General features: G+C 35.7%; 1 protein-coding gene across 1 annotated transcript; it reads left to right on the top strand.

Annotated features, from left to right (window-relative positions):
* The first annotated feature begins 13,684 nt into the window (after nt 1-13,684).
* On the top strand, nt 13,685-68,970 carry RFX6 (regulatory factor X6). The gene is made up of 19 exons (XM_061207457.1): nt 13,685-13,907; nt 14,176-14,332; nt 17,189-17,312; nt 19,013-19,074; nt 31,062-31,139; nt 32,241-32,268; nt 48,633-48,740; nt 52,255-52,332; nt 52,455-52,568; nt 54,710-54,759; nt 57,154-57,313; nt 58,253-58,397; nt 59,720-59,829; nt 60,787-60,904; nt 62,398-62,520; nt 63,183-63,389; nt 64,501-65,013; nt 65,875-66,087; nt 68,795-68,970. The coding sequence occupies exons 1-19, from the start codon at nt 13,685-13,687 to the stop codon at nt 68,968-68,970; spliced, it is 2,787 nt and encodes a 928-aa protein (XP_061063440.1).
* The last annotated feature ends 3,119 nt before the right edge of the window (nt 68,971-72,089 follow it).

Genomic DNA, 72,089 nt, shown 5'->3' with positions numbered 1-72,089 from the left:
CATCTTTGATTTCTTTCATCATTGTTTTATAGTTTTCTGAATACAAGTCTTTTGCCTCCTTAGGCAGGTTTATTCCTAGGTATTTTATTCTTTTTGTTGCGGTATTGTTTCTGAGATTGTTTCTTTAATTTCTCTTTCTGATTTTTCGTTGTTGGTGTATAGGAATGCCAGAAATTTCTGTGCATTAACTTGGTATCCTGCAACCTTACCAAATTCATTGATTAGTTCTAATAGTTTTCTGGTGGCATATTTAAGATTTTCTATGTATAGTATCATGTCATCCACAGTGACAGTTTTACTTCTTCTTCTCCAATTTGTATTCCTTTATTTCTTTTTCTTCTCTGATTTCTGTGACTAGGACTTCCAAAACTATGTTGAATAAGAGTGGTGAGAGTGGACATCCTTGTCTTGTTCCTGATCTTAGTGGAAATGCTTTCAGTTTTTCACCATCGAGTATGATGCTTGCTGTGGGTTTGTCATATATGGCCTTTATTATGTTGAGGTAGCTTCCCTCTATCCCCATTTTCTGGAGAGTTTTTATCATAAATTGGTGTTGAATTTTGTTAAAAGCTTTTTCTGCATCTATTGAGAAGATCATATGGTTTTTATTCCTTAATTTGTTAATGTGGTGTATCACATTGATTTGCGTATATTGAAGAATCCTTGCATACCTGGGATAAATTCCACTTGATCATGGTGTAGGATCCTCTTAATGTGTTGCTGGTTTCTGTTTGCTGGTATTTTGTTCAGGATTTTTGCATCTATGTTCATCAGTGATATTGGTTTATAATTTTCTTTTTTCGTGATATCTTTTTCTGGTTTTGGTATCAGGGTGATGGTGGCTTCGTAGAATGAATTTGGGAGTGTTTCTCCCTCTGCAGTTTTTTGGAAAAGTTTGAGAAGGATGGGTGTTAGCTCTTCTCTAAATGTTTGATAGAATTCACCTGTGAAGTCATCTCGTCCTGGACTTTTGTTTGTTGGAAGATTTTTAATTACAGTCTCAATTTCATTACTTGTGATAGGTCTGTTTATATTTTCTAATTCTTCCTGGTTCAGTTTTGGAAAATCATACCTTTCCAAGAATTCGTCCATTTCTTCGTGGTTGTCCATTTTATTGGCATACAATTGTTTTTAGTGGTCTCTTATAATCCTTTGCATTTCTGCAGTGTCAGTTGAGATTTCTCCTTTTTCATTTCTAATTTTATTGATTTGTGTCCTCTCCCTTTTTTTCTTGATGAGTCTGGCTAATGGTTTATCAATTTTGTTTATCTTCTCGAAGAACCAGCTTTTAGTTTTATTGATCTTTGCTATTGTTTTCTTCGTTTCTATTTCATTTATTTCTGCTCTAATTTTTATGATTTCTTTCCTTCTACTGACTTTGGGTTTTCTTTGTTCTTCTTTTCTAGTTGTTTTAAGTGTAGGGTTACATTGTTTATTTGAGATTTTTCTTGTTTCTTGAGATGAGATTGAATTACTATAAACTTCCCTCTTAGAACTGCTTTTGCTGCATCCCATAGGTTTTGGGTCATTGTGTTTTCATTGTCATTTGTTTCTATGTATGTTTTTATTTCTCCTTTGATTTTTTCAGTGATCTCTTGGTTTTTAGTAGTGCACTGTTTAGCCTCCATGTACTTGTCTTTTTTACAGTTTTTTTCCTGTAATTGATTTCCAATCTCATAGCATTACTGTCAGAAAAGATACTTGATATGATTTCAATTTTCTTAAATTTACCGAGGCTTGATTTGTGACCCAAGATGTGATCTATCCTGGAGCATGATCCGTGTGCACTTGAGAAGAAAGTGTATTCTGCCGCTTTTGGGTGGAATGTTCTATAAATATCTATTAAATCTATCTGGTCTGTTGTGTCATTTAAGGCTTGTGTTTCCTTATTTATTTTCTGTTTGGATGATCTGTCCATTGGTGTAAGTGGGGTGTTAAAGTCCCCTACTATTATTGTGTCACTGTCGATTTCTCCTTTCATGGTTGTTAGTGTTTGCCTTATGTATTGAGGTGCTCCTATGTTGGGTGCATAAACATTTATAATTGTTATATCTTCTTCTTGGATTGATCCTTTGATCATTATATAGTGTCCTTCTTTGTCTCTTGTAATAGTCTTTATTTTAAAGTCTATTTTATCTGATACCAGTATTGCTACTCCAGCTTTCTTTTGATTTCCATTTGCATGAAATATCTTTTTCCATCCCTCCACCTTCAGTCTGTATGTGTCCCTAGGTCTGAATTGGGTCTCTTGTAGACAGCATATATATGGGTCTTGTTTTTGTATCCATTCAGCCAGTCTGTGTCTTTTGGTTGGGGCATTTTATCCATTTACATTCAAGGTTATTATTGATATGTATGTTCCTATTACCATTTTATTAATTGTTTTGGGGTTTTATTTGTGGGTCTTTTTCTTCTCTTGTGTTTCCCACCTAGAGAAGTTTCTTTAGCATTTGTTGTAAAGCTGGTTTGGTGGTGCTGAATTCTCTTAGCTTTTGCTTGTCTGAAAAGCTTTTGATTTCTCCATCGAATCTGAATGAGATCCTTGCTGGGTAGAGTCATGTTGGTTGTAGGTTTTTCTCTTTCATCACTTTAAGTATATCCTGCCACTCCCTTCTGGCCTGCAGAGTTTCTGCTGAAAAATCAGCGATAACCTTATGGGGATTCCTTTATATGTTATTTTTTGGTTTTCCCTTGTTGCTTTTAATATTTTTTCTTTGAATTTAATTTTTGTTTGATTAATATGTGTCTTGGTGTGTTTTTCCTAGGATTTATCTTGTATGGGACTCTCTGTGCTTCCTGGACTTGGGTGACTATTTCCTTTCCCATGTTAGGGAAATTTTCGACTATAATCTCTTCAAATATTTTCTCAGACCCTTTCTTTTTCTCTTCTTCTTCTGGGACCCCTATAATTTGAATGTTAGTGTGTTTAGTGTTGTCCCAGAGGTCTCTGAGATTGTCTTCAATTCTTTTCATTCTTTTATCTTTATTCTGCTCCTCGGCAGTTATTTCCACCATTTTGTCTTCCAGCTCACTTATTTGTTCTTCTGCCTCAGTTATTCTATTATTGATTCCTTCTAGTGTATTTTTCATTTCAGTTATTGTGTAGTTCATCTCTGTTTGTTTGTTCGTTAGTTCTTCTAGATCTTTGTTAAACATTTCTTGTATTTTCTCAACCCATGCCTCCATTCTATTTCTGAGATTCTGGGTCATCTTTACTGTCATTACTCTGAATTCTTTTTCAGGTAGATTGCCTATTTCCTCTTCATTTATTTGGTCTTGTAGGTTTTTATATTGCTCCTTCATCTGTGACATATTTTTTTGCCATCTCATTTTTTTTTTTTTTTTTGGAGTGGGATTGTGTTCCTGTCTTACTGGTTGTTTGTCCTGAGGCTTCCAACGCTGGAGTTTGTAGACTGTTTGGTAGAGCTGGGTCTTGGTGCTGAGATGAGGACCTCCGTGAGACCTCACTCTGATGAATATTCCCTGGGGTCTGAGGTTCTCTGTGAGTCCAGTGGTTCCGACACGGAGCTCCCACCACAGGAGCTTTGGCCCAACCCCCAGCTCATGAACCAAGATCCTGCAAGCCATGTGTGGTGGCAAAAAAAAAAAAAGAGAGAGAGAACAATAACAAAGTAAAAAATAAAATTAGACTAGGAAACTAACAGATATGTTGAAAAGAATATAAAAATATAGATGAATCAACAACTGGAAGGTACAATAGTACCACAGCAGTAAAACAAAGGAGGAGGGAAAAGAGGAAAAAAAAGAAAAACAGGGAAAAATCCTTGGCTGTGGAGGGCAGGGCCTAAGCAAGGGAAAGATTTGGGTGGTGGGCGGGGCCAATGCTCAGGACCCACAGGACTGGAAAAGGCCTTGGGGGCTGTGGGGGGTGGTGCTTAGGCTCAAGGAACAGAAGTGGCCCAGACGTGCTCCCCACCCCAGGTCTCAGAGGGCAGGGGACCTCACCTGGGAGTCCAGCAGGCTTCCTGGGCTCAAGTGGTGAGGGCAAATGCCCTCCTCTCCTCTCCTGCTCCTCTTGCTTCTCCTGGCCCAGAGAGCCCCCTCCTACCTGCCTCTCCTGTTCTCCCCTTGTCCTTCTTCCTATGCCCCCAGGACCAATGCGCCCAGGGGGAGGAGGGGAACTTGGAGGGCAGGGGGCTGGCCTGAGAGCTCTGCAGGCTCCCCGGGCTGAGTGGGCCAGGCGATTTCCCTCTGCTCCTCTCCCACTCCTTCTGGAGGGCCCCTCCCACCTACCTCTCCTGATCTCCCTGGCCTCAGGGATGCTGATCCTGTCTGGCCTCCACTTCTCCTCCCCCCTCTGTCCCCGCACATCCTACTGGTTCACTTGGGGGTTCCTCCCATCTCCTTGGGTGTCAGGGTCCCCCACCAGCGGCCAGCAGGCGCCTCAGTTGCAGGGAGACGCTAACTCGATGTCTTCCCACACCGCCATCTTGACTCCACCCTCATTATTTGTAGACGTTTTGATAATGGCTATTCTGACTGGTGTGAGGTGATACCTCCTTGTAGTTTTGATTTGCATTTCTCCAATAATTAGCAATGTTGAGCATCTTTTCACGTGCCTGTTGGCCATCTGTGTATCTTCTTTGAAGAAATGTCTGTTTAGGTTTTCTGCCCATTTTTTTGATTGGGTTGTTTGTTTTTTGTTATTGAGCTGTATGAGATGTTGGTATATTTTGGAAATTAAGCCCTTGATGGTCACGTCATTTGTAAATATTTTCTCCCATTCTGTAGGTTGTCTTTTCATTTTGTTTATGGTTTCCTTGGCTGTGCAAAAGCTTTTAAGTTTGATTAGGTCACATTTGTTTATTTTTGCTTTTATTTCTTTTGCCTTGGGACACTATATTGTCTTCATCTTATACACTACACATTATGTTTTGAAATTAAATGTTGACAAAATAGCATATCTTTTTACATAAATTATTTATCTGAAATAATAGTTACTTCAGCACCAAGGCCACTATGTGGTAAATATAATACTGTAACTAAAAAGTTTGAAAATGAATAGAGTTTGCTTACCCCTCAAACATGCTTAATTTATTTAGAGGGTTTAGTGTTCACACTTGGAAGATCTTGTTCTGTTTATACCCACAGAGTGTGACTCTGTGTGGACTCTTTATTTTGAAGAAGCAAGTGCAGAATTTGCTGGGTTTGGGGATAGAAAAAGAGATGTGCCTACAGAAATTACATTCCACCTGTAGCCAGAAACTTTAGAGAGAGCTATTTTAGAGTGTACTGGGCACTCCATGTTGTTTCTCCCAAAAATGGGATGCAGATGTAGATCTGTGTGTGTGTGTATACCCACTAGTGTGAATTTCTTAAAAAGTCAAGTAAAAAATAAAGTACATATAATCTGCATATATACAGACGTATAAGGTAACAGTTATTTTTCATTTGGTGTTTTTGTGTATATTATTGCATTTGATCTTTATTTGCATTTGATCTTTATTTGAACCCTTTGAAGTAGGTTTTATTATTCAAAAATCTCCCTCACCTTTGAGTTCTATTCTTTCTCATCTAAAAAAAACAAACACAAACCAAAAACCCCATGAAAAACAAAAAATAAAAAATTGCTCTACACATACTTGCCAAATTGCTTTTCCCATGAGCTACTGCTACTTCAGTGTCTCAAAGTTCAACCAACTTTTTGTGATATGCAAGGCTATAACCAATCCATCACTCAACCAGTGAGTTTTTGATGTGTAACAAACCACCCCAAACTTTACTGGCTTAAAGCCACAATCATTTATTAGTGCATAATTTTATGGGTCAGCAATTTGGGTTGAGCTCAGCTGGACTGGGCTTCACTGAGACTCACTCACGAAGCTGCACTCACTGGCAAGTCAGCTGGAGGCTGGTTACTTTAGAATGGCTTCATTTAAATCACTCATGTGTCTGGCAGTTGGTTCTTGCTATTAATTAATTCTGGGTGTCAGCTGGAGTGATGGGTCTGACATGTCTCCAGCAAGCTAGCCTGGCCTTGGCCACATGGTGGTATCTCAGGGTTTCCAGCATCAGCAAGAGAAGTGGAGCCCAGTGCATAAGTCTTTTCAAGCCTCTGCTTGCATGTTTGCTAATAGAAAGTTCAGACTCAACATAGGAAGGAATTACCCAAAAGTATGAATGGAGAATGTGTGAATCATTAGGAGCCAATACTGTAAAAATCTATCACCATCACCATGTATGCATCCTCAATATGTTCTTGAATCACTCCTTTCTTTTCCATTTTCACTGCTGTTGCTCTAGTCTAAGCCTTTGTTTTATCACTTGGTCTTCCTAACCTTCCTCATCCACAATTCACTCATGCTTTATACTTTTCTCCCTAAAATCTCTCAACGTGACTTGTTGTTTTTAGTTATAATAAACTATACATTTCTTAGCTTGAACAAGACCCTTCAAGATCTGACCTCAATTCATGATCCTCCGTGTCCCATGATGCTCCTTATTCTCCAGCTACACCCAACTACTGACTCCACCAACTAGCCCTTTCTTGCCTTTGTGCCTCTGTACATTCTATTCTGTCTTCCACCTGTGAATGCATACCAATCCTTCAAAATTAGTTCAGATGTTCTCTGTGAAGCTTTCTGACTATCCTCCTTGGACTGAGGCTGCCCTTGCCTGAGATGGTCACTCTTGCCTTTGTGCTCTTAGAGCACTTTGTGCATGTAACCATTATAGTATTTATCTTGTTATATTCTAATTTGTCTTCCTCCTCCAATTCACTGAGAATATTGAAAGAGAGAAATCATGTCGTATTTATTTGTGAATGAAGAGAAGTTGGAGAACTGCTACCACTTTCCATTCATTGTTGTAATAAATATTTGTAGGTATCTACTATGTACCAGCTATGGTTTAACATATACATCTAGTATTTGATTTGCATGTTATATTTTTCCTTTTTACTATATGTATTTATTACAACACTATGTAAGAAGTAATTCTCAAATACACATAAAGTAGTACATAATTTACTATTATATATGGACTAATCTAATCTATTTTCTTCACTGTTGCAAACATACAATTGGTCTTATATTAAAAAAAGACTGTTAGACTATCTTGTATTTGAAATGGAGAGAGAAGTAAGTGGTTATTTACATGTGAAGGATAAAGGTTACCGGAGACACTGGATGTTAAGGTTGAACAAAGTAACTTTCAATAAGAGTAGAGTGATTTTATTTTAACTAAATAAGTGAATATTCAAATATTTGAAATATACTCTCTCTCCATTTTTAACAGTAACTTTGTAATAAATATATATGTATTTCTCAAGCTTTAATATATTTTACATGTATATATGCACCCCTAGAATTATATAAATATCTTTTATTTATAAACAACCAGAGGTCAAAATTTTACTAAAGATAAGATTTACCCTGCTTTTTAAATTTTGTTTTGAAACAGTTTTGATCTAGAGAAAAATAAAGTGAGTAACATAACACGCACATATGTACTCTGTATCCTGGCATTTTTACTTTTCTAAACAACATATCAAATAAGAAATAAACATGTTAGCATCAGTCACTCAGCAGGGTTTATAGTATGGAGAGTTACAAGGCAAGAAGAGTATCTTATCACAGCCCTTCGGAAAATCTGATGAAATGTCTAGACACCTGAATGGGGTTGAGCAGCCCTCTCTCAGTAGAGTCACTTCTGGCTCAGGACTGAGTTATTAGCTCTTGACTTCAGTTCAGGCTAAAGTCTCTGTCTGTCTTTGGAATGATGGTGGTAAAAGAGGTAACTGTTATTCATGAAATTGTCTGGTAACTGTGTTTGGCAATGGCTACAGTGAGTTCTGGCTCAGTGTCAAGCAAGGAGCTGAGTGATTATTTTACATAGCAATTATTTTATTTTATTTTGTTTTATTTCATAGTTCCTAAAAACTGCAACCTGGGAAATAACTTTTCTTTTTCATGCAAGACTTGTCCATTTGTCACCAGGCGATGTTGATCCTCCCTTTAAATAACATTAATACCTGCCATTTATCCCATTTCCAAGGGCACGTTCCCTTTCCCGGTCCTGATCACTGCCCGGATGGAATCCAGCTATAGCTTCCTTGAAATCCGTTTTCCTGGCTTTTCCCCAAATTAATTGACGTTTTACATTGATTTGCAGTTATGGGGAAAAAAAATGGTTCTGCCTGCATCTAAACTGGAGCCATCAACTAAATTCTAACCAACTGGACATATTTTATCTTTATTTTTATTGACTCCCTCAATCCTCTCAACCATTTCTTGATCCTTTTTCTTTCTTTATCTCCTCTTTGTTCTTTGTTTTCTAGTACTTCTTTCTCATCCTACATGCAGTAAGAACAAGGAAGAAAGGGGTGGAGGGGGGGGAGGGAGAAAGGAGGGAAGGAAGGAAAAAATAACATGGCACAGTCAAGACTGAAGGAGGAAGAAATTAGACTTGAAGAAGGAACGTAGACATAATTAGCTGAAATTTATAGGAAAATTGCAAAACTAATAGCTCATATTTTAAGAATAAGCCTGGGAAGTTTGTCCAAACTTTGTAAATTTTCTTCATAGCAAAGTCTTGGACTAAGTAGTCATTCTTATCTGGTAAGATATCCTTATAACCTGAACTTGCCTATTTAAATATTTTTTCTTTATTGAGATAAAATCCACCATTTTAACCATTTTGAAGTGTACGATTCAGTGGCTTTTAGCATATTCACAATGTTGTGCAACCATCACCACTAATTCCAGAAAGTTTTCATTACCCAAAAAAGAAACCCCATATTCACTAAGCAGTCACTTCCCATTACCCCCACCTCCAGCGTCTCACAATCACTAATCTACTTTCTGTCTTTATGGATTTGCTTATTCTGCACATTTCATATGGATGGACTCATACAATATGTGGCCTTTATATTTGACTTCATTCACTTACCATTATATTTTCAAGTTTCACCCATATTGTAGCATATATCAGTTCTTCTTTATTTTTTATAGCTGAATAATATTCCTTTTTATGAATTTACCACAGTTTATTAATCTACTCAATAGTGATGGACATTGGGTTGTATCTGCTTTGACTGTTATGCATAATTATGCTATAAACAGTTGTATTCAAGTTTTGATGGGAACATATGTTTTCAATTCTCCTGGGTAAATATATTGGAATGGAATTACTGGCTCATATAGTAGCTCCATGTTTAATTATTTGAGGAACTGCCAAACTGTTTTCCACAGTGGCTGCATTCTACATGCTCACCAGCAATGTATGAGACTTTCAATTTCTCCACATCTTATTTTCTTTTTCCTTTTAAAAAATTATAACCATCCTAGTGGGAGTAAAGTGCTATTTCATTGTGGTTTTGATTTGCATTTCACTAAGAAAAATGATATTGAGCATCTTTTCATGTGCTTATGGAACATTTGCTTATCTTCTTTGGAGAAATGTCTATTCAAATCTTTGGTCCATTTATAAATTGGGCTGCTATCTTTTGATGAATTATAACAACTCTTTATATATTTTGGATTCTAGACCCTTATCAGGCAAATGATTTTTAAATGTTCTGCCGTTCTGGGTGTTTCCTTTTCACTTTCTTGTTAGTGTTCTTTGATGCACACATTTTAGTGGAGTTCAATTTATCTTTTTTGCTTGTTGCTGTGCTTTTGGTGTCATATTTAAGAAATATTTGCTTAGTCTCAGGTCATGAAGGTTTACACTTAGGTTTCCTTTTAAGAGCTGTACAGTTTTAGGGACTTCCCTGGTGGTCAAGTGATACGACTTCGCACTCCCAATGCAGGGGGCCCAGGTTCGATACCTGGTCAGGGAAGTAGATCCCACATGCATACCGCAACTAAGAGTTGGCATGCCGCAACTAAAAGATCCCGCGTGCCACAACTAAGATCCGACACGGCCAAAATAAATAAATAAATAAATATTTTAAAAATAAAATAAATAAAATAAAAGAGTTGTACAGTTTTAGCTCTTATATTTAGGTCTCATCCATTTTGAGTTAATTTTTGTACATAGTGTGAAGAAGAGTTTCAGATTCATGTGGAAAGGATTTCTTTTGCATGTGGATATCCAGTTGTTTCAGCAGCATTTGTTGAAAAGGCTATTCTTTTTTCATTGAATGGTCTTAGCATCTTTGCAAAATCAGTATTTGCTTCATGTATTTGGGGGATCTGTTGTTAGGTTCACAACTGATCTTATTTTTATTTGAATGTAGCAACAACATGAAATTTTTTACCTGAAGGCAAAATAAGTAGTTTCTATATTTAAAAAGTAATCTTGGTGAACATAAAAAAAATTAGGTGAGGTATGAACTTTCACAGAAGAAAGTTTCATAATATATGGTCACTGCAGATCATACTACACTCAGAAAGAGTCTAGACAAGGAGCAAGATGTTTCTCAGAATCATTCTGCAATGAAAGAAAAATTTTCTTTTTTTTGCCTATGAACACTGAAAGGGATCTAAAGTTTCAGAATAAAAATATTAGGTACCTTTTATTGAATGCTTACTGTTCCAGGCACTGTATTAGGGTTTTTTTTAATAATGTTTTATTTAATTCTTACATCAGCGCTATAATGTGGTGTCTTATGTCAGCAGAACATGAATCAAGCAGTCATCTACAAATGTGATTTTTAAGAAAGTGTTTCTAGGAGAAACAGGTAAAGGAGTAGGGATAGCAGGACAGAGAAGGGGCAGTAGCCAAACAAGGATGGGATTCCAGGAATTATCCAGCAGAGAATGCTTCAGCCTGATCCCACAGAGGAGCTCTGGATTGTAAACTGCTACTCAGATTTATCTACCATGAGGTTAATAAGCTGGACTTTTATTCTCCTTAATCATCAGTCATTGGCTAAGGGCTACCCAGGGGATGTATAAACACTGAGGTGCTTGCTCGCTCTGCCTATGGGCAATGGTGGTCCAGGAGCCAAGGGCAGCTCCTCCAAAGAAGAGTCTCAGGTGCTTTCAGGTGGTGTTCGTGGTGGAGCTGGTTACTGGAAACAAAAGGAAGTTGAAGCTGGAGAAAGGGTGGTTTGAAAATGTGAGGGGGATCCAAGAGGATCTGGGCAAGCACCCATGAGTCTGCTACAGATAACGTACTATTTTTTCCAATTTAGAGAGAAAGAAACAGAAAGGTTAAGTGCACAGAGTCACAAAGAGAATGAATGCTAATGTATCGGACTCCAAATTCCTTTCCCCTTTAATGTGGTGCTTCCAGTCAGGAAGATACTGTCATTTGGGAACTTCCAAGAATCTCCTTTTTTGTATATCGTTGTGTTATTTTCTTCAAACAGAATAAACTTTTTTAGATATTCTTTTTTGGGGATCTGTCAAATTGCATGCAGAATTTTGTATGTGTGTATGTGAGTGTATGTGTGTGCTTTCTTCTGGGGAGAGAATCTATGGCTTACACAAATTTCTTAATGGGAATATAAAAAACAAAATGTTTAGAATCACTATTTTAAAAGATCATTCTCTATATTTGCCTATTTTCCTGCCTAGGTTTTTATGACTTGCTTATCACTATTATGTCTCTAAAACATTGTTCTCATGAGGTCAAATTATAATTGTCACAGATGGCAATTTAGGATGATAGAAGGTTTTTTTCCCCTGCTCACAACACCACTTTTACTGCATCACATAAGTTTGGGAGGGATTGGCATTAACTCTTTTTTAAACATTTGGTATAACTCAGCATTGCAGCCATCTTGTCCTAGGCTTTTATATGTTGGAAGTGTTTTTATTACTATTTCAATTTCTTTACTTATTGTAAGTCTTTCAGATTTCTATTTCTGACCAGTAGTACAAAGAACTTACATGTTATTTTGTTAGGCAGAGAGTTTACTTAAAATTAAGGCAAAAAGTTCATTTAGAGCCTTAAATGGTTTGTGTTTTCACTGATCAATTCTGGATAAGTGCCAGATATTCACTTAGTGTCTGTATGACTTACACACACACACACACACACACACACAATCAACCTGGATATCAAGCGCTATTAAAAAAATTTTTTTTTAATCCCAGTAATTTTCCTGAATGTTTTTCTTCTGATTATGTGATATAAGTGGGCAGAGTCCTGTTGTGTACAGTTAACCACTATGACTTCCTTTACAAAATGAGTCTGAGGGTGTCTCTGTAAAGAAGGAAGTTTCTAAAGTTTAGTATTGTAGAGCTAAGCCCCATGGACTGAGAAAACTCTGAGGCTTTGGGGGTGTGGGGACTGGGTAGAAGAGATTGATTTGCAAGGTTGTGGGGAAAGGTGGTGGTATAGCCTCAGAACTTTGGGTGCCTGGATGGGTGGATGGCCCCAGCCTGGACCCAGCTTCTGGAGGTACAGCTAAGGAGAAAACCTTTGACAGAGAGGTGGTGCCTTTCCCATAAGTAGTGCTAAAAAAAATGGGTAAGGGTCAAATACACTCATAATCTTGGCCACCTAGGCAAGTTAATGCTCTTAGATTGTATTACTCCTCCCCCAAATCCACCCTTCAGCCATCTTTCACCTTGGGTCCCATTTTGTTTTTTCTGTTATATTTTGATGTAATATAGTTTAATATTAAATTAAACTTCAGGGGTGATTTATCTTTCTAATGCTCCAAATGAGGGTGACAGGTTGCAGGTTGTGGTGAGGCGATGTGAAGCAAAGCAGGATTCTTGCTCTTTCTGGAGAGCACTAAGCATGTAGATAGCAAGCACAGGGCATTATCTGTCAAAAGAACAGAAGATGGAAGGAATGAAGGATTATGTGGCAGTCAGGCAACAGAGACCCCAAGTCTATTGACTTTTCCTTCTTAAAGAGAGAACAAGATATTTTCCACCACATGACTTTCTTGCCGTTTTGGATTGGAAATGAAATATGGCGATTTCTTTCATTTTTCATTTCAACAAACGTCCATTGCACTACTACTAGGTATAAGAGGTAAGGAATCGTCAGGGACGGGTTTAAATTACAAAACATGTAGGGAGTGAATGCATCTTTTCCTCCAAGCTCAGGGCCAGATCCTGGAGGGCAGAGAGGCCCGGCATTCTGCGCCCGGGAGCAGGGCCCTCTGGACACTCGTGGGATGCGATGGCGTCTGTCCCAAGTCACTGAGAAGGGCCCTCACCACCCCCTAGGATTACTCCAGGAATAAATCAACCGAGGACATGTTGTGCAAAGACTGAGCGGTGCTCTGGGGTCTTCCTCTCCTGGCCTGGGCCTGCAGAGTCAAGGCTGTCCACGGAAGCATCCTTGTTGTCTCCTTAGAGTAGAGATGGGGACAGTCGCTTTTCCCCCGAAGATGACAGTGGCGCTTTCTTGGTTCTTTCTGGGAGCTTTGGGTGGGGAAAGAGTGCTCGGTCCCAGGGCAAGATGAGAGAAAAGGAGGAAAGAGGGGAAAGGAGATGTGGGGAATGGGACTCCATTGCTCAGGCTCGACGAGCGCAGGTGAGGAAGTGAGTTCCAAGCTGAGCATCTGCCAGGATGGCAGACAGGTGGAGAGAGGCAGTCCCGCCTCGGCCCACCCAGTTCCCAGGGCGGTCCGAGCTGTACCTGTGCGCGGCCTTCCTTCTCCGCGACGCCCGGGGGATCCCGAGCCGCAGCCTCCGTCCCCGCCCCAGCGGCCCCGGGTCCCCAGCCCCGCCCCGCCCCGCCCCGCCCCGGCTTCGGGGCTCCGCTGGGAGCCGGTCAAGCGGCGGGTGCCCGAGTCTCCGTGGCCAGGAGGATGGCCAAGGTCCCGGAGCTGGAAGACGCCTTCCTGCAGGTGCAGGCTTCTCCCCAGGTTTCCCCCGAAGTCCAGGAGGAGTGTTGTGTGCAGCTCCTGAGCAAGGGTTTGCTCGTTTTCCCCGAAGAAAGGGTGTACCTGGCGGCTGAAGCGCAGCCCGGGGGTGCGCTGGGCAGCGGGGAGAAAGGGGACGACCCGGAGCTGCCGGTGGGAGTTAAAGCCGGTGAGTGCTCTGCCCCCTCCCGGGACGTGATTGGGACGCGGATGTATTTTTTACAGGGCATCCGATAATAAAAAGAAACATACCGCAAACGTGCATGTATTTCCCCTAGGAAAATGATTGTTAAATAGAAATTAAGTCGAAAGGATTTTTCACAGCTCTCCTCTGAACGCCCCATAGGCCACCCTGTTTGACGCCAAGATACATTTAGAGGCTAATTAATTGATTTTATATTCTGATTTTATTTATCATCTTTTCAACTTGCAATCAGAAATGCATTTAAGCAATGATAACTTTTCCTCTGAAGAAGAGGTTGCAGACAATCAAGACAGCAAAACCAAAGCAACCGATCCACACCTCTCTCAGAAGAAAACCATCACGCAGATTATGAAGGATAAAAAGAAGCAGACTCAGCTCACCCTGCAGTGGTAAGACTCGCCCAAGGATACCCTTAAGCACCTGTTGAATTTTTAAAGTCAGTATATTCAGATTCTTTGCTTTTCTCAATTTGCTTCTCCCTCAGACTTTATTGGAGAAGTTTAAAAGACCGATTAGAAATTCATCCAAAAATTGTTTTCACTGAATATTTGGTATACAGACATACTCTGGTACTGGTGAAAAATGATCTGCAATACAAATAAAAACCATCACTCTGTTCATTATTGACTAAAACTATAATTTCTTCGAATGTAAGCAATAATGAATTTTGTATTATTTGCTTAACATGCAATCAATTCAGTCCTTATATATTTGTTATTTTTATGTTTATAAAACATGATTCTTAAGAACAATTTAAAAGGAGGAAGGATCTTAACGGTGCCTTTATCCGTAGAAGGCAAATTCAAAATTGTGTATTGGCCATAAGATGAAATGTGTTTGAACTAGAAGACATAGAAAAATCAGTTAAGATGACACTATTAACTTAAATAAATGTTCAACTACCTTTCACATATGATTTATTACAGTGAAATATCACTAATTGGATTTTGTGGAAAATCTTTTAAAACCAAGAGTTTATCAGTAGGCTCTCTACATATACAGAACATTTTACAATATTCTAAAAGGAAGAGAAATTTAAAGTAAAAACATAACATTAATCTTCCCTATGTAGTGTGAAGAAATAGAGCTATAAATTTCCTCCCAAATTCCAAATAAGACGCAAATAAGTAAAAATGTCTATTTGCTGATAAGTTACATAATCTGTTTATATGTAAAGTGTGATCTAAATCTTAGAAAAATACAATAGAAAAAACAGTATCTTAAAAAAACTAGTACATCTTATTTTATTTAAACACTGAATTACAATTTGCATGTAGTAAATTTTTGTAATTATATCCTTAACTCTTTCAAATATTTGAAATATAAACTAAATATCTTTCTAAAATTACGGTTTAACTATTGAAGTTGATATCACATTTACTGGTTAAGAATATACTAGAGCAGTAAATAGTTGAGCTAATTATCTGAAATATTTAGGACACAACTATTTTCTTTAGGATAATTGGAGCTAAAAGATTTTGACTTCAGGTATGTTATGAAGGTCTTTTGAATGATCATTTGCATTATTCAGTTCAACTTGAATGAATGGAAACAAACTTGGGTTTTTATTTTATAAATATAAATGCATTACAATTAAAGAAAAAACGTCATACCCCAAATTAACATTATACTTATGTCTAGGATTTTTCAGTATTTTGAAGACAAAAATAATGCCTACACCATCAAAATAGCCAGGTGAAAAAGTGGGCATTATATGCGTGTCATTAAAATATAGTTGTAAATAGTTGAATATTTCTCAGTGGTTTTCATATTTTTTGAAACTATAAAATGTTGTCATTTTGTTTGAATTCTCCATACTCTCTCTTAAAAAAATGTTACATAATTAAAAAAAAAATAGCCTAGGTGAGTTATTTACCTTCTGGTAATTTTTTCCTTAAGGTTATAGATTATAGCAGGGATGTTAAACAGTAGAATTGAAAATTAAAGTGAAAAATCTGTCTAACTTCAATTTTCACTGTCAACTAGGTGTTTGGTTTTATGTATGCAAATTTCATTGGATTTTGATTCTTTTTTTTCCTTTGTCATAGAAAAATGGATGTCTGATGCTTTACCTGCTTAGGAAACACGTCCTGTAGCTTTTATCTCATGCACCTTGGGAACGTGTTAAATCAGACATCTAAAGAGTTTAGAAGAGTTTCACTCAGTTTTAATCTGAATGCATATTCTATATTGCATTGCTCTTGTATAGTAGTGATTATGATTTTACTATACATAAAAAGACTATAAGTAAATTTTAGCCAATATCATCTACTGAAAGGTTAGAAAAATTGAGAGTAGAATCTACAAGTTCTGATTTCCTGATTGCTGTTCAGATATTTATAACACTTAAATATGTTATTACATTTATATAAATTGTGTGTAATTGTAATTGCAGGCATCCAAATTAAATGGAATTACTTCTAAATTTTCAAAGTTTATATAATTATGTTTATAATATGGAGCTGAATTTATATGTCATGTTTGGGGCCATCTATAGAGAATAACAGTATGTTTCGAGTGTACAGGATCTTTTAGGTAATTGTAAGTACTGATTACAGTAAAAAGTGTAGAGATAGAAATAGATCAGTACCATTTCAAACTTAAGTGAAGTTAATTTACTCTTATGTATTTTGCAAATAAATGTATCACCATGCTTCCCTAACTATTCAGTGTTGGAACTAGTTTGTGAATGAAAGTAAGAGATTATAGACATTTGCCAACCTGAAGCCTGGCAGCCCTTTAGTGTTGAGAATGTTATTTTTAAAAACCATCACCTTCAATTTCACTATTCATATTTGATTATCACAGAGCAAAGCGTGATGAACAGGGAAGACTTACACAGAAGTAAGAGAATGTTTAGTGTTGAGAATGTTATTTTTAAAAACCATGACCTTCAATTTCACTATTCATATTTGATTATCACAGAGCAAAGCGTGATGAACAGGGAAGACTTACACAGAAGTAAGACCTATTCTTTGGGATGTGGACCAGGCAGGAGTGGTTTTGTCTTAGCCATGGTATTTTAACCGCACTAGCAAGTGTTCATTGGGGTTCTTGCTCTTCTAACCTTAATCCTTGTGATCATATTTTTAATATTATCCAGAATAAATAAGTCTACTCATGTCTGCTCAAGAACTCATTTGTATAGAGTCTGTATTCAAAAGGAGCATTAAATCAACGTGAGAGGGGAAAGGAAAGAAGAAATAAAGAAAAGGTTTGACTTAATTCTTTGCCCTTTTTCTTAGGCTTGAAGAGAATTACATTGTATGTGAAGGAGTTTGCTTACCACGGTGCATCCTTTATGCACACTATTTAGATTTCTGCCGGAAAGAGAAACTGGAGCCAGCCTGCGCGGCCACCTTTGGAAAGGTAAATAACACATATTGGCTATACTACCTTACAACTGAAGTCATGTCAGGCAGACAGTATGGAAACAAACTTATCTGTTCAAATTTTCTTATAGCATATTAAGAAATCTGTTTTGTAAATGAAATCTCTTGGCTGTATTTGGAACTATTATATGTTTAACCTAGATTTTACCTACTATTTGTTTTACCTTGAATTACTATATGCTTTGAATATTAGAACCCTGGCTATTAGAAGATTTAATGTGACCTTAAAGGAAGCTCTATTTGAGCAATAATATTTCCTTTCAAAGATGGATACATTAAAGAGTATGGTATGGCCTGTATTGAGAAGCAGAATTAAGTGGAGGTGACAAGTATCTTGTTAATGTAATTGGTGACTGTGTTTATTCTATTTCATAAATAGTTCTCCTAATTCTCCATTTTCTCTAAGTATATTTACACTCCAAACTCCAAGATGTTGTGATGGGATTGGTTAAATTTCTCTCATTTAAAAACATTCCTTTTTACCCAACCTGTGTGGTTAGGATGGGAATCTATATAGCTGACATTACTGCACTTACATATGTTGATCTCATTTTAAGAATCAGGAAACAATATCAATCTCTTGGGAGAGCCTTGTTCTTTGAGATTCTTGTCTTGCTGTATTACCTAAGAACCAAGGATATCCCAGAAAAATTGTAAGAAGCTTAGATCTCAAATATTGCATCTCTTATAAACTGAAATCCAAATTCTAACCTGTAGAGGGACTCGTTGTCTAGAAAATAATGATTACTATGGTCTGGCTTCCCGGTTTTTTTAAACTAAAATAATTTATTAATTTATTTTGAAAACCTATCATTTACAGGAGACAGTGTGATAAGAGCATGGTAATCCAGTGATTTAGGTGCTAGCCTAGACTCTAATTTGTCGCGAGACCTGAAAAGCACTAAACTTCCTCAAAACTCAGTTCACTCATTCTGTAAAATGAGGAGGCTGCATAAGACAACTTCTAATATCCATTTTAGCTTTAATATTTTATTAGTCCCCCTTATGGCAGTCATTCTTAACTGTTTGGGGAGCCATAAAACACCTTGAGAATCTGATAAAAACTACAGAACCAGTCCCCAAGAAATTAACACATATTAATACACAGAGTTTGCCATGGAGCCTTTAGAAGATCATGTATAGATCTCCTAAGATTCAGGTTAAAAACCTTGTTTTATGTAGAAGAGATTTTTGTTCTTTAATCAAATGCTAACTTTTAGCCAATTTAGAGAAAGGAACGTAGAAAAGAAAAAGTTTCAAACATGGCTGTGAAGATCTGGTAAGGCAAAGAAAATTTCCATGTCCTTTCCGGGTTGGAGACAGATACTTAATTGTGGGTAAATCTCTGCAAAGAATTACTATAAAGAAACCCAAATCTTCCCACAAAGCACAGACATGAAGTAATAATTGCTTTGGCAGTAACATCAAGCAAGAGCAGATATTGGTATGATCTGCTTTGGACATTGAGAAAAGGGCAGTAGAACAATGTCATCAAAAAAGCACCTCCCTCCCTTTGCTGATGTGTCATTATGTATCAATATGTGTATGATATTATTTTTTCCAGATTAAAGATTTACTCAAAGTTCAACCTTTGCTTTCTAGAATTAATTGAATATGAGAGGCTTGCAACAGAACCATGCACTTTCTAAAAACTAAAGTAATTGACTTTCTTTTTAGACAATTCGTCAAAAATTTCCCCTGTTGACGACTCGGCGGCTTGGAACAAGAGGCCATTCAAAGTAAGACACGTGGATGAGCACATTTCAGATCTGTACATATGATGCATTGTATATGAAGACTAATGCAATGTGAAACAAGTATTGTCTTTATCAATGAATAGAACTAGGTATTCTCTTCTTGATAAAGCAGACTTTTACCAACTCTAAGACCTAAAAAGAAAAATAAGTGGATTTTAGAATAATGTTTAAAAAGCAAAATTTACATAGAAAAATCATAATATATTATTTTTTCTGATGAAATAATCTAAATGAATCATTTTTATAATCTTAAAGCCACGACTGAAGGTACCAGTGTCATGAAACGGAAATACATACAGCTACATAAGTGACCAAATGGAGTCCACAACACTTCCAAAGAGCAAGGCCAAAGCCAGGGGTTGCACATGGTCCAGGTTCTTCCTCTGGTTTTCTTTCCCAGATAATAGTTTCTTTATATTCCCCTCTTTTCCCTTCAAGACAAATGACATGCCCATATGACTCAATGGAAATATAAATATAAAGTAAGCAGTCATGTATTCTCTCTCTTGATAACTTTAGCTTTACTTATCTCTTGTGGCAACCTCTGTAGAACCCCCAGTTACAGGTTCATGTTCATCCATTATTTCTTCTGTCCACCGTGTTTTTAGTTATTCCTTTCCTTCTGTCTACAAACATATCCAGATCTCTTCTGTGTTGATAAAATGAAATCGTCTCAGACCTGCTATACTCTTTGTTATTGCTCTGTTATTTTTCTTCTCTCTGCTATTTCTTGAGAGTAGCTATCTGCTCACTTGCCTTACCACTGATCACATGCCTCTGTCCTGTCCATTTCTTTACCTGGGCAAAAACTCAATGGCTCGTTTTTACTGTTACTGATCTTCCTAGGCACCTGTCTAGCATTTGAACCTGATGATAATGTCTTCTTACAATAAATAAATACATAAAACTTCCCTTACAGCTTCTCTGTTGCAACACTGCCAAGTCCTCTTCCCTCTTCTGCCACTTATTTTCTAGTTTGTCCAGTGTCTCCTTCGGCTCTAACATCCAGTTCAGCATTGTCCAAAGAAATATAATGTGACCACATATCTAAATCAAAAATTTCTGGTAGCCACATTAAAAAAGTAAGATGGAACAGATGAAACTGATTTTACTATGTTTTATTTAATCCAACATATCCAAAACATGATCGTTTAACCATATAATAAAAATTAAAATTATTAATGAAATATTTTACATGCTTTCTTTCCTACCAAGTGTTTGAGATCCCGTGTGTATTTTATACCTACAGCACGTCACAATTCAGACTAGTCACATTTCAGATGCTTAATACCCACATGTAACTTGCGGCTATTCTATTGGCTAGCTCAGTCTTTTGGCTCAGTCACTTGCCAAAAGAATAGATCCTACTTTATTATGAATTCTCTTGAATCTCTCTCTGCATTCTCACTTTCAAAAACTGGCCTTGACTCTGTCTTTTTAGTCCGTTCAATACCATTCTTCCAAACTGACCTTCTGAAGTTCAGATTCAATCATTTCTCTGTCATCCTCAGACATTTTCACCTGCTCATGACAAACTTTTCTCACCTTGACATTCAAGGTCCATTATGATTTAGTCCCAAACCATTTTCTTACCTTATCGTCTACTTCTCACTTTTCAGCATGCAGCCTACGCTCTCACCAATTTATTGCCCAGTCCCCTTTGCTTCCCTCTCAACCACCACTGTTTTGTTCATGCTGTCTTCCTCCACGAAAAATGCCCTTTCCCCTAGAGGTGTGTTGAAATCCTATCCATTTAAAAGAATGTCTCCTGAACTTCCTCTTCTTTTGAATCTTTTCTTAGCCTCTTGATGTTTTGTAGGCTTTTCTTTGCACCCTCTTAGCAGTTTTTGATACCTACCCTAATGCGAAATTAACTTATCTACCCTAATGCGAAATTAACTTATCTCCTCCCCTCAAAAGGTGGTATTTTGAGGACGGAGACTTTGTCTCACCCATTTTCATACTATTTCTGTGGTCTGCTACATAATAGATTATCAATTTATATCTATTTAATTGATTCCTATTAATGTTAATAGTATTGTGGCCTGAGAAATGAAATGCCAGATTGAAAAATACAAAATGGGCTCATTCCTTCTAATCAAGTCAGCTTTTTTTCAAAGTCGAATCAGTTTAACTGCCTAATTTCTACTGAACTGATTCCTACTGATTTGTGTAGGTAGAGAAAAGATTAGATAGTGTTTGAGATAGATAGATAGTGGGAAAAGAGGCAAAGCAATGCAGAGAAATCCTCTTCACAGGATCTACAAGAGGACAGGCAGGCAGGCTGCAGAGAAAGTCAATTAATCCTAGAAGGAGCCTTTAGGATTAGGGATGAATCATTAACCTTGTCCATTGTGACACAGTGAGGCTCCAGTGTGTAGGTTTATGTTGTAACAGTATGTAGTGACTTCAGGCAATTTGTTTGATATCTGAGAGCAGATGCCCAAGAGTATAGCATTAACAATTTGAATTTTTTCCTACTTACCTGATGTGCCATTTGCTTTTTATAACTTGCATATTATATTTTTGGTATTTTCATATCATGGGCAAAATTTTTTTCTATATGTAAACTAAGTATTTTGAAAGATATGGCAAGATGTAGAGTTTGTGTATTTTGTCATTGGTAATATTCTGATGTAATTATTCTTAGCGAGATACTTTTCCTGACTTTATTTATTTCCAAGAAATACCCTTAGATTTTTTTATCTTGGAAGATAATATATCAAAAGGCAGGGTTGCCTAGTGGTTAGGAGCATGAGGTTTAAAATTGGACAAATCTGAGCTTTAATCCCATATTCCCATATACAACTAGATGAGCAGTTCAGCTTTTCATCAATAAGTTGGATATGCCATTATATACAGGTGTGGTGTGAGAACTAAATGAAAAAGTATAGGAATGAATGGAGACTTGAATATGCTTTCAACCTCACTATCCTTAATAGTAATGAAATTATTAATAATAATAATAATAATATAAAATTAATAATATGATATTCACAGTGCATCCAAAAATCAGCAATGCAAGTAAAAGTTATTATTTACTGAGCAGCACACACACGCACACAGACACACACACTCTCTAATCCTCACAATGACAATACAAGATTGGAATTACCGTGTTTTACAAAGGAGGAAACTGCAGTTCAAAGATCATTGACTTGCTCAAGGCCACACAGATACTATAAAATAACAATGTTGGCATTTAGATCAAGGTTTATCTGGCTCTAAAGTTTGTGCTTTGTCAACTGATAAAGCGTCTTCTTTCCTATATCAGTCATATCAACAAAATATTGTTTAATTGAACTTTTGAGTTTTTGAGGTATGAATTTTATTTATTTTTTCTTTTTTTTTTAACATCTTTATTAGAGTATAATTGCTTTACAATGGTGTGTCAGTTTCTGCTTTATAACAAAGTGAATCAGTTATACATATACATATATCCCCATATCTCCTCCCTCTTGCATCTCCCTCCCTCCCACCCTCCCCATCCCACCCCTCCAGGTGGTCACAAAGCACCGAGCTGATCTCCCTGTGCTATGCGGCTGCTTCCCACTAGCTATCTATTTTACGTTTGGTAGTGTATATATGTCCATGCCACTGTCTCACTTTGTCCCAGCTTACCCTTCCCCCTCCCCGTATCCTCAAGTCCATTCTCTAGTAGGTCTGCATCTTTATTCCCATCTTGCCCCTAGGTTCTTCTGACCATTTTCTTTTTTCTTTTTTTTTTTTTAGATTCCATATATATGTGTTAGCATACGGTATTTGTTTTTCTCTTTCTGACTTACTTCACTCTGTATGACAGTCTCTAGGTCCATCCACCTCACTACAAATAACTCCGTTTTGTTCCATTAATCTCCAAAACATACAAGCAACTCATGCAGCTCAATATCAAAAAAACAAACAACCCAGTCCAAAAATGGGCAGAAGACTTAAATAGACATTTCTCCAAAGGAGATATACAGATTGCCAGCAAACACATGAAAGAATGCTCAACATCACTAATCATTAGAGAAATGCAAATCAAAACTACAGTGAGATATCATCTCACACCAGTCAGAATGGCCATCATCAAAAAATCTACAAACAATAAATGCTGGAGACGGTGTGGAGAAAAGGGAACCCTCTTGCACTGTTGGTGGGAATGTAAATTGATACAGCTACTATGGAGAACAGTATGGAGGTTCCTTATTTATTTTTTCTGATCTAACAGTTTTAAATGTTAATTAGTATATTAGATTCTTCTTCAGAGAGCTAACAACATTTCTCAAGCATCAATCATAATGCATTTTAAATTATTTTATATTTGTTTAGAGATATTTATGTTTTCTATAAAAGCAAATTTGTAGCACAAACACAATTTTGCTTTCTGCTTTTAATTTTTGTCCAAAATGTTCTCTGTGTTGGTCTATTATCTTCACAATCATCATTTCTATTGGATGTTTAATATTTCAAAAATTTACATTTGATGCAAAACTTTTTTATGTATATGGAAATATGAACAATTGATATAGAAATATAAATGAAGAAGTAAGCATATTTTGGAGAAACAGGAATTTATAATTTCTCCCAATTTTACTAGTAATTTTGTAAAACTTTGTATTGTTGTAGTGCCCAAAACATACTATCACTAAATATCATTGAATTATTTCTAATATATGAATAAATTTGGTATTAATTAATTTATAAATAAATAATAAGCTCTGCGCTCCATCCCTTCATTTTCTCTTACCATCCCCTCCCTGCCAAGAAAACCAACAATCCCAATGGCAGATTCTGCATGTTCTCAAAATCAAGATAAAAACTGACTTTGCTTTTGTGTTTTTCTTTTCTACTCTTTGATTTACCACCAATGCTAATAATATACCCTGATTTTTTTTCCTGTGCAAAATTTTTTTTTTTTAATAAATTTATTTATTTATTTTTTTATTTTTGGCTGTGTTGGGTCTTCGTTGCTGCGTGCGGGCTTCCTCTAGTTGCATCGCGGGGGCTACTGCAGTGCTTGGGCTTCTCATTGCTGTGGCTTTTCTTTGTTGCGGAGCAAGGGCTCTAGGCGTGTGGGCTTCAGTAGTTGTGGCACCCGGGCTCAGTAGTTGTGGCTCATGGGCTGTAGAGCACAGGCTCTGTAGTTGTGGCGCACGGGCTTAGTTGCTCTGCGGCACGTGGCATCTTTCTGGATCAGGGCTCGAACCCGTGTCCCCTGCATTGGCAGGCAGATTCTTAACCACTGGGCCACCAGGGAAGTCCCAAAATTTTTAAATTTAGATTTTGAATAAATAAAAATGAATCAAAATTCTATAGGTACAAAGAGTATCTAATGAAAAGTAATTCTTGCCTATTTTATGTTATGAATCTATTATAGCAAGGGTAATCAATCCGTTCATATTTATATTGATGACAAAGCATGGTGCCAAAGAGTTTTTGAGGTGCAAACAATAGTAAGATAGGGTACATGCTGTCAAAAAAATTTCACTATTAATATTCATTTATTTAGTAAACATTTTACGTCTGTCCTGGTGCTGACTAGGCCCTAAAGATACAATGATTAGCAAAAGAGGCCGTGTCCCACCCTTGCTCAAAATGGCTCAGCAGGGTAAGGGAGAACACAGTTGAGCCCACCGAATAGATTTCATGAGATTTCATGCACACAGTAAACTGTTTGATTTGAAGTTACATTTTAATTTCTTGTAGACTTTGATCAGTCAAATCTTGGTTTTCAGACATGACGGATAAAAGCTATTATCTTATTTATTAGTAGTGATTTAGTGGGTTAATAAAACTGATATGGCAGCTGCTCTTATCATAGTAAGTTATTGCAAGTCCCTGAACAACTTAATCCCATCATTTCCTTATCAGTTATCATTTGTGTAATGTAAACTAACATCAGGGCTACTAGCTCAGTGGGAACATATGTTTCAGGAATTCTATATAATGACAAAATGGAAAAGAAGAAATACAGGTGCAGGTATAAATTGATCAGCAAATGAAGAAAAGTATTAGACACAAGGTAAATACTTTAGTACTAAAAAGAGGAGCAATAATTTCATTTGTCCTATTAAAATATAACACATTCACTTTAAAATATGGGCATAAAAATTAATTAATTATTCTTCTTTATTCCTAAAATGTAAATGATATCTGTCACTTGACACAAGGCTAAGGACAGTTGATGCTAATGAATGAAGACAATTTTGTTAGATAATCACAAAGACTACTTGTATTATGCAAACATTTTCTTAAGAGAAATTAGCTAATCATATCTAGGATTTTTAAGCAGTTATCATATTTCTTTTAAAATAAAAATCATATAGGGAGAAAGAACTGTGAAATGTTTGGGAATCTTTATTCAGAGTAACCTACAGGATAGGCATTGGCTATTGGTATATAAATTTTAAAAACTAGTTAGCCCACAGTGAGGCAAACCTCACTTTTTATTCAACATTTACCTGTATATATTCTTGTTATGCTAGAATATTTCTGGCAAATATTTCCTAGCAAGATTTATTTTAGGGTAATATATTAACAACAAAACAGTGATATAAAATGTTGCAAGTGAGATGAAAAATCCATGTATACTTTGTATGAAATTACTCTCCCCGGTTTTATGAGGTTTATCTTCAGCTGTTAGGAAGACAGAGAGCTGCTCGTTTATTATCTCTTCTCAAAGACACTAAATCATCACTCAGACGATAACATGTTCCTAGTTAGACTAAAAGGAAGATTAAAGGGGAAGATTATTTTATTGGCTCCAGAAGAAACTGGATATGAAATGTGCTAAAGCATTACAATGGTCATTGCAAAATACTGAGATTTGTATTTCTAGCAATATCTTGTCTTTCCACCTAAATACGCTGATTGCATGTCCTTTATATACATTGTTTAGGGATACAACTTTTGTTCAACACCAATATTTTACCAGTAACCTGGAAAGGCACAATCCTAGGAAGCAGTTATTGAAAACTATTGGCTTTAAGAGAATTTGTGTTTTATCAGTTTCCAGATTTCTAGCAGAACACATTGACTGGTCCAATAAATGAGGATTTTTCTTTACAGTAATTTCTAAGGGGGAACACAATGAAGGGGAAGATGAAATTCCCTTCCTCCAAATCTTATAGGTTAGTAGGGGAGGTAAGCCATGTATACATATACCATTAGTACGAGATGCAAAGCTCCATGGGATAGGAGTTCCCATGAGGAGTTCAAAGGACAGAGAAATTAATTTTGCCTAAGAGACCAGTCAAAGCTTCATGTGTTGAAGCTATGCCTTGAGGCACAGATAAGAAATGGGGACATGCAGGAAGAAGGGCATTCCCAATGAAGAGCTCAACAAAGTAAAGGCACAAAGTGAGGAAAGCACGTGTTATTTGTGGAGGGCAAGTAACTCTGATAGAAATAGATAAGTTTATACAGTACTAGTGGTAGAGTTAAAGGAATTAGTAGATTTCCTTACATCACATTAGACAAGAGGCTTTTTAATCTCTACCAGATTTTAAATTGTGCTATGTTTAAGTATATGACACTATATGCATGCCCTTTATTAAAAATTCCTGCTTATAAAATTTTCTTTATGACACATTGTTATTTTTCTTATTTCATATTATGAATTTATTTGTTCAACAAATGTTTATTGAGTTCCTCTTATAGGGAGCTTATGTTCTAGAGGGAGTCTTTGTTTATATATGGAATTTCAAGTATGAAACATTCAGATCAATGGTATAGTTCTTAATGATTCAAGTTAGTTATCAATTCTTAAAGATTCATGCTGAAGTTGAAGAGAGAGTGTATATGTTGAGTGCAAGCATATTCAAACTATATTTCATTTAAGAATTTCTAATTATAAATAAAACTGAGATACAAAATTATATATACATACATATTTTGCATCTTGAGTATAGTCTATTGAAACAAAGAGTGCTCTGTGGAGCTTTGGGTTTGAATTTTGTCTTCAAACCCATAACTTTTCACATGTTTTTTCCAAACAAATCACATAAACTTTTTTTTTTTTTTTTTTTTAATTTATTTTTGGCTGCATTGGGTCTTTGTTTCTGTGCGCAGGCTTCTCATTGTGGTGGCTTTTCTTGTTGTGGAGCACAGGCTCTAGGGGCGTAGGCTTCAGTAGTTGTGGCGTGTGTGCTCAGTAGTTGTGGCGCACGGGCTTAGTTGCTCCACGTAATGTGGGATCTTCCCGGACCGGGGCTCGAACCTGTGTCCCCTGCATTGGCAGACGGATTCTTAACCACTGTGCCACCAGGGAAGTCCCTCACATAAACTTTTTTGAACTTTGCTTTGAAATGGAGATATTACTTCACTTGCAGGCTGCTGTGGAAATTTGAGATGAAGTATACATAAAGTTTTTTACATGTAATAGTTGCTCAATAAATGGTAACTATTTATATTAGTACCTACTATCACCTGCTTCAATTTTAGCACATATTAATTTTGTATTGCAGTTCTTTCTTTGCATGCTTTTTTCCCCCACAAGACTATCAACTCCTCCAGGGCAGAAACCCTCATCTGTCTCTTTTTGAATCCTCAGCACGTAGCACACGATAAGCATTAAATACATGTTTGAAGGAAAGAGTTCACTGTTTCACTCGTTCCCTGTGGGCCAGCGTAATTATAAGATTGTATTGATATAACATGCTCAGCTACATCAACATGTCTAAATTATGAGGCATTGCTAATGAGAAAAGGACATGCTGCTTCTCATTTGTAGAGTGGAATGTAGCTGACCAAGTTACCTTCCTTGGGTGTCAATGTGAGTCTGGTTGATGGTGTCATTTACATTTGACCTACGAATAAAATACATTACTTAAAAGATTTTTTTTTTAGATATAAAATCTTGACTCTAAATGTAAGTGGAGGTATTAAGTACTTCTATTTTTAAAGATATTCTGACCTAATGATTAGAAAGGAGGAAGCAAAATAATACAGTTGTTTTATAAAAATAAGGAACAAATGAATTGTGTAATGAAAATATCCTTTCCTTAAAACTCCTAAGTAAGAAAAGAATTACAAATCCATGTTACTCAGCATTTATTGGGTCCTAAAGGATGTTGCCATTTTTACAAAAAGTGTTCATCAAGTGATTTTTTAAAAATGGATGTAAAATTTGCCTCAGGGCTGCTCAATGCGGTCACTGTTCTGTGACTGCCAGGCGGTCTGGCTCAGGAAACCATGGACTAGGGTGGAATTCAGAAGCATATATGTTCCTGACTCAATTATCCATGTCAGTTTTTAATCATTGTATTGACAGCTCTCACAGTGGTCAGGATTATTGTGCCATCTAATATTTGTTGAACTCATGGTTATCCTTTTGATTTGTCTTGTGATTTTTGTCTACCACCCGTGAAGGCAATGTAGTTTCTTCTCAATCTGCATGGCCAACCACTTTACCATGGTATAATATTATTTACATGTTGAGACAAGGATTATAGATGAGAAACAAGAAGATCAAAGTTATAGTAAAAGAAGATTTACCAACTTTTAAAGCAATGCTTAACATGTATTGCTTTAGCAAGTGGCTAGAATGAAGTTATTTAAACTGTAGCATCTATAGAACAAACAGCAAGCTTTGCAAAAGACCATGAAATTGCAATATATTTCCATTGTAATAGATTCTCTTGTTTCTCAAGCATCTCTGGCTTTATTTCTTCTAATACAAAGACATTTTCTTTGGTATCTTAGTTCTAAAATATAATAAATAAAAATAGTTATACTTATTTCAGACTCATGTTCACTCACTAATCCTAATATGCTTGGCTGAATATCATCTAAATCTGTTCATTTGTTATGGGTTTAGGTATTTACCTTATCAATTTCTATTAATATAGCTGCTTTTTGTAATGTCCTTTGCTTAAGTTTCATATTTCCTTCATTTCTCCCTTTGTTCCAATATACTGTAGAGGTTCTTTTCCCTTATCTACGGGAGGAGTATTTTCTTACTGTAAAAATCGAGTTTCTTCTGTTTGGGTTAACAGACTGCTATTGTCCTTCTACCAAAACTGAGGATTGGAAAACTTGTTCCCAGTCTGCCACACTCATAAAATACCTTCACTACCGTGATCACCCTCCATTACTGTTTCTCAAACATAACAGCCCTTTCTGAAACATTTCTTATTATAATATGTGTAATTTTTTCATATTTAAAAACTCTTTCTTCTCCATCTCAAATGGCCCAGGGTCATTAGAGGCAACTTCTCTGCCCTTAGAACCTAACGGGAGAGAAGCCATCTCTGGGACTCATGCTTATAGAGGGTTCTGTTCCTCCCCTCCTCCAGCTGATCTCCTTCCCAGGAGACCAGGAGTCCATAGCCTGGGTGATTGTGTCCCCCGAGACTGCATCCCCCTTCAAGCTCACATTTCAGGTCCATGGGGCCCAAGAATTCCAAACAGTCTCAGGCCTGCCTCCTGGGCCTAAGTGGGCCTCTTCCCTCATCCATCCTCAGGAGACATAGACCAGATGGGTGCCTCCCCCAGCGGACAGCTGTCTGGGGTGTGTGTGAGAGTGCATCTTGGACATGGAGGCTGGAGTGTTCTCAAGAGGCTCCTCACAGTGAACAAAGGAGCAGAGGCTGGGCAGATAAGGGAGCTAGGGGTGGCTCTTCTCCCACCACCATGTTTCCTCGTGGAACTCCAGGAGTCTAGGCATTCTAAGCTCAGAATTACCTACTAGATCATTATGGAGGTACATTGTCAAGATAGGAGGACAGGGACATTTTATTTCACAATGTGTTTGCTTGATTTATATATTTTAAGTAATTAGGCGTAAGGTATGTGGGCCTCCATTTGTACTCTCATCCTGAGCCTTGAAAACGTTTAGGGGTAGAGTTGCTGTGACAAGTCCCTTCTTTATTACTGAGGTCAGCAGAGGGGCCTTGAAGCGTAGATCCTTCATTGTCCTGTTCACTTTAAACTCAGATGGTGATGCTAAGAAATGAAGTTTTAAATATGGTTACACTGAAGTCTACTGGAAACCCCCTTATTCTTTTATTTCATTCCTCCCCTGATCTTAGATGAATGCAGATTGAAATGGTAAATAACCAGATAGGTAATGGTGCTGCGTGGTGGGCAGAGAGGGGAAAGAAGAGTAAAGGCAGAAATTAGCAGGCTTCGGTCACCCTCACTAAATACCCAGTCTTTGACTAGCGGTTGTGTCACATGTGTAGCATTTGTACTTGGGTGTGGAGTAAGTCTGGGGTGTGCAGTTTAGGAGAATGAGGTACAACGTGAGAGATGCTACATTTGCCTGTGGCTCAGGATCCATAGATACATTTATAACAAATTATTCATAACACTGTTGCAGTCCATGTTTCATATTTCCATTGATTCATCACAGAGATGTTTTTTTCCCCATTGTTGCACAGAAGTTTGAAGTGAAAATGACAGTGACTTGGGCTTCTCATTCCTCATGAGGAAAATAACTTTCAAAGGGTCGGATGCTTCGTACATATTCCTATGCATGACATCAACGTCTTTCCCACACATAATGTCATACTCTTTTCTCCATTCAATAGATGTACTACAAAGAAAACCCACCATTTTCTTCTTCAGTTGACCACATTCAAATTGAACCAAGCAGTCTGCAGATAGATACGCTTGATATACTTAGAGCCAATGTCTACATTTACAAATTTAAGTGCCTGCAGTTAAATGCCTGCAATTATAATTTTTGGGTTTTTTTTGGTTTTTGAAACCTAATTTTTTAGAGGTTTGAGGGGGATTAGCAGTAGACAATTCTCCTGTCTTTTTCAAGCTTAGAGCCAGAAATATGACCATAAGTAGAATTAGTTACCATTAAAGAAGGATTAAACACATTAAGATGTTACTTAATCAGGAAAAAATCAGGAAAGGAAGATGCAGACCAATAGGTTGCAGTTCTTACTTGCGGTTTACTTCAATTCTACTTTAGTCTCTTTTTTCCCCTTCAGAAAACTACATTAACGCAGAGCTGGTTCCTGTTCTTGCTCTAGGTATCATTATTATGGGATTGGCATAAAAGAGAGCAGTGCATATTACCACTCCGTTTATTCTGGAAAAGGCCTGACAAGGTAGAGTTCCACTATCTTCAAGATAAGTTCTGTATGTCTTTAAATATGTATAATATTTATTGAATAAAATGACTTACTAATTTTGCTTATTGAGATATTTTCCTTTAAGCATCAAACCTTAATTTTAACTTTGTATGGACATTTACAATGACTGGGCAATTAATATACTTTGCAATCATTAATAAGAAATTAATGGTGAACCAGGGATCCCAGAGAGATGTAAAAGAGAAATCAGGGAAGCAGAATTGCTTTTAAATTAGTATTTACTTATAAGGCTGAGTCTGTTTTCAAGGTAGATTCAGCAAAATAAAGGCAGAAAATGTAATTTTTTTTTCTAAGAGATAACCTGTTTTAAGGATCTATGTGCTTGGCCAGTATCTTACAAAGATGAAAAGTTTATTATAATCGTCTCGAATCACATATACTTTGATATACCAGCTTACCTTAGTAAGATAAAGCTACTGACCTAAGCTACTGAGTCTCTGTGAAAGAAAAAGCACAAATGAATATAAAGAACATATTGCTCTAATCTGTCATCAACTATCAGGAGGAGGTTATTGACAAGTAAGGTGACATCTAATGAAACCAGTGATAATATGCAAATATTATTTTTTAAATACTGGAGCTCCAAATGATTAAATCTGCATCTGAGATTGCTTTATGGCACGATTTCCCAAGAACTGCTCTCAAAAGAATGAATTAGTTTTAAAAGTAAAGTATCTTGTGGAAAATAAAATAATTTTAGTCACCCAAGTCATACTAAGATGAACTCAGATATTACAAAGAACATAACGTCAGCTTACTAACCACTACTCACTGTGAAGTGAAACACACAAATATTTAATATCAAGTGTGCTTTGATTGCCTCAGATCTTACCTGACTTCCCTAAATATCCTTTATTTAACTTTCCCGTAATAGACTTATTTTGTTAGTAAGTTGAGGAAGATGCTTGGGTCCCTTTGAAAATCAAACAAATTTCTCCAGATTTATTTCACTGATCGTGATATAAAGTTACTACTTTTGTAGGTCCTCTGCATTTCCTTGATAGATATAACTGTATATGTATTTTTTAACTAATGAAAAATGTTCTGATGTTTAAGGTTTTCTGGAAGCAAGCTGAAGAATGAGGTAAGAATTAGTTTCATTTCTATTTTACATCTGTTATGTATTACGAGTTTAACAATAGGAGTTATTCATCCTTATTGGCAAATATAGAAATAAATGTTATTTATTGAGTCCCGTGAATGGCTGAGGACTTTAGACAGAGCTAAGTTAGATTTGGGGCAACTAATGATTCTTTACATGGACCTACTGAACCACCTGCAATTAACCTAGGAGGGGTAATTTTTCAATTACCCTTACCTAATATCAGATACTGAAAAGATTATTTTAAAAAAAGACCACTATTGATCCAAGAAATTTTTATTTAAATATAAACAAAAAGCCTACAGCTGAGGATATGGAAAGAATTAATATTTGGAATATACCTATCTAGACAAAACGTTTGATAGTTATCAAGAAACCTAAATGTTATGCTTGATGGTTTCACTGTGTGTGTGTGTGTGTGTGTGTGTGTGTTTGTGTATTAGTCAGTTTGCTGATCTCTTCTGCACTGGGGGTGGGGATGGGGGTGGCAGAGGTGGGAGCTAAGGAGAAAGGGTCCACCACATGCACAGCACACACTTTCTCCCTAGACTCCCCTCCTCCTTCTCACTCCCAACCAAAGAACAGATCAGCAAACTGACTTTATCTAAATGAGTTAAACTACCATTAGGGACTGCATGGCTAATTAGGCACATGATAAGGCCTTCATTATCCTCAAGTTAACTAATCATTAAAGGAGGTGCCACAGAGCTGAGGGCACACGACAATGTGTTGTGTGGTAAATTTGGACCTGAGGTAAATTGTAACTCCATTAGTTTGGTGAAATGATGCAGGCATATGAAGAAATAATATAAAGCCCCCAACCCTCTGAAATGACCAATTTCTTTCCACCAGTGCTTTTAATACAGTTAATGGCTAATTACATAATAAAATCCTCCAGATTGCTCTTTTTATCAATGAAATAATAGCTCTTTATTAGATAAACAGTTGTGAAAGTGCAAAAATATTGACTTAGAAATACACTTCAGTTGACTGAAGTTTATGTCAATAGGGAATTTAAGTCATTTTCTCTCAGGTGTTCTTTCTACCACTTTGAAGAGGCTGGTGGTACCAGCGGTCCATTAGCTGGTACAGCATGCAGATGGCAAGCCTCACTTTATCGAATAAAAGAAAAATCTCCCGCAAGTCTACTGCTTCCTCCTTAGAAGAGCACAATCAAAACTCAGGTGTAGGTTTTGTTAATCAAGTAAAACTAAAATATTTTGGTTAGGCTATACAACCTATTTTTCTAAAGCTACCGGAAGCAATGATAGAGTATCATTATTGTGATGATTATATAAATGAGCACAGTTAAGGGCTTTCTAAAGGCTCAAAAATACTCTAAATACTTTTTTTAAATTATGATAAAATATTTGTTTAACAAAGTTGAAATTTTAAAAAACTATTTTGTATTTAGAGTGACCAGCCATCACAGTTTGCTCAGGGTGTGAGACTTTCAGTGCAAACCTTCATATACTTCAGGTCATTTGAACATTAAGAACGGTGAGGTAGGGAAAATAGGTGATGATATTGCCAATTTACAGCTAGGGAAACTGAGGCTGAGATGTATTTGTTTTCTTAAAAATTCACAATAAAGTTCTATTTTTTTAACCCATGGTTGAAATGTTAATCAGTAGATATGTGGTGATACAGGTATGAGGGGGCAAAATAATGAAGTCAGAATGGATAGATTTGATCCTTTACAGTGTAGCAGAAAAACCTATCTTGAGCACATAATCATAACTAATTATAAAGGGTGTCTTGAGAGTTAAACTGGTTTAAGTGGTTAAGGACATTTTCTACAGGAAGTGACATTTAAAGAAAGAACTGAGAATAAGAAGGAGTTTGGAGGAGGAGTAGGGGCAGAGGGAAGAAGAGTGGTCCAGACAGATGGAACAGCATAGATTAGGGTTTCTCAGCCTTGGTACCACTGACATTTTAGGCCAGATAATTCTGTGTAGTGGGAGATGTGCTGTGCATTGTAGGATATTCAGCAACATCACACTGTCTCTGGTTTCTGTCCACTAGAATCCAATAGCCTTCCCTCCCCCTCGTTGTGAAAACCAAAAATGTCTCTGACATTGCCAAATATCAAACACTGGCATACGGGAAGGCAAACAAGAGGAGCATCATGTTATAGATGTATGGCTAGTCTGGATAAGAAAATATCTGAATGAGGATAATAGCCCTAGGGATGGAGAGAAGTGACTGATTTTAGCTAGGAAACTAAAAAGCTCTGGAAGAGAAGCAGGTAGAAAGAACAGAAAGATAAGGGGTTCAATTTGGAACTTGCCATATTTGATGTGCTTGTAAAACATCCAGCGTAGACTTGAAGTGAGCAGTTGGATATATGTGGCTGGACAAGAGGATTTAAGTATTTAGTTTGATGGTGATTGAAGTCAGGGTAATGAATAAAAATGTCTAGGAAAAAATAAATAAGAAGAGAAGACATTACGAGAAAAGAGTTGTGAAAAGTGGGAAAGAAAAATAGGGTCAGCAAGATAACTGAAGAGAATCCAGAGAGGTAAGAGGAAGGAGAATACAGTGGCACAGAAGCCAAGAGGAAAGAGTGCTTCCAACAGGAGAGAATGGTTGCTACTATCAAATGGTGCTAAAAGGTCATCAAGATAAGAACTGGAAAAGATCTATTAAATTAGTTAAGTGGAGATAATTAATGACTGCAGCAAGAGAATTTTCAGGGGATAGCCGGGGTTTGGTTTGTGAAACGAATGGGCAGTGGCATTGAACATAGAAAATTTAGTCAAGTCAAGGGTGATAGTTGGAGGAGGGCTTGACATTTAGTTTTTTAGTTTTTGTTTTTATAAATTTATTTATTTTTGGCTGCATTGGGTCTTTGTTGCTGTGCGCGGGCTTTCTCTAATTGCGGCGAGCGGGGGCTACTCTTCGTTGCGGTGCGCGGGCTTCTCATTGCAGTGACTTCTCTTGTTGCGGCGCGCGGGCTTCAGTAGTTGCAGCATGCAGGCTCAGTAGCTGTGGCTCGTGGGCTCTAGAGCGCAGGCTCAGTAGTTGTGGCGCACGGGCTTAGTTGCCCCGCAGCATGTGGGATCTTCCCATACCCGGGCTCAAACCCGTGTCCCCTGCATTGGCAGGCGGATTCTTAACCACTGCACCACCAGGGAAGCCTGACATTTAGTTTTGAAGGAAGATTAGACTATGGTTCTAATGTTGGTAAAACAGATTCAGTAAAGAGTAGAGACCAAAGATATGAAAAAGAGGGGAAAGTTGAGAGTACAGGGTCACTGAAGGCGTGGGCAGGGAAGAGCTTCCGGGTGGACAAAGTGACCCTGGAGAGAAGGAACACTTACTCCATTAAAACTGGAAAAAGAAATGGGTTAGTTCAGATGCAAGTGGATTTGTGGATTTTGTGGCAGGAAATTGAGATAGTTTGGTGGTTTGGGATTTCTCTCTGAGGTATCAGCAGTCAGTTAGGTCATTTTCTGTGAGTGAAATCTTGGTAGGGAGTAGTAGGAGTTTGAAGAACTTAAAAAAAGTCCCAGCTCTTCTCAGTCAGGATTCCCAGAGAGAATGTAGCCCTAATGCCCCAAGGCATCCATTGTATGTAGGGAATGGGCTCTTTTATGCATCTGGAATGGTACTAGCTAAGTGCCATCCTTGGGAGAACTGAGAAAATGGTCACTCAAATCCTTTTCTACAGGACTTATTTTTCTCACAGATTCCCTATTGAGAGAGGTGGGAACAGTCTCTGTGGAAGACAAGAAAGGTAGAACATTATAAAATGTAAATTGCAGGCACCAGCAGAAATGCAAAATATTTGGGAGTAATCATAATAAGAGAAGCATACTACCTATTTGAAAAAAAAATACAGCTATAAAAGAAAATTTTAAATGGAAGGACATACCACATGTCTGGATAGGAATGCTAGATACTATGAATATGTCAATTCTTCCTTAAATTGGTTTAGACATTTAATACTCTATTAAAATTTTGAGTGGGCAGTTTTTTTTGGAAATGATTAACTTGATCTAGAAGGATATGTAGGAAGTAATAGTTGAGAGAAGTATAAACAAGAATAGTCAAAAGGGACTTGTCTGGCAGATATCAAAATATTATGACACTATTATACTGACTCAAATGTAGGTAGAACAAATCTACAGCAGAAATTAGTTACCTGAAAAAAGGCCATAGTGTATGTAATAATTTAGTGTGTGATCAAGGAGACATTACAACCAATGAAGGAAGACATATTTTTCAGTGAATTGTCATAAGTCCTTTATGAAGGAAGATAGAGTACCAAATAAATAAATAAAATTCTTCAGGGCATAATGTTAGAAAAAAATTTTTTGGAAAAAAATTTCTATACCTCATACCTTTATGAAGTTCATATAAATTATTAAATACAAAAATAATAATTAGAAGGAAACATGTATCTACCTCATTTCGGGGTGGGGGGCAGGGAATGACTTTCTACCATGAAAACAATTTAAGAAATTTCAAAGGAAAAAAATCAAAACGGAAATTGAAAACTCCTTTAAATCAAAGCATCATATACAAAATCTGCAGTCAGAAGAAAGACAGTAGGAAGATATTATTCCATTGTCACAGGCAAATATGACAGTGGGATAATATCTTTACTATATGAAGAAATCCTATCAATTTAAAAAAATATGAAGACCTCAATAAATAGTAAAAAAAAAAAAGATATGAATAGATAATACGCATAAGGAAGAAAAGGCCAATAAATGCATGAAAAATGAACTACCAAATAAATTAAAATTAACATTTTAAATAATAAAATTATCAAATATTAAGAAATTATTATGAAGCTGGTGAAAGTATGGTGAGATAAGTTCTTTCGTACCCTGCTGGTGAAGACAGAACAAACTTTCTGGAAAATAATTGCAAGATCTGTGTTCAAGTCTTTAAAGTGTCCATCCTCTTTCTCCCACTAATTTCACTTTTGTATGAGTCTCACATGAAGAAATAATAGAAAATGCAGACAAAATATTATGGACAAAATTGTTATTGACTACAGTGAAAAACTGTATTCAATCTAAATGACTAATAATAAAAATGATTACATAAAAACTGATAGCTAGTGGGAAGCAGCCACATAGCACAGGGAGATCAGCTCGGTGCTTTGTGACCACCTAGAGGGGTGGGATGGGGAGGGTGGGAGGGAGGGAGATGCAAGAGGGAAGAGATATGGGGACATATGTATATGTATAACTGATTCACTTTGTTATAAAGCAGAAACTAACACACCATTGTAAAGCAATTATACTCCAATAAAGATGTTAAAAAAAAAAAAACACCAAAAGCTGGTATATCCATACAATGAAATATTATTCAGCAATAAAAAGAAATAAAGTCTTTTTACAAAAAACAAAAGATTACATAATTTATAAGACTTTTATGGGACTGAATATTATATCATTTATTAAAGGGCTCTTTTAATGACATGGAGAAATGTTAATTAGGAAGAAAAACAGGATGCAAAAACAAATATATGTTTATATGGCTTCAATATGTAAAATGTGTAAAATAAAACTGGATATATATATATCATATATAAATGATAGAAGATTAATATCTGTAAATACTATGCTATGCAGTATGGTAGCCACTAGCCACACGTGGCTGTTAATGACGTAAAATAAAATATTCAGTTTCTCTGCACATTATTTACATTTCAAGTGCTGGCTAGTGAATACTGTATTTGAACAGTGCAGATAATAGAACATTTTAAAAAATAGAACATTTTCATCATTACAGAAATTTCTATCAGATGGCACCGTTTTAGAATATGTGTTCAACTTAGTAATAAAAAGATAACCCAATAGAAATGTAGCAAAGTATATAAACAGGCAATTCACACAAGATGAAAAAGAATGATTGATAAATAGTGTTGGTGCTCGTGGTGCCCATTCTGACTGACCAGGTTCTATAACATATATTCAATAAATATTTTGAATACTATCCCTGCCAATAAACATATCTAATTTTTAATCAGGGAAATGCAAATTAGAACCTAAAAGTAATTACTTTACCATTATTGGAATAACAGCAATTAAAAAGTATCAAAATATGTGTTTTGAATATTGTTAAGATTGTGGAGCAGAGGGACGCTCATAAATGGTAGGAGGGGCAATATCTCGGAAAGTTGAAAGTTCACGCACGTTATGACTGCATGCCTAGAGAAAACTTTACACCGTGCACAGGGAGGCATGTATGAGGATGTTCATTGCAGTACTGTTTACAATTTCAGAATACCAAAAAATGAAAGTCTATTATGATATAGTGGGAAAATAAATTTTTATATATTTAATACAGGAAAATACTATACTGCTTTGGAAATGAGTGAACTGTAGCTATAAGAATCAGATTAGGTTCATCTCAAATACCTAAAGTTGTATGAAAAAAGCTCATTGAATGTAGAAAGATACCTACTGCGTGGTACCAGTTTTAAAGCAATAGTATATGTTATTTAAGAATATTTACATAAGAGGTAAATTTTTAAAGGTTTGAATAATAATGATATAAACCAAATCCTGAACATTAATTATTCCTTATGGGGAGGGAAGGAAATGAGATTAGGGAGGGCTACAGAGGCTGCTTTAATATTTCAAATGTCTAATATATTAATTGGGATGGTAAGTACATGAGTATTTATTACTTTTTACCTATACCTTTTTATAAGTTTTAAATAGTTCATAATATAAAAGCAAACAAAATCAACAGCAACGAAAGCAAAACAAAACATGTAGAGGAAATTAAGAGTAATTATCAGTCAGTGGTATGAATTTTGATTGTTTTAAATTTTTTATTCATAAATGTAGTGGTTCAGATTTCAAAAATGTCTTAGAGAAAGTCTCAGAATACTTTAATTCCCAGGAATAAAAAAAAACCAAATGAAACCTGGTTTTAATACTTCGTCCTGGTCAAAGGAAGCCTTTCTTTTCCTGTGAATCTTTTAGTGTGGGTCAATTTTGTTTTAAGTAGCTCTACTAATGAAGTTGCCATTATTTCCTAGGGAGTAAGTCCCTTGATTTCATACATTTCAACCAGGAAGTTTCCCTGATAGCTTGAGTTTCCTTCTCCTTAACATCAACCATTCATGGCCAGTTTAACAACTTTGTACCAAGATAAACAGCAAATCCTCCCTCCTTGGTATATGCTTTTCAAATATTTGTAGACTGTTATCATGCTCTCTTTTAGTCATCACTTAGCCAAACTGTGCAGCTTAAATCCTTTAATCTTTCCTCATAAATCAGACCCTCTTGTCTTCTAATCATATTGTTTCTTTTCTGTAGGTTCCTTCTTGTTTTCTTTTGGAAATAAGATTCTTAATAGTTCAACCAAGAGTAGTGAAGTCATCAATTGAGAGAGAAAAAAAAAAACCCAGACCTCCATAGCTGGTCTAAGATCTGGCACCTCTTTTAGTGTAATTAAAATAGAAATTCTACTAGTGGAATTAAAATGATCATATTCTAATTTTTCCCAGCTTATCAATCTCTCCTTTCTTTTTGTGTTACATTTTCTAGACAGAATATTATTATTTGATTTATACCATGTACGCATTTGTTAACATATCCAAACAAATTTAATTTTTGAATTTTTTCTTTACGCACTCTTGCCCCCTGTTGATGTTCCACACGTGTTGCTAGCTTCTATTACACAAAACTATAATTTATCAACATGAGAGTTTTAAATAAGAATTAAAGACATATACTCTGTTCCTTAAGTGTGTTTCCATAGCACTCTAACATTTTTATTGGGTAATGCATTATTTGTAACACATGCATACACACACACACAGAGTTTTAAAAATAAGCATAAGATGAAAACTCACGACCTACCTCATAGCTGAAAAGAGATAAGTCCTCTGTGTGCCCTCACCCCATCACTTCCCCCTTCCTACCAGAAATTACTGCGCTCCAGAATTTGGTGTTAATTACTCCTTTGTCTTTCCTTAAAGTTTTTCACTTATGAATGTATACCATGAATATTAAACACTGTTGTGATGATTACACAACAATATGAATGTACTTAGTATCACTGAACTATATATTTAAAAATGATTAAAATAGTAAATATTATGTATCATTTATTATTGCCCAGTTTGTTATCACCAATATATTATTTATTATTTTCCCTACATAAAAATGGATTCATTTTTCCCTATGACTTTCTGGTTTCGTTCAACATTAGGTTTTGTAATTCATCAATGTTAATATATGTAGTTCTAGTACCTTTTTTGTACTGCTAATATTCCATGGTATGAAAATATCACAGCACATTTATTCATTCCAGTTTGGGAGAATTTTTTCCTTTTTGCCTGAAAAACATTATTACTCTGAATGTTGTCCAGGTGCACATGTGCAGGAGTGGAATTTCGGGTCTTAGGATATATGTACTCATGTTTAACTTTATTAGTTAAGATCAAGGTGTTTTCCAAAATGGTTGTATCAGTTTATGTCTGTCCAGCTGTGTGTGAGCATTCCTTTTGCTCCACATTCTCAGGAACACTTGGCATTGAATGACATTTGAGTTTTTGCCAGTCCAATAGGTGTAAAATGGTATCTGTGGTTTTCACTTGAAAATTGTTTTTGATAACTACATCAAAATTATGAGCTTGAATATCTTTTGGGATTTTTATCGGTCAATTCTATTCTATGAAACGTTTGTTCAGATCACATAATTTTTCTATTTAAAACTTTGGTTCAAAGACTTTATATATTCTGGATACTAATATCCTGTAGGTTATGTGCTGTGAATTACTTCTCTCTGTTAGTGGCATGGCTCAACATTCTATAGTATCTTTTGATGAAGATCATTTTAAACTTTATGATTAACATTTTTGTATCTTTTTAAAAAATGTGTATAATCTAGATCATAAAAATATTTTTCTATTTATTCTTCTAACACTTAAGTCTTTATTTCACCTGTAATTGATTTTTTGATTATTTTTATTGTGGCAAAATATAATTAACATAAAATTTACTATCTTAATCATTTTAAGTACACATATAGTTCAGTGGTATTAAGTACATTCATATTGTTGGGCAACCATCACCACTACCTATCTCCAGAACTTTTACTCTTGCAAAACTGAAATGCTATACATATTAAAAAATAACTCCCCATCTCCCCTTCCCCCTGGCCCTTGGAAACTAACATTCTATTTTTTGTCTCTATGATTATGACTACTCTAGGTACATCATATATGTGTAATCATACAGTATTTGTATTTCACTTAGCATAATGTCCTCAAGGTTCATCCATGTTGTAGCATATTTCAGAATTTCCTTCTTTTTTAAGGCTGAATGATATTCCATTGTATGTATATAGAACATTTTGATTATCCATTCATCTCTCAGTGGATATTTGGATTGCTTCCATGGTTTAGCTGTTGTGAATAATGCTGCTATGAACATGGGTGTACAAATATTTCTTTGAGACCCTGCTTTCAATTCTTTGGGAGATACACCCAGAAGAGGAATTACTGCTCATATAGTAATTATATTTTTTATTTTTTGAGGAACCATCATACTGTTTTACACAGCACTATACCATTTTACATTCCCACCAACAGTGTACAAGGGTTCCAGTTTCTCTACCTACTGGCTAATACTTGTTATGTTCTGGTTTTTGGTTGTTTTTTGTTCTTTTTTTTAATACTAGCCATCCTAATGGGGATGAAGTGGTATCTCATTTTGATTTTGATTTGATTTTCCCTAATGATTGGTAGTGTTGAACATCTTTCATGTGCTTATTGACTATTGGTATATCTTCTTTGGACAAATGTCTATTCAAGTCCTTTGTTCATTTTTGAATCAGGTTGGTTGTTTTTTTGTTAAGTTTTACAAGTTCTCTGTATATTCTGAATATTAATCCCTTTTGAGATATGCAGTTTGTGAATATTTTTTCTCATTTCATAAATTGCCTTTTTACTCTGTTGATAGTCTCCTTTGATGCACAAACATTTGTAATTTTTATGAAGTCCAATTTGTCTAATTTTGTTTTTGTTGCCTTTGCCTTTGGTATCATATCCAAGAAATCTTTGCCAAGTCCATATATCTATTTTGAGTTAATTTTTGTATGTGGTATTAGGTAAAGGTCTGTCTTTATTCTTTTATACATGGATGTCAAGTTTTACCATCACCATTTGTTGAAAAGACTGCGCTTTCCCCATTGAATATTCTTGGCGTCCTTGTCAAAATCTTTTGAGCATTTTTTGCAAGGGTTTAGTTCTGAGCTCTCTATCCTAGTCTATTGATCTACGTGCCTGTCTTTGTGTCAACACCACAGTTTTGATTGCTGTAGCTTTGTATCAGTAGTAGTTTTGAAATCAGGAAGTGTGAATCCTCCAACTTTGTCCTTTTTCAAGATTGTTTTTACTCCTTGGTGTATCTTGAGATTCCATATGAATTTTAGGATGGATTTTTCTATTTGTGTGAAAAACTTCATTTGGATTTTGCATTGAATCTATAGATTGCTTTGGGTAGTATTGGCATCTTAACAATAAGTTTTTCAATTTGTGAACACAGGATGTCTTTTATTTATGTTTTCTTTAATTTCTTTGAGCAATGTTTTGAAGTTTTCATTGTACAAGTCTTTCACCTCCTTGGTTAAGTTAATTTTTATCTATTTTTGATGCTATTGTAAATGGAATTGTTTTCTTAATTTCTTTTTAAGATTGTTCATTATTATAGAAATGCAACTGATTTTTGTGTGTTGACTTTGTATCCTGCTACTTTGCTGAATTCATTTATCAGTTCTCACAGTTGTTTTTTTTTTTTTGTGGAATCTTAAAATTTCCTACATATAAGATCATATCATCTACAAACAGAGATCATTTTACTTCTTCCTTTCCAATTGGATGTTTTTTTTTCTTACCTAATTTTTCTGGCTACAACTTCTAATTGAATAGAATTGGTGAAAATGAGCAGCCGTGCCTTATCCTTGTCTTAAAGGAAATGCTTTCAAGCTTTCACCGTTCAGTAGGATGTTTGCTGTGGGTTTATGACTTTTAATATGTTGAGGTAGTTTCCTTCTATTCTTAGTTTGTTGAGTGTTTTTATTATGAAAGGGTGTCAAACTTTGTCAAATGCATCAATTGAGATAATCATGTGTTTAGTTTTTCTTCATTCTGTTGATGTGGTGTATTACATTGATTGATTTTTGTGTTCCGAACCATCCCTACATTACAGGAGTAAATCTTACTTGGTCATGTTGTATAATCCTTTTAATATCTTGCTGAATTCAGTTTGCTAGTATTTTGCTGAGGATTTTTGTGTCAATGTTCGTAAGATATTTTGGTCTGTAGTTTCCTTTTCTTGAAGTATCTTTGTCTGACTTTGGTATCACGGTAATGCTGCCCTCATAGAATGAATTAAGAAGTGTTCCCTCCTCTTCAATTCTTTGGAAAACTGTAAGAAATATTGGTGTTATTTCTTCTTTATATGTTTGGTACAATTCACCAGTGAGGCCATCAGGTCCAGATCCATTCTTTTTTCAGGAGATTTTTGATTACTGATTCAATTTCCTTACTAGTTGTAGACTGATTCAGATATTCTGTTTCTTTGTGATTCAGTCTTGGTAGGATTTGTGTATCTGTGAATTTATCCACTTCATCTAAGTTATCCAATTTGTTGATGTACAATTCTTCATAGTACTCTTTTAAAATCCTTTTATTTCAGTAGACTCGGTTATCTTTTATTTTTTGTCTTAGTCATTTGAGTCTTCTCTCTTCTTTTTTAAAGTCAGTCTGCCTATGGGTTTGTCAATTTCAATCTTTTTGAAGAACAAACTTTTGGTTTCATTGATTTTCTTTATTGTTTTTCTATTCTCTATTTCATCTATCTCTGCTCAAATTTTATTATTTCCTTCTCTCTACCCATTTGGGTTACTGTGTTCTTTTTCTAATTACTTAAGTTGTAAATGTAGGTTGTTGATTTGACATCTTTCTTACTTTTTCCCTTAGTACTACTTTTGCTGCATCCTGTAAGTTTTCTTGTGTCATGTTTCCATTTTCATTCATCTCTAAATATTTTTTAATTGCCTTTATGATTTTTCCTTTGATCTATTGGTTGTTTAAGAGTATGTTTAATTTTGTCAAATTTGTTAATTTTTCCAGTTTTCCTTCTGTCATCCCACTGTGATCAGAGAAGATAATTTGTATGATCTCTATCTTTTAAAATTTATTGAAATTTAATTTATGGCCAATATACATGGTCTCTCCTGGAAGATGTTATATGTTCACCTGTGAAAAATGTGTATTCTGTTGTTCAGTAGAGTGTTCTGCTTATGTATGTAGATCTAGATGGTTTATTGTGCTGCTCAAGTCCCCTATTTCCTTACTTATCTTCAGTCTTGTTGTTCTGTGCATAACTGAGGGTGGGGTATCAACATCTCCAACTGTTATTGTAGAACTATTTCTCCCTTTAATACTGTCATTTTTTTCCTTCATATATTTTGATGGTCTGTTATAGGTGTGTAAATATTTATAATTATTATATCTTCTTGATTTATTGAACCTTTTGTTAGTATATAATGTCCTTCTTTATCTTCTATAATATTTTGTGACTTAAAGTCTATTTTATATGATATTAGAGTAGCCCCCCACCACCCCGTTTTCTTTTGGTTGGTTTCATTTGCATGGAAATGTCTCTCTTTCAGTTATTGATATCACAAAATTAGATCTTTATAAATTGTGTCCAAAAATATACAATAATAGTTTTTTAAAATAATGCATTAGTCTTTAAATTCTGTAGAAAACAAAATGTGGAGTTACAAACCAAAGTTACAATAATATTAGCTTTTATACTAATAATTGTTTTTAAAAAAGTCTCTTAAATTATGTAGAAAACAGAAAGTAGACTTACAACTGTTGTTACAATAATACTAGCTTTTATAATTGCCCATGTATTTTCCTTTACTGAGATCTTTAATTTTTTGTACGACTTCAAGCTACTGTCTAGTGTCCTTTCATTTTAACCCATAGGACTCCCTTCAGCATTTCCTGTAGAACAAGTCTAGTAGTAACAAACTCACTCAGCTTTTGTTTATCTGCAAATGTCTTAATTCCTCCTTCACTTCTGAAAAACAGTTTTGTCAAGTATAGGATTTTTGGTTGACAGTTTATTTCTCGCAGTTGGAATATGTCATTCTGGAATTCAAAGTTTCTGCTGAGAAATCTGCTGATAATCTTATTGAGTATTCCTTGTAGGTGATGAGTTACTTCTCTTTTGCTTCTTTCAAGATTCTCTCTTTGTCTTTGTCTTCTGAAAATTTGATTATAATGTGTCTTGCTGTACATCTTTTTGAGTTCATCCTATCTGGACCTTGTTAAGCTTCTTGGATGTTTATATTCATGTTTTTCATCAAACTTGGGATGTTTTGAGCCATTATTTTTTCAAATAATCTCTCTGCTCTCCCTCCTTTTCCTCTGGGATTCCCACAATGTGTATGTTGGTCTGCTTGATAATCTCCCATGGGTCCCTTAGATTCGGTTTACTTTTCTTACATTTTTTCTTTCTGTTTCTCAGATTCAATAATTTCCATTATCCTTTTTTCAAGTTCTCTGATTCTTTCTTCTGCCTACTCAAATATACCTTTGAATCCCTCTGATAAGTTTTTAATTTAAGTTATTGTACTTTTCAGCTCTAGAATTTCTTTTTGGTTTCTTTTTAGATTTTCTATCCCTTTATTGATATTTCAACTTTATTTTAATATTTGTTGTTATTTTATACAGTATCTTTTTATTGCATGTTCTTAATATTTGTTTCTTGATTTTAGAAATTCAATTGACTTTTTCATTGATTTTGTATTCAGCAACGTTGCTGAAAATCTCTCTTGTTAACTGTAACAATTTTTGTGCAGTTTGCTTTAGTTTTCAATGTAATCAACCAACTCAGTTGCAAATAATGCTAGTTTTGTTTCTTCCTTTTCAATATTTAATTTTTCATCACTTTCTCTGGTCTTACTGCTCAGGCTATAACTAGTACAATGTTGAATAAAAGATAGGAGAGTAGGCAACTTTATCTTATTCATGTTTTTTAAGAGAATGTTTATAGTATTTTACCATCGAGGATGATATTTGCTGTGGGTTTTTGATAAATATTTATTGAATGATTAAGGAGTTTTCCTCTGTTTCTAGCATGGAGAAGGGGAGAGAGAAAGAGAGAGAGGGGGTGAGGGAGAGAAAGTAGTGAATGGTAGATGGATTTTAAACAAATGCTTTTTCTGCATCCATTGAGATGGTTATGTAATATATATAATTCTCATTTTTTTTCTGTTAATGTGATCAATTTAAACCTAAGGTGGCTATGATCACTCTTATAGATTGCTGGATTTGGTTTGCTAATATTTTGTCTGGTACTGTTTCAAGTATGATACTAAGCAAGATTGGCCTATAATTTTTCTTTCCTTTTCTGTCCTTGTCCAATTCTGGCATAAAAGTTTTTAAATGAATTGGGAAGTGGTTCTTCTTTTTCACTGTATGGAAGAAATCTTTTCAGTTTGAAATGATTTGTTTCCTGAATGCTTAAGAAAATTCATCTGTTAAATCTCCTGGGCCAGTTTTTTTTTTTCCTTTGTAGAAAGATTTTTGATTACTAATTATATTATTATATTTGTTTCATGGAAATGAGACTATTCACATATTCCTAACTTAAATTTAATACACCATGTACATTATGTATTGTCATTTTTGGTTTCTATTTCTTTGTCTCTCTTTTCCAATCTCACCAAATTATGCTTTGGGGATGAATAAACATGATATTCCACCCAAGAGAAAAGGTATAAGAAAAAAGTGTAAGCTTTCCTAAAGTTAGAATTTAGGTGCATTTTTTTTATGTTTATAAAATGTTAGTTTCATATTTTGCCATATCATTTCCTTCCAGATTAAATTCTTTATTTTCTTGCATTTTATTATTTTTCCCTATTCATTGACAATACCATTCTTTGTCAGCACAATGATAATTGGTGCTCATAAATGACAACCCAAAGCAATTAAAAATCTTTGAAGCATATCTTGAATTAAGACTGATTTAATTTGGATCAACCATGCTATTATCTCAGTTTATGATATTTATGTAGTAGTTCTTTATTAATTTCTTAAAAATTAGTTAATCAGAATAATCCTTGTCTATCCATGCTTGAAAATAAAGATTAACAAGGCTAAAAACTAAAACCTAACCTGAAAGTAATGAAATTCTACTGCACTTTTAGTATAAAATTTGTGTGAAAGCATATATCAAATCAGTCAATAAGAAATTGGTGTTTAAGGACTCAAAAGTCCCCCCAACTTCTTTCTGATTTATCATGATAATTCTGTAAGAGTCTACAAATGTTGGGAATGATAATACAGGGTAGGGACCCAATCTACCTATGTAAGTAATGAAGCTTTTGTCTAGTAAACATCTTCAATATGACAAAGACACACAAAGAAACACAAAAACTCGAGAAGCAAATGTAGGAAAACTATGAGAAAGAATGAAATTTGGTCCTTGCCAGGAACACTTTACTTCCTTTACCATATTCACAATTTTATTCTTTGCCAAACTTTTTACTAGAATCCAATTTGTTAAAGTTTTGTTTGTGGAGAAGGAACAATCAGTTGTGACCTGAGAGACTGATTCGCTAAGGCTCTGTTTCTGTCATGAATATGCGTTCTCTCTTTCTGTGTGTGTTTCTTGTAGGTACATTAGCACTGCAGTATTATATGTTACTTATTTGTCATTTTTTCTAATTTTCTGAAAGCTACCAGAGGTATGCTTTCCCCAAAGGATTCAAAAGAAGAACAAATATCTGAATTTGGCAGGGGGAAGAAGATTGAGGTGGGAAAATCCAGAGTACTAGTTTGGGACTCCAATCACAATTTTACCATTAATTATCTCGGAGGTTGGATAAATTAATTAACTTATTTTCATCTCATTTATTTAATCCATAAATGATTTGGTAATCCATAAGTAAATTTGGCAATTTCTGATCCTTTCATATTAAAATAATTTCAGTAGTCTAAAAATAGATCTTTCAAAACTTATGTCACTAACAAATGTAAACTTGTGAACTAAAATTAAATTTCTAAAAGTTGTGAAAAATGGCAAGTGTCTAAACTAAAATCCAAAGTATAAGAAAAATATCCAGACTGTGAAACTATTTATGATTTGGCAACAGTAATTCTGCTGAAATGTCTAGTTTATTCAGTTATTTGATCTAATAAACAGTTATCCAAATCTCCTAACTTGTCATGGTTTGCAGGATGAAAAAGAATGAAATTTTGTAAGTTTCTATTTTGTTAGAATTGTATTTTGGAGACAAACAATTGATAATGATTTATTTCTTTTCATTTTTCTAAATTATAGGGTGGCTTCACTCGTAAATATTCGCTTAGCTCAAAAACTGGAACACTTCTTCCAGAATTCCCCAGTGCTCAACACCTTGTGTACCAAGGATGCATTTCTAAGGACAAGGTATCAATTAAAGATACTTCTCTATTGATTTTCTGATATGTTGGTTCCATATCTCAATTTGCTGGGAATCTCATGGCACTCGCAGGAAATAGAAATCTACATAATCAAACATAATTGACTGATTTATAGGAGGGACAAACATTTACTAACATCGATTAAAGACTTTCCAATTAATTATTTACCATCTCCATGATAGTACATAATCAGAAGGTGGTAAAATAAACCTCTAAAGACTAAAGATTATTTTTATTTAACACGCAGTATCAAGGAAGAAAATACTAGAATGTGTCTATCACATGCAATTTCTTTAATTATAAGCGTTATATTTTCTATTAGCTCCATTTAATTTCAGTAACTGGTCATCAAGCACTTCTCTAGGACAGAATTTGTTCCTAGCACTGAGGGGGAAATGCCTAGATGAATGCAAGGACCCCACTCGAAGATTCCAAAGATTCCTCTCCATTGTAAAACTCTGTGCTCTGTTGCAAAATTTGTTGAAAATTAAGGTAGAAACAGTTTCATAAAATTCAGTTTATAAATAAACTTTCAGTGCTTATGTAGTAAAGTCTAAAGCTAAATCCTCCTCTATTTCTGAACTTCTAGAGTCATTTGCTGGCTATCTGCTGACTAATAGTAAGATCCATTATTAAATCAGGGCATAAAGATTTCTACATTCTTCTTTCAATTAACGTTCATTTTTTATTAGCATTTGAGGAAAACATCTTTCATAGTAAGTTTAAGTAAGTCAGTTCATATTTTGAGGTGCAAAGATAGAGGAATATTATTAACAATGTCCACCTGTATTACTTTAGTAATGGGCTTTTGTAGAAACTAGAAATAAAAATGACACATTGATAAAAAGGTCTATTGATAGATAAGTAGAGATGCACAGCAACTTCCGGTGTTCATTCTAATGACAGACTTACTCTCCCAGTTAAGAACAGGCAAAATACTGAAAATTCTCAGATGCTGATTCAAGTCTCCTGGAGTATGTCCACTTCCTACTATTCTCCTCTCCCATCACATTCCTCAAGGTTATCACATCATTTTTTTAACCATATAGAAATAATGTGTGATATTATGACTTCAGATTTGAGACACCTCCAGTAGATGTTAACATGTGGCACTTTGTGGGGGAACTTGTGGAAGTCTGCGGGACCTTGGGGAACACAGTTCTTTGGGGGAGGGTATTGTTGGCTCACCTTTGTGGAGAGGATAGCTTACGTACAAACATATCAAGAAGATGTTTACTGTGTAAATATACCAGGTGAGGAGGGTAGATGGAGAGAGTAACAAAGAAAAAAAAAGAGAAGTGAAGAATATATTCCAATAGTTTATTTCAGCTTCTCTGCTAGCTTCCAAGGACTTCCTTACCTGCCAACTTGAAAAACTGGTCTGTAGGTCATTTCTCATTCAGTATTCAAGATGCTTAAATAACCCCTGGTTTCTAAATTCATTCCCAGTCGTCCCCATCATGAGCTCCAGGGACTAATACTCTTTGTCCCTTGAGGACATCTGGGCCCTGCCTTTTACCTTCTTAGCCAGTAGCCAGGTTCCCCAGGTAAGTTGTCAGTTCCTAGAAAGACAGGTGGGGCTGAAGCTAAGCACTTTAAGCACCTACTTTCTTGAGGCAGGAAGGATGGAGACTTCCTGGGGAGAAGCTGCCCCCAGTGAGGGGTGCTGGCTGAAGCTGAGCGGCCTGCTTTCTGCCCCCATCACAGTGTCACTCAAGGCAGTTGCGACCCTCCCCCCACTTGCTCACTGACCTTACTAGAGCTAAGCCTTGCCTCTGCTCCTACCCTCTGTAATGTGATGTCTATTCTGAGAAAATTGAGCAAAAGTATGTTTATAAAGACTGCAGAGTATGCTACAGTGAAAATTTATTGTCCTAAGACTATGTAAATATTAAATAAAGTATCAGTTATAAGATTTAAATATTTTGATGATTTGTGTACAGGAGAAAAAATTTTGACACAAATAAATGGAAATATTTGTGAAGATAAAAGTTTACTTGTACTTTAGTAGGTTTTAGGGATCAAAGGGTTAATTTTGGACAACAATTATGAATTCCTTTCTATCTTTCATGCTGTCCTTATCCTCATTTTAGAAATATGTCTTGGCAACCTATCTAAAAATATAAAATCATTGCTTAAAATAAAGAGCATGTCTCATTTTCATCAATGGTGACATGTCCTGCCAGAGGTGTGTAGTCAGCATACCTCCTTGGAAGTAGATTGGTAATCTGCATGTCATCGTTATACAGCTTTGCGCTAAACCACAAAGATATGTGCTGTCGCTGGGCTGCAGGGACAAAGGTTGGAGAGCAAAGAGTTGGGGTAGGACACCCCCATCATCATGACCACCCTAGATACTATGAAGGTAAAAATAGCTAACAACTGTAAGTTTCTTAACATGAATTATGGATTACTCCAACCACTTTCATGTGTTAATTTATTTAGTCCTCATAACAACCTGACTAGATATTTACTGTTATTATGATCTCCATTTTATAGATGAGGAAATTAAAACACATAAATGTAAAGTAGTTTGCCCAGCATCACGTAGCAGATTAGAGCTAGCATTCAAATCCAGGTATCCTGCAGGCAAAGCTCACACCTCTAACCTCTAAGCCTGTTCCTGTTCACATAGAACACACAACCTGTAACAGGTAGGAATATTTCTAGCTTATGAAATAAAGATGTTGTGAATATGAATATTGTTAGTTTGCCAGAATATTATCAAGTTCTAATCCATCGCATATTTTAAAATATGTTTAAAACTTTCTATCTCTGCAATACAAATAACAGTGTAACATGGAAATAAAGAATTTCGTAACAGACATTTAATGTTCAAATCTTTTTTTGGTCCACAAGTCATTTGATATTATTACTAATTTTAGGTAATGTAGTAAAGTCTTATACTTCATACCAGGAAAATTGTTCCAGGTGCCTCATGCCTCATTTTATCTTCTTTAACACCTTGTGAGTGATATGTTATTACTACCTTACTTGAAGATATAAAGCTTGGGGTCAGAGACAAAGCAACCCGTGCAAAACAGTGCAGTGGAGCTGATGCTCAGTGTTAGCTGACCCCACAACCAAAACTGGAAACCACTGGACCACACTGCCCAAGCACCTACTTAATAAAACTGTGTGAAGAGTTGATGTATTTTACCATTTTACATTTATTTCTCCAATCAAAGGTAATTTTTTTATTAAGCAGAAAACTACAATGTTGCTTTGGCCCATAGTTCCCTGAACAATCAACTTTTTCATCATTCTTATCACACTGTCCTGCAATTGTCCATTTGCTTGCCTTTCTCCCTTCACAAGGCTGTGTGCTCCTTAAAATAAGAATTGTGCTTTTATTTTTGATTCCTCGGATTGAGCACAATGCTTGGTACATAACAGGAACTTTAAAAATGTGTTTGAATATATGAACAAATGAATGCATGAACAAAATGAAGGCAGCACTGAAAGGGTGCTTTTGTTAAGATTTTTCTTCCTTGAAATAGGTTGATACCCTAATAATGATGTACAAAACTCACTGCCAGTGCATCCTGGACAATGCAATAAATGGAAACTTTGAGGAGGTAAGAGTGACAAAGAATGCTTTGCTGACTATATTATGTAAACGTTCTTGTCCTGTTCTTCATATGAGTTCATGTTGAGGAAAATGTTAATATTAATGTACATACGCTTTGCTCTCAACTAGATCCAGCATTTCTTATTACACTTTTGGCAAGGAATGCCTGATCATCTTCTTCCCCTGCTTGAAAACCCTGTTATCATTGACATTTTCTGTGTTTGTGACTCAATTCTTTATAAGGTAAGCTCCTTAGGATGTCAAACATGAACCATATATTTCTTTAAAAAACATTCCATCTAAATTTTTGCAATATATTTTCAATAAATTTGTTATTCCTGGCTGGAGATACACTATTAATTTTTTTTCTGATGAGAAAGCAAGCAGTTTAATAGTATATATTTAATAGTGAATGTATTTTAATATAACTTTTCATTAAGTAAAACAAAATCAGTTTCTGTTTACAGCTAAGAATGATTCTAAATGTGACATACTTCCATAAAAACTTAGTTAATTTTTATTAACTGTTTAAGGTGTTTTCAGTGTAAATAACTTAGTGGCTTTTTCACAGTATCAGTGTTTTGGGGAAAGCAGAATTAAGCACTCTTATGGGACTAATAACTTGAAAAATTTGGAAATCTTTAGCGTTAATACATTCATGACCAATTCTGTTCTTAAGCCAAATAAGAGTCCCTAAGTGTCTACAGAAGGATCACGAGGATATCGTAAACAAATAGGAGCTGGTTGGCCATCTAGCCAGCCATTCAGCAGGGAAGAGGGTGAAGCTAATTCCCCCAACAGTCTGTTCCCTAGTTAGAGCAGACACAAGTCCAAGCTAAGGAAGAAAACTGTATTGCAATCTGGGTATTTTAAAGTGAGTTTGTCTACATTAACCTCCTAAATTGTCAGAAGGAAAAAGAAAAGCTTTCCTTTTAGAACATAATTTGAGTGAGCAAGAAAACCCAAGCTGGAGTCCTGTTAAGTATTTAGGAAGTAAAATCCTTCTAAGTTAGTTGCTGCTGTTACGTTCTCAACTTTGCAGAGAAGTGAAGCAAAAGCTAGATAAACTCAGTCCAGAAGCAACTTTGCACATCAAGAACTGTAGGTGGGCTTGAACCAGGATGAGGGAGCCCATATTTTCATCCTCTGTTCCGTTCTTCCTCATCGCAGTATAAGAAAATAGAGTCTCTACCTTTAGTTCAAGCTAAAGCTGAAGAAGGACAAAGGAGAGCAAGGGTTGTCTCATTTTTCTGGGTCAAATAAGAATACCATCATTTAGAGAGAAAGGGTTTAGTTTGCACTGACAGATCGTCTGAAGTGTTTAAGACATGAGTAAGTAACCAGAAAGGGGAAAGAAGGTGGTTCTAAGAGTAGGTATAAGAAAAGACCTGGACTCGTGCACACACATTTACCAGCATCAAGGTAAAGCTGTTTTGGACTGTCATTCAACACCTCCAAGAAATATCCTTAAAGCATAACCTTCCCTCCCCCCAAAATGGTCTATTTCTTTGAGTCCAACACAAAAGTCCAGAGTTTAAGTACCGTTACGTGCACAGAGTTTTTCCTCCTCCTGGTGGACCCAGGGAGGCACAGTGAGCACTGTAAATAGAGCAGTGTAATATGAGCTTCTGTAAGATCTTCATCCCATCCCTAGAAAGTGGTCAGCTTTTAGTCCATAAAACTGTACATGATTGCCAAGGCCAGTTCATTGGTAACTAGCATACTGGGTGTATACAATACTGTCTCTTGTTTTAGTGTTTCATATACATGGACTACATGTGCATTTTGCTGGTAAGCTGCACAGGCCTTTGTAGATGACTATCTACTCACGTTTTGAAATATCTTTGAAATATCCAAGAGGACCTCTTGGTCCTCTTCTCCAGGCTGGCACACTCAGTTTATGAGCAGTCTAGGGGATCTGTACTGTTCATATCCTATCTGGTTCCCCATCTCCTTTATTTATCATAGTTTTTCCTGAGCTGGGATCAGTCGGCACTAATTTTTTCTTTTTTTCTTTTTACTAGTTCTCATCAAGGTCCTACTCACCATATCACCCACATTTAAGGTTCAGTCTAGCCCTTTATTTTCAGTGTTCTTTATGTTCCAATAATTAGCTCTCTGTACCCAGTACATTCGTGTCACCTGCTTAACTAGCACTGCAGTGCTTCTATATACCCCTGCTCCCCTTGCCGTTTACACACACACACACACACACACACAACTTACATATATACATTCATTTTAGAGATAAAAGTATAACTTTCAGAAGTGAGTTAACATATTATTCTCTAGAAATCTAGAAATAAAAAGTAATTGACAAAGAGTAAGTGTGTTTCTATAGAAATATTAAGGATTTATGTTAACTCTCTTTTGCTGTGATTAAGGTTCTAACAGATGTACTCATTCCTGCAACAATGCAAGAAATGCCTGAAAGGTAGGTTCAGTTAATAAAATATGATAGTTGCTTGTATAGGGTTTAACCTTATACATTATGGTAAAGCAAAACATTAAGTAGAAATTCATTCATTTACCAATATTATTTTCCTATTCCCGTCCCTTTGTATGAACTATAAGAGATGTGCCTCAATTTTTATATTCAAACCTCAATGAACAAAATCGATGGAACAATCCTGAAATCCCTTTAATTTGAGAGCTGCCCACATGAAAAACAAATATTTAAGTGTAGTTGACCTTTAGGTTACTGAGGAAGCTCTTCAATGGAAACTGGCTAGAGGGAGATGAATGGGGATAATTGATGGAAAATAATCACAATAATAAAACTATAAGGAAAATTATTTTATATTTATTATAACTTTGGTCTTAATTGCCAAAATCAAAAAGTAGCATAATGGAATTATCACCTTCTTTTAACAAAGGAATAAGATCTCAAATTGAAATGATGCCTGAAGATTTTTCACAAAGTCTTCCTATTGTTCTGATGTGAGAACAATAGGAACTTGAAAAAAAAGCCAATTTTTAAAAAACGAATTCTAATAAAGTAATGAAATTTATTTTAGTATTTTGGGGCACAAATACATATAGGGTGGGCATAGTTGGTTCTCAATAAATACATGATGATTGATAGAACAATCTTTATTTTTGATTTACCTTTTCCTCTAGACTGGTTTATTTATTTAAATAATAATTGATATTGACCTGGTCAATAGTTTCTTTTAATTATTAATACATTGTCTTTAAACATCTAGCCTGAGCTCTGAATTAGGTACACTTAACACTTCTGTGTCACAGCAAAATGGCTATGCTTACATAGTGACAGGCATTCAGCCGTGTAACTAATAGTAATAATAGCTGACTTTTATTAAACACAGTGTGGGATTTGAGACTTACATAAATTATTTCACTTAGCCTGAGAAGTACTATTTATGTATTTATCTCGTAAGTATGCAAGTAGTTCATATTCATTTAGAAAATGAAAAACACCCATAAATGCATTTAAAAAATCACTCATATAAAATAAAACTAAAAAAAAATCACTCATTGTCTTACCACATTTTTAATGTCTTAGGTTATTATTGTATCTCACAGACTTTTTTCTAGCAATGTTAAAAATGGAATTATAGTACACATACTATTGCAGTATACTATGAAAATCTTTCCATATCAACAAATATAGATTAGCATTTTTTTAAATGATTGATTGCATAGAAATCCAGCATCCGAAAAATACTATACTTTATTTAACCAATTCCTTATCATTGAACAATTGGATTTTTTTAAAACAACTTGTCAGACTATTCTAAAGTAACTGTTATGATCCAAATTCACAAAGAGGAACCTGGGAGTACAAAGAAATTAGTTTATTTGCCCAGAGTCAGCTGATTTTTAAGAAGCAGAACCTAGATTTTAATTGAGGTCTGTTTAACTCCACACTCTGCCTGTGTTTTTCCTGTACCATGTCACTGCTCCCCAACATATGCCCCATCCTAAATATATTCAGATCTGTTTTGTTGAGATATAATATGTAGATTGTTGATGGATTTATAAATTTTTGTATGTTTTCATAATATATACACAACCAACCTTCGCAATTTCCTAAATGGGGTCCTCTAATTAGTATGTTTGTGGTAATTTTTGGTAATTTAGTATGTTTGTGGTAATTAGTTATATTTGGATTATAAGAATATGTTACTAGAAACAAATATTAAATACCTGAAATGGCATTATGATCCCTATGCGTGTCTCTCAGTAAGCCAAGATATGCAAAATCAAGTGCACACTTACCTTTTCCCAGAAATATTTTATAGAAAATGATTGAATTATGAATTAATATTAATATTAAATTATGTCTTATTGATCACTTTCTGCCTGCCAAGTTTTAACCTGAACGCTTTCCATGAATTATTTCATGTAATCCTCATAATAATCCTGTGACATGGATACTATTCTTTCTTTTTTTTTAATTTTTTTTTTTTTGATGTGGACCACTTTTAAAGTCTTTATTGAACTTGTTACAATATTGCTTCTGTTTTATGTTTTGGTTTTTTGGCCGCGAGGCATGTGGGATCTTAGCTCCCCGACCAGGGATTGAACCCGCACCCCCTGCATTGGAAGGCGAAGTCTTAACCACTGGACTGCCAGGGAAGTCCCTGGATACTATTCTTATTCCTATTAACAGATGAGGAAATTGGACCTTCAGGAGACTGAGTATTTTGACCAAGATGATAAATGGCAGACCTAGGCTGACTTCAGTCATGTTCTTGGAATCAAAGAGTAATAATATACCTCCATTAAACTGCATTTATTTAATGCATTTTGAACTACTTAGCATTTAATACAGAGTTTTTTGTTCTTTGGGGTTTTTTTGTAGCTTATTAGCAGACATAAGAAATTTTGCTAAAAATTGGGAACAATGGGTTGTTTCATCCTTGGAAAATTTGCCAGAAGCTCTAACTGACAAGAAAATACCTATTGTGCGAAGATTTGTATCATCTCTGAAACGACAAACATCTTTCTTACATCTTGCACAGGTACGTTGGTAAGCCAAGGGTATTTGAGTCACCAAATCAAAAATGAATCATCTGATAGCAAAGATTGGGGAACTTTCAGAGATTGGAGACTAAGTAGACAGCAATTAAATGCAACATGAGATCCTAGAGTGAATGCTAGAACAGAAAAAGGACATTAGTGGGAAAACTGATGAAATTCGGTTGTTTAGTTAGTTTAGTTACTAATATTGTACCAGCGTTACTAGTATTGTACCTGATTTTGATAATATACAAAGGTTATGTAAGATGATGACATTAGGAGAAGCTGGATAGAGAGTATGTGAAAATACGCTGCACTACTTTTGCAACTTTTTTGTAAATTTTAAATTATTTCAAAATAGGAAGTAAAAAAAGAAAAAAACACTTTTGAATGAAACGTAAAATGTAAAACTCTTATTTGCCAGATGAATTCAATTAATAAATGAATCCAATTAATAAAATTAATAGGTTATGGGGAATGAGCCTGTGTGATGTTGTGAAACCCACAACACATTTTAAACTACCTCTAATTTAGTTCTCTTAAATAGTGAGGAAAAAGTAATTCTTAAATTAGAGTTACATGTTTGTATATTGTTAAAATATACTTGCCCTCTCCTCAAATGATCCTTTGCTTTATGAAGGTTTCTAGCCCCCTAAATTTTGAAAGACTAGCTTGGGATAGTTCCAGATAAGAAATTTAACGTTGTGAAATTCTTATTTTATGACCACGGGTAAAAAAAATTATTTTCTTATTCCAAAAATAGTTTTCAAACCTTTAACAGAGATGATCATGAATCTCAGCTACAGCTTTTAGTTTTAAAATAAAAAAAGAGTTATTTATGATACTTCTCTCTCAAGGAACTATTTCTCTAGAAGCTAAAATTTTCTTTCGTTGGAGGATCAGTGATATAATTTAGTGTCTTTTTTACTTTCTTTATGGAGATTGCCAGACCAGCTCTCTTTGACCAGCATGTCGTGAATTCTATGGTATCTGACATTGAAAAGGTTGACTTGAATAGTATTGGATCTCAGGCCCTTCTCACCATTTCGGGCAGCACAGACACTGAATCTGATATCTACACTGAATGTAAGTCTTCTCTTTTTGTTTAGGGCAGGGTCTCCCAACCTCAGCACTATCGATGTCTTGGGCCAGATGCCTACTTGTTTGATAGGGCAGTGGGGCTGTCCTGTGTATTGAAGGACGTTTAGCAGCATCCCTGGCCGCTATCCCCTACATGCCAGTAGCAGCCTCCTCCGAGTTGTGACAACCAAATATGTTTCCAGACATTCCCAAATGTCCCCTTGGACTACAAAATCATATCTGTTTGAGAAAGTCTGGTTTAGAGAAATACTTTTAATTTTAAAAATTGTTGTCTATTTTAAAACAGTTATACTTACTGATTGTGAAAAACCTGGAAAATATAGAAAATATTAAGAGGAAAATAAAAGTCATCTATAATCTCATTGCCTAGAAATAATCCAAATAGAAAAAACCTGGGAATAATCAAAACAGTTTTGAGTTTTGTGAGTTTTCTTCCAGTTTTATATTACATGCATACACATTTCCATGCGTTTTGCACTCTTGGCATCATATGGTGTATAATGCATACCAAAATGATATCTCAATGCAATACTGTTTTTCAAAGCTGAAATGCCCTGCTTAGGTTTGGACAGTCTGACAGAATTTACCAAGCCAGTACGTGTGACCGGACAACCAGGTTCCATTTCCCAGGGATAACAACCCACTATTTCTCCCATCGTTTCTCTCTGAAAACACCAAAAAATGCAGCCTCCTATAGGCTATAGCACACTGCTCTCTGGGGACAGTCCAACCTCAGTCCTGCTTTCTGTTTCTTAACATAAAATTATATTACCCTTTGGGATTCAGTAAACCTCAAACTCTTTAATAAAATGATAGTCCTTAACTGCCCCTTTAACTTTTACATGATAAAAGATTATTTATTTAACTGGCTCAATTTTGCAGGGCAGAATTTAATTTTTGCTAAAGATAAAGGATATTTCAGAAAGCAGGAAATCAACACGTCTAGCTTAGTTCAGTCATTAGGTTTCAACTAATCTGTTGCATTTAATGAAAGCACTGCATTCAAAATGAATAATCATCTCTACTGACAACAATTCTTCCCTAGTATATAGTATATAAACCTGCATTTCAATATATACCAAAACATATACACTTATGATTAAAATTTTGAAGAGTAAAGAACTAAGGATTTTTTGTTAGTTTCCAGGATATGAAATTAATTTCTTTAACACATTTAATTTAATCTACCTGTCTTGCCCTTTTATTCTATAAAATTATTAATGATTTCTACTTTTAGGTTTCCTCTTGGGTTCAAAGTAGTGTGCAATATTCTGCTTTTTTTTTTTTTTTTCCTTTTTACATGGTAGATGACTCTATCACAGTGTTCCAAGAACTGAAAGATCTCCTTAAGAAGAATGCCACTGTGGAGGCTTTTATTGAATGGTTGGATACTGTGGTAGAGCAGAGAGTTATTAAGGTATTTTTCAATGACATATTCAGAAAATAAAATTTTGTTAATAGTAAATGCTAAACTGGCTGTAATTTCTTGAATGGCGGGGGGTGGTGATAGGCTGTGTGTAATAATGCTTTGAAAAGCTTTTGAAACCCTACCAATAAGGGAAGTCAAATATCAAGATTAGAAATATGGCAGATTTGAGAGCACTGGGCACAGTTTCAATTCTATTTATCGTTTTTTGACAGACTACAAGACACTGTTCCTTCCCTAGCAGTCAATAAGTTTACAGCTGTGTAACATCAGTAGTGAAAGATAAACTTAGAAACTGGAAAGAGCTGGCCCTTTTCTTAAAAAGCACGTTTTCATAAAAGCTGACAGAAGATATGGTTTTAAGTATTTACATTTTTTAATTCCGGAGCTCAGTATTTTGTGTTTTCATGTGGTTTCTTCAACTCTTTCAGTTAACCTTCAAGTCATCCATCATGAAACAAGGCCATAAGAACAAATATATCCATCACCAGTTGGTGTTAGCCATTCCATATCAAGGAAACTAGTTATAGTGTAGGGACTTTTTTTCTCCTGGAAGGAAAACAGATTATCATTCAGGACCAGAGAAGTCAGAGTTAATCATTCACAGAAATATATAACCCTTCCTTCACACTTCACCTTCTGCTCTTTTTAAAGCTCTGTCAAAGGAAAATTAAGAGAGAAAATATTTTGTAAATTATTTCATTTTGTTGTCCAATTTATTAGGTAACAAAACCATATAGAATAAAGATCTATTAACCTGAAAAATAATGGCAAAGCCAGATGAAAATTAAAATCCCTAGACAAATCATTTTATTTGATAAAATAAATGGCATGCCCTGTCAATCTGTCCATTTGTCAGACAGTTTTTCTACCTCTTGATCTTACATAGGAAGCATGTAATAATGAAATGACAGATTTTATAGTTTCATTTTGTTCCTTTACTTTTAGACCAGCAAACAAAATGGAAGATCATTAAAGAAGAGGGCTCAAGACTTTCTGCTAAAGTGGAGCTTTTTTGGTGCTCGAGTAATGCATAATCTCACCTTGAACAATGCATCTAGCTTTGGTATCTTATGTGCTTTATAAAACTCTTCTTAGATGAATTACATCATTCATTCCTCAGTCACATTTCCTATCAATTTTTAAACGTGTGGCACTGTCATTCCTCAAATCGGACTCTTGAGCCGGTAGAGAATGGTTGGTTTTAGCCTGGGTTTTGTAGTCAGACCACTTGCAGAGTTAAATCCTAACACCGCTTCTCTTTGGCTTGGCTTAACCCAAGTTAGGCTGCTCATTGTAGAAATGGGAGAATATTTCTTTCATTGGGTTATATAGGCACTTGAGTGACGTGATATATATAAAAATACATTGTATTTTTATATATATGTATAAAAATACATTGCCAGAACCTGGTAAACACAATAAATAGCAGCTATAACCATTACACTCCATCAGTGCTTAGATAAATTTTCTTTGTTAAACAAGCAAATAAACAATAATTAATACATTATTTTCCAAAGCCACTATTCATTGAAATATGGCAAATGTTTGCATCTTTTCCAGGAACCTGCCCTCATAGCTGTATTCCAAGAATCAAAGACCAGCTTAGAAGACATACTGTCATATGTTTTTGAACCATCTATCCTGATCTATACAACTTATGAAAAAATTGAGTCAAGTTAGCTTTTTCAAAAGTTGAATACCTTCTTTTTCCTAAAATTTCTGAGATTCTTAGTTTGTAGTTATAATGCTATCTCCTGGACAGTACCTCCACATTTAGTAGTTGCATTTTGAGAATCCTCGCATTATAAAATAGGTTACAATTAACTAAATTTGTTCATTTAATTTTTAACAGAATTAGATAAAATCAGTGAACTTGTACTGAGGGATGAACAAAATATATTGTCTATTATTTGAAATATGTTGCTTATATTTAAGGTTTCTTAAATTATACAATATTTAAACCTGACCTTATTATGAAAAAAGACTTTTGTTGGAAAATCTGTTGAATAGTTAGAAGAAGTTTAAGGTTTTCCAGGACATCTTCCACATGAAAATTACTTTTCTCCTTTTTTTTCAAATGAAAGAGCATTTTGTTTCAGGCTAGAAAGACATCTTCTTACTTGATACTTTTTTCAGACCATGTTGGCTATTGTCTAATTATTTAGTACAAAGTAAACAGAAATAGAGCAGAGTAGAGCTCATTCTCCCCAGGTTAAAGCTTATCACACTCCAATGTGTGCCCTCTTAAAGCATAAAGCATGTCTCACTTTCATCCGAATTTTCCTTTGATGTAATTAGTGGCCAAAGAGCTGGCAGGACAGTACACACAGTGAGCTGGGCAGGCGGTACACAAAAAGATTAGAGACCCAAGTTAAGCATGTTGGTCTTAGCAGGTCATTTAAAGTCCAACAAGTATTTGTTTATTTCAGTTGCTCCTTGTAAAGTGTTGCGAGATGGTCACAAAGATAACTGGACTTCTCTCTTTCTCCTTCCTTCTCTTTCTCTCCCTCATTTCATCTCACAACGCCCTCTCCCCATTCCCTATCCATAAACAAGGTTCTTTCCATTTGATCCGAATGCTTCTTGATGAATACATTCTGCTGGCCATGGAGACCCAGTTTAATAATGACAAAGAGCAGGAGTTACAGAATTTACTGGACAAGTACATGAAGAACTCAGGTAATTTAAAATGTATATCTTGTTTTGCATATTTCTTTGTTGAAATCTAAGTTCAAGAATTTGTAAGCCCACATGTTAAATGGATTTATAACAGTCTCAGATTTTACCCCCAAAATGTCACTACTAACACAGGATACTAACATTAAGAGAGCCCTATTTTTTCTTTCCTCCATTGGTATATAGAGTAGTCAAGGTACTTTACTGGAAACTCTGAAGAATACAAATGAATATTCTTAACTTCTGAGAACTTAGGTAAAATTGGAGAAGTGACGATAATACAAAAATAACTAGAATTTAAGACAGTACATGTGGTATACCACCTTATAAATGGTGTAGAGATGAGTTCTATAGGAATTTAAAGAAAGAGGAACACAATATATTTGGGATGTGATGACTTGCATTTTGAAGGCTGTTCACTACAGAGTGGATTATTTAGTGCCCTGCAGAACACACCTACATCCACAAATATACAGTTAACAAAAACCAGCACCACTGCCAACACCAAAGATCTGCCAGTCTTATTTCCCATGGAAGACACTTCTCAGGAATTTCCAGATTTATGACACAACCCTAGAACATTTTCAGTTTTTCTTTTAACTTGGGCTTATCCACTATGAATGTGGCAATGATATTAGCTTTCCTATTTAAAAAAATCTTTCCAGATGCAAGTAAAGCTGCCTTCACTGCTTCTCCGAGTTCATGCTTTCTGGCCAACCGTAATAAAGGGAGCACTGTTCCCAGCGATACCGTGAAGAATGAAAGCCATGTGGAAACAGCCTATCTTCCTCTATCATCCAGTCAACCTGGAGGCTTAACCTCTGCTCTGCACCCATTCCCAGCTGGGAATACAGACAACATGCCGCTCACTGGTAGGCTGTGAAACAACCCAGAAAACCACATAGGCTTCAATATGTCTCACAGGAACCTATTCCTTTGTTTTCTTAAAGCTGGTAAACTCCAGGCATTTCAAGAATAAAAAGGCTTATCTTCACTGACTTATAACAAAGCTTTATAATATTTTTGTGATTTTCAACATTTGTCATTCACATTTTTATCAATACCATTTTTAAGATAGGTATCACATTTTAATATACTCTCTTAGTTACATCAGAGGTCCCAATAATTGGTTATTTTCATTTAGTGGAAGAAAAAAATAGATTAGGTGTTCACAAAATCATTAAAATACTTTGAAAGTCGAAAAATATGAGCTTCTTATTTATTTTTGGATTTTGAGGAGACTTTATTTCTCCTCCATTAAAAAGTAGATTCAGCTATTTTAGGATTACCATTACAATAATTTTCCTCTTTGGTCTAGGGTCCCGTTTCTGTCAATCTGAATGTTTATGGCTTAAACTAGCTACTAGATAATACTTTTAAGTCTGCTTATTGCCTTATGTCTTCTTTGAAATCCTTCTATATACCTTACTTCATTGGACACACAGAATTTTAAACCTGGCATGGGTAGTTTAGGGGCGTAATTCCACCAATGGAAAATTGGAGACCCAGGGATTTGGTGGCTTTCATAACTCATCGCTCATCAGTGGGGTCTGCATGAAGTTTTGAATTGACCACTTTGAAGCCATGGCCATTTTGACATTATTGCCCTTTTCTTTTACCCTAAACTTCAAACCATTTAGCCTTCAGCTTGTTTTTTAATTACAGAGAAATGTGAACAGCAGACCCCTTGCCCTTCCCAAGCTTGATCTCTAATCATCTTTATACCCACGGAAGGATGAAGCCATCCCAAGCTTTCCTCCATAGTCACTAACTCCAAAAGTTGCCACTGTTGTGAAATACACTGCTGTGATGATGCTTTTTAAACCTAGAGTTTTATGGGTCCCTAGTCCTGTTATTTTTGGAGGTTAGAAATGAACTAAGTTGGAAAAAAGGTATAGTAATAAATCGTGCATAATTTTAAAAGATGTGAAGCCATCTATTTTTAATTTGCCACTAGTGAATGCTCTGGTAACTTTTTTCCAGGTCAAATGGAGCTTTCCCAGAGCTCTGGTCATCTGATGACACCACCCATTTCTCCAGCCATGGCGAGCCGAGGAAGCGTCATTAATCAGGGGCCGATGGCAGGGAGACCCCCGAGTGTGGGCCCAGTACTGTCAGCCCCATCACACTGCTCAGCATACTCAGAGCCTGTTTATCCTGCTCTCCCTCAAGCCAACCATGACTTTTACGGGACCAACTCTAACTATCAGACTGTGTTTAGGGCACAGCCTCACACCCCATCAGGACTCTATCCTCATCGCCCGGAGCACAGTCGATGCATGGTCTGGAGTGAACAGCAGCTTTCTAGAGACTTCTTCAGTGGCAGCTGTGCTGGGTCCCCATATAATTCTCGGCCATCTTCCAGCTATGGACCATCCCCACATGGCCAAGATTCACACAGTATGCAGTTTTTAAATACAGGAAGCTTCAATTTCCTGAGCAACGCAGGAGCTGCCAGCTGCCAAGGAGCAACATTGCCTCCTAATTCACCTAATGGTATTGAAATTTTTAAAGAATTTTTCCTGGCTTTTGAGTTGGCAGTAAGGCAAAATCAGACATTGAGTTCTACCTCCGGTGAACAGCATGTCATCCCATGTAGAGCTTTCTCAAAATCATGGAATCTTAGCTATTTGGAGCCAATTTCTGCCACATACAAACATATCCCTAATTCTTGTGACTTTATTAAATTTGCCCTTCTAAATGCCCTGCATGATGCAAAAATATTATGTCAAACCATATGTTTGAGACCAACCTTAATAGCCCAAAAGAAGAATGTTCTGTCCTTTGAAAATTTAGTGAATAATGTTTCTTCTGGAAAACTAGCAGCAGATCTTAAAGATTAGGACCCAAGCAGTGCCTCCTGTTGAAGTACCTTGAGGTTACTGAGTTGGAAAAATCTGTGGACTTAGTCAGCCACCAAAGTAAGCTCTGTGTAGAGGCTGCTCGGATGCTCCTCTCCTCGGTGTAGGCCAGTCCTTCTCCCAGAAACATGAATCTGTAAATAAAATTGGTATTTGACAAGTAATCTTTGTGAGAGGCTGATAGTGCCTTTTTTTTTCTTCATAAGCATTGTAAGATCTTGTTAATTTAAATAAGGGAAATATGAGAGAGGTGTTGTCTTACATCTCAAAATTGATAATACAATAATGCCTATGTATTTTTTAAAACAAAAAACAACATAATGAACCATATCCATATATAAGCACAAATCCAACCATATTGTAAATGTAGATGTAAATGTAATATTTACAGTATGATATCTCTAGGGCTCTATCCTATTACCTTGTCCTTTTTTTATCTTCCTGGAATATTACTTGTAATAAGTTAACTGTACATTCTCAACGTTTTCTGTTGTAGGGTACTATGGAAGCAACGTAAACTACCCAGAGTCTCACAGACTTGGATCAATGGTGAATCAACATGTTTCTGTCATCAGCAGTGTTCGCTCCCTGCCTCCCTATGGTGACATCCATGATCCGCTCAACATTTTAGATGATGGTAGTAGAAAGCAGACCAGCTCGTTTTATGCAGACACACCACCTGCAGTTGCATGTCGAACTCCTGTAGTAGGTAAATTATATTAACATTTCTTGAAAACATTCTTTAAAAGTTGTTAACCTCAGCTATGCAGTGTTAACTGGGCACTCACGTCCCCACAGTTGGTTTATCACTTCGGATCTGAAGTTATGTTTCTGAATCTGTTAGTGAAAGCCTTGCTATTTCTCTATATACATGTCACCATGCAACCTACTGCTAGATCTGGTATTCTTTCCAAAACAAATCTCTGGAATCTATTATGTATGCAGAAAATTCATGTAACCTGTCAAATGCAGTCCAAAAATCTGTTAAGTTTTACAAGGGCAATAATGATATCTTTTTCTCACTTTCTCTTGTTCACTGTTGGAAGCAGGGCCAGTGCCAAGAGCTGTCTTTGGACCCCATAATCTCCATCAGTATCCTAAAACCACTCCAAGTTTTAAAAAATGGTGACTTGTGATGAAGGTTACCATAACTTTCTCAATTGTATGTAAAATGTGATTAGATACCTCTGTAGAAAATGTTGCTTTCTTTTCTATAACATACATTTTAAGTAAAAATGAACAAAACTGTATGTTTGCCATGAAGTCCCCTAGCTTCTCATTCCAGCCAGGTTGCTGTCCCTAAGAAAATACGGCAACTTGTACTAGATGCATCACCGACACCCAGCAGAGAGTCTGCCACATAGTAGGAATTCATTACATCACTGAGTTGAAAAAAGGGGCAGAAACAAATGCATAGATTTAGTTTCTAAACCTGCTAATAAGGTATCACAGGGCAAGTATTATATCCACGTAAGTATCAAGGCAGAGTGTTAATGTTTATATGAGATGATTGAAATCTTCCAATGGAACTGATTTCAGATTAGCATAAGTAGAGGGCATTGACACCCAAACAGAGCATAAGGGAAAATGAAATAAGTTGCATCTCTCCTCACTCAGTGTGTTTTTCCAATAATTCAATAGGAAGCACTTCTTCCCTTCCTATGACCATCACAGACGCTCTCTGAGCAGAGTCTGCTATCATCTTATGCTATCTGCAGATGGTCATTGCTTCTGGGTTACTCTAATGAAGCAGAAAATTCCACTTCAGGAAGTTTCCTCACTATGAGACTGAAATGTACGGAGTTGCTATTGTTACTATTAGTTCTGTTTACTTGTAGTGATGGTGGATGCTTTGATGGACCACAGTTTGGGTGTAGGATAGATTCTAAGCTTTAGTTGTCAGAGCTGGCTTACAAGTAAATTGCAAAGAGGGCTTCAGGGTGATAAGAGGGAATAGAGTAAGTGAATGAGCGGCACAAGGGGAGTTAGGACCTATAATTATATTTCCTTAATTATAAAGCCTGGTTTTTTCTTTTTTTTTTAAACATCTTTATTGAAGTATAATTGCTTTACAATGGTGTGTTAGTTTCTGCTTTATAACAAAGTGAATCAGTTATACATATACATATGTTCCCATATCTCTTCCCTCTTGCATCTCCCTCCCTCCCACCCTCCTTATCCCACCCCTCTAGGTGGTCACAAAGCACCGAGCTGATCTCCCTGTGCTATGCGGCTGCTTCCCACTAGCTATCTATTTTACATTTGGTAGTGTATATATGTCCATGACACTCTCTCACCCTGTCACATCTCACCCCTCCCCCTCCCCATATCCTCAAGTCCATTAAAGCCTGGTTTTTAGTGACAGAGATGATGGTACTTAGAAAAAGAAGAAAAACAGCACTGAGAAGGCAGGAACAAAAAATGCAGGAAAGGTAGTGCTAGTGAGCCAGTTAGTAAAAAATTTTGAGAACCTACTATTATGTGCCGAACCTCATTTTAGGTGTGAGGTTATGGTGGTAATCAGGTTAGAGTTCCTGCTTGTAAGAAGTTTACATTCCAGTAGGAAGAGATAAGGCAATGAAAATATAAACAGATGCATTAAAAAGATAATTTCAGTTACTCTCAGGTCAATTAAATAGGGTAAAATGACAAATAGTAATGGAGGAGCTGCTTTAGGTAAGGGAGCTCGGAAAGGATTCCTGAGGCAGAAATATTTGAGTTGCAAGTTGAGTGATAAGAAGGAGGCAATGATGTGAAGATCTGATGATGGAGTTCCAGGCAGAAGAAATGGCAAGCTGCATAGTTTCTGAAATGGGAACATTTTGGGAAAATTCAATGGGCAGAAAGAAGGCTCGTGTGTTTTGAGTACAGTGAATGAAGAGAGGGGAGTAAAATAAATCAGAAGGCAGAGACCAATTCATCTAGGGTGTTATGAACCAGGGCAAGGAGCTTGGATTTTGTTCTAAGAGTAATGGGAAGTCATCGTAGCATTTGAGAAGAGGGGCAATTTGATATACACATCAGCTAGATTATCCTGGCTGCTCTCTGCAGGGTGAGGGTCATGAGACTAGTTAGGAGGCTGCTGTGTTGGTCCAGGTAAGAGAAGATGGTGGTTTGAACTACAGTTGTGGAGGTGCAGCTGGAAAAAGGACGTAGACTGGGGATATATTTTGGTGATACAGTTGTCTGAATTTATGTTTGAAATTGAATTTTCTTTGTGAAATATGTTGAAGGAAAATTTGTGGGAGAATAGCAGGGGGGAAAATGGAAGAAAAGATGAGCATTGCTCTGAGAAACCATACACACTCAAATTTAGTACAGATATATGTGCTCAATGCACAAGTCGTAAAGTGAGTGGCACAGAAAAAAGAAAATGTCAGTCAATTTTCAATTGCTGATTATATTTTCCCTTACAGCATCCAGCTTGCAAACCCCAATTCCTTCCTCCTCATCCCAGTGTATGTATGGAACTTCCAATCAATATCCAGCTCAAGAAACCCTGGACTCCCATGGAGCAAATGGTAGAGAAATGGCATCCTCTCTACCACCAATCAACACTGTGTTCATGGGAACAGCAGCTGGAGGCACTTAGACCAGCACTGTTGGGTAGGGGTTGAAACTTGAAAAGTCTCTAGCGCTCACATGCTATCTACTCAGACCGCCGTCAGAGAAGGAAAATGGAATATCCAGTGGCACGGTATTGTTTTTCAGGTCACTGGTATAAAACTATGGACCACACTATAGTGAATGGAAATATTCGCAGGGTTTGCCTTGCACACAAGTTGTTTAGAATGTGGTCCCGTTATTAATCATAGTTTCAAACATTATCAAATGGAACCAGTGGAGCTTTGAAGATGCAGACATTTCAACTCTGAAGATTTAATATTTCACTTCTTAATTTATTGAAAATCTGTGTGCTGTTTCACTTTTGGTTTTTAAAAAAGAGAAACATTTATTTAATGCTTTTAAAATACCTTTAATTTATTAGGATCTCAGAATCATTGTTTACTATCCCTTATTTGACAAAAAGTCAAATGTGTATGGCTACCTCCTATGGAAATGTTTACAAGATCAACACTTAATTCAATTCAGCCTCGAGCAAAGTTGCTTGACTTTCAGTTTCTGTGCATTAGTATGATGATTTCTGTTACATAGCAGTGTTCCAATTCTATGTAACTGAATGAAGATTAAAAATGCTTTCCTTCTTTATTTAAAAAAGATAGGAAGAAATAAAGTATGGAAATATTTTTAAAGGCTTGGTTGTTCTCAGGGCTGGTTCTGTTTCTAAAGAATCCTGGGGATTTGCAGGCAAAGCTCCTTTGTATATCAAATTAAAGAGTAAAGTTGGTTGGTCAAAACAATAATTCTAGAACATTTGCATAACAGATCCATGCATATAAATATAAAAAAATGGTGATTTGTAGACTGTTTGAACTTCTGCAGATGTGGAAGCAATCTTTAATCGAGAACTTTGCTTAGAAACTAAGAGTGAATGAGTGTTCAAGGGTCATCTGGATGCAAAAACAAACTCGAAAGTGAAAGATTCATTACATATAAACTAATACAATTTGATACACCATTTATCTAGCTCTGTTTCTTTTTCTTTTTCATATGTCTTAACTGAAAGGTCTGTTGTAAGACTCATGGCCTATAATGAGAAACTTCCATTAACTTTACAGGCTTCTCCTTTAGTCTTATGACAGGTCTTCTATTATTTGTATTAAGGATTGGGTTATACTGTAAGCCCCGGGTACATTATAAAAGGATCTGTAAGCCCCAAACACCCATTTTACATCATGATGTAATTTGGTAGAGACAAACTGTGGAATTGTTATTCAGCAAGCAATAAACAATTATCTGTGGACTTGTTGGAGTGTTGCTGCCATTTGCTCAGTAGTATGTAGTTTATGAGCTAATTAATTAGCAGAAATATTTTGCAACAATAACAAATCATGAGTAATAGAAAACTAAGTGTTCTATTCTTTGCTATGGTAATATAAGAGTGCAAAGGAAATGAAATTAATAAGGGCTTGGACTGAAGAAGAAAACAAAACAGCTTTAAGAAGTGTTTGGACATAAATCTTAAAAATTGAGAACCAAATCTCCATTTTATGGTAATTAAGTATATATTCAGCATCTGTTTCATGTCGGACACAATGGAAAAAACAAAGATGAAAAAGATGAAAAAAACACAAAGATGAAAAAGTGCCAATACCTTTAATAAGTTTTGATGTAATGATGAAAGGGTGATAGGATGTAGAAGCTCAACTGAAGATTTTTGAGTAAAAAGCAAGGTGAGGAAAAGATGTTTAGGGAACATCTAGCAGCAGTTGGAGGGAGGAGGTGGACTCGTTAGGAGAGGAATTAGCCTAAGAATGGGCCACTCTGAAGGCTGTTTCTTTCATCCAGATGCTCAGCGGATAAGTGCAGAGACTTATGGGGAAGAAAAGTGAATGAGGAGGGGAGAGAGAAAGAAGCGCAAGCATCATTTTAAAGAAACATGAGGATCATTTCAAAGACTACATTGAAGGATTGGCGACTGACTAGATAGAAGGGAAAAAAAAGGAATATGTCACTAGCGGCTCTAAAGTTTTCCTTAACACTATTTGCAAAGTATTTCAGTGTAAATAGTTGACCCTATATTGGTACTCCTTCCTGCCCTTTTAAGGTGAGGGAAAATGATTGGAGCAGGGAGAAGCTCAGAAGACAAGTGAGCAGTGTCTGGGTTTCATGTGCATTGCAACAAGGTGCTAAATTTTGACGACAAGAAGACTAACTTGCTCTTTCCCCAGGTAGTGAACTTGGGTTTATTGCTATTAGAGGTAGCACAGTATTTCTCAATGCAGGCACCATTGGCTTTCAGGCAGGACAGTTCTTTGTTTTGCAGGACTATTCTGCATATTGAACAAGATTTAGTATTCCTGGCCTCAACACTAGATACCAATGTACTCCCGACACAGCATCCAAATGCCCCTGGAGGGGCAGTGCTATTCCAGCACAAATTGACGGTGACAGCATCTTTAATTTTACCAAAAGGAGCTTGAGACATTTAATACCTTTCTGCCCATCAGCTACACTCATTGTTTAAGAATTGTTTCCTTCATGGATCTAAAACTTGGCTGCTTAAGGCATTTTCTGTTATTCTTTAGGTTAACTTTGATATAGTTAAGAGGATCTTGCCTAGGTTTTTATGTTTTTAAAAGTAAATAAATCATTCTTCAAGTAACTGTTAGAAGTTGTGGAGTATCAATTATAAAGAAGTGACCTGTTCAAGCTAATGCTTATGTGAATTGCAAAATTAAGGTTAAAATTTTTTAAATGCTAGGTTTATTATAACTCAATTCTTGGGGTACTATCTTTCAAATCTTACGGTATGGTGGTTACTAAATATAAAAGACATGAAAAATGAATGTTTCAATTAATTTGGTGGATTCTTAATACAATTCAGAGACCAAGAGCCTATTTTGTAACAACTTGAAGAAAAACTAAAACCCAGCTACGTCATTAACCTAGAATCACAGATCAGAATGGATCTAGTTTATTTTCTTCTCTCCAGGTAGAATTGCACTAAGAAAAATTAGAGCTATCCTCAGTTGTATGTTCCCAAGTCCGCTTTCAGGTCAGAAAGGGTTTTTTGTTTGTTTGTTTTTTAATAAACATCCAATTTTATTTACAAAGCATTAAAGCTTGAGCAAGAAGTACCCAAGTCTC

The sequence above is a fragment of the Eubalaena glacialis genome, chromosome 12 (assembly GCF_028564815.1).
Source record: "Eubalaena glacialis isolate mEubGla1 chromosome 12, mEubGla1.1.hap2.+ XY, whole genome shotgun sequence".
NCBI classification, from domain to species: Eukaryota; Metazoa; Chordata; class Mammalia; order Artiodactyla; family Balaenidae; genus Eubalaena; species Eubalaena glacialis.
The sequence above is the reverse complement of the archived record's forward strand: the minus strand, read 5'-3'. Positions and strand labels throughout refer to the sequence as shown.

What these genes read in the sequence shown, in the direction of transcription:
- RFX6 (XM_061207457.1), top strand. Translation starts at nt 13,685, where the DNA reads ATGGCCAAGGTCCCGGAGCTGGAAGACGCCTTCCTGCAGGTGCAGGCT. An exon ending in TAAATGGAAACTTTGAGGAG is followed by an intron (nt 52,333 to 52,454) that starts GTAAGAGTGACA and finishes GCTCTCAACTAG; the next exon opens with ATCCAGCATTTCTTATTACA. An exon ending in CTTTCTTACATCTTGCACAG is followed by an intron (nt 57,314 to 58,252) that starts GTACGTTGGTAA and finishes TTCTTTATGGAG; the next exon opens with ATTGCCAGACCAGCTCTCTT.